This window comes from Mytilus galloprovincialis, chromosome 12 (assembly GCF_965363235.1).
Source record: "Mytilus galloprovincialis chromosome 12, xbMytGall1.hap1.1, whole genome shotgun sequence".
NCBI classification, from domain to species: Eukaryota; Metazoa; Mollusca; class Bivalvia; order Mytilida; family Mytilidae; genus Mytilus; species Mytilus galloprovincialis.
In genome coordinates this window covers 13,401,489-13,473,577 of record NC_134849.1, presented here as the reverse complement: position 1 = coordinate 13,473,577, position 72,089 = coordinate 13,401,489, and the positions used below count along the sequence as shown (strand labels likewise).

The window sequence follows — 72,089 nt, the reverse complement described above, 5'->3', positions numbered from 1 at the left end:
CATTTCTATAATGAATTAGAAAAAACGTCAAAATTATTTAATCACGCAGTGGAATGAACCATTTGTTGATTTTTATAAATTCTATGGAACTTTTGGACTAATTTGAAATCTCGGACTATTTCTTATATTAATTCTTATATACTTTTGATGTTTTAACCCTGTTTGCCATATTATCCACGTGAGAATTATAAATTGTTTGTTTAAACATTGAACAACAAAAATATGGCACGTATAAATTTTCTAACGTCAGACATAGCAATGAATGTGTTTTTGACTTGATAAATGCTTTTGTGTTCTGTTAAAAAGTTTCCTTTTGAAGTTGTAACACGGTGATGACTGCTGTACCCATATTTTGACTATGTATTATGTCTGTTTAGTTTACGCATCACTGTAGTATTACGGAATTTGATGAGACTGTCGATTAAAGTGACAGCTTTATCGCTATAAAACAAGGTTTAATCCACCATTTCTACATTTGAAAATACATGTACCAAGTCAGGAACATGACAGTTGTTGTCCATTCGTTTTTGATGTGTTTTGTCATTTGATTTTGCCATGATTAGGGATTTTCCGATTTAATTTTCCTATGAGTTCAGTATTTTTGTGATTTTACTTTTTAGTAATAAGCGAATAATGGTGTTTGTCTAATATAGCAGAAATAGTCTTGATGGTTTCACCTAATTAAAATAGATTTGATAAAATATTGTTTTACAACTATACTGTGTTGCTTTTGTATAACGTGACTGGTCATCATAATATGGCTGTTTCAAAATCAGTGTTGCATACTTTGGAATAAATCTGAATTTATAGTAAAACAATATTCTGTAGGGTACGAATACCATTATATACTGAGAAAGAAAAAAAACTCTTAAACTGAACACACAATATTTATTTACTAAAATGTCTGTTCCTTTGCAAAATCCTTAGGTTTAAAGAAATGAATTCGTTCAGTGTTTTTTCACTTGTGTTAACTTTTAATTGAGTTAAGTTATTTCATTTGAAATTTTATGTTATGATGTAACACAATTGTTTCAGCTAAGGTTGAATGTTGGTATCTATAACAACTGTTAAACCTGCTGCATGTGTTTGCACCTCTCCTAAATCAGGAATCTGATATTCAGTAGTAGTCGTTTGTTGTTGTGATTAATAAGTGTTTTTTTGTTATATACTGTACATTCAGAAATTATTGCTATGTTTTTGTTATTGTCAAAAATGCCTAAGTGTTATATGTATTATCGCAGTAACTCAAAATCGCATTTTAAAATTTGTTATGTGAATTATATTGATTGTTCTCAATATTTCCAAGATTCAATCGAATGTTCATCTAAAAGTACGAAATCTCAATGATATACACGCAATGAATTCTGACTTTAAAGTAGATTGCACCGTTGGTTTTCCCGTTTGATTTATTTGGGGTCACTTTATAGTTTGGGGTTCGTTGTGAGCCAAATTTGAATTATATAAACAGAAGGAAGGTTCTTCGTTTGAGACTGCGGTACGAAGTCTGCACCATAGGAATAATTGAACAAATGAACATGAAAAGGAGCTCCGAATTTCTTCGTGACAATGCCGATTATGCGTTATAAATAAACTCATCATAGATACATGGATTAAATTTTGTAATACTCTTTACACCTCAAGTATTCAACAACGATGGATGCTGTATTATTCGGTTTCAAACATTGAGTTACGTTTAGCAAGCATTTAGTAAATTCTTAGAAGAAAACCAGTTTCAATAGTTGTTTTCAGAAAAGATATAACAAAGGTTAATATACAATATGAAAATAATCCCCGTTTTCCTGCAAACCGCATTCATAAACAGCAACCAACATGTTTTAATGACAACAAGGACCACAACTGAATACTTGGTGATATGAATTATTATTGTTTATTACACTTAAGGTGGTACCCAACACTTTCACTAAAATAAATTTGGCTCGTTTAATTTTCATAAAATTTGGTCAAAGTATTTACTTTGACACTTAAACAAAAATATAAAAATTAAAAAAAAATTTGAACCAAAATTTTGTCAGAAAAAATACACTGGTTATATAGCAGTTTGACAAACTCTTATTTTGATCATGGAGTAGCTTAATATTCCCTTATGAACACAACGTCATTAACACGTTCTGCTGATTTTACAGAGTTATCTCCCTGTAGTGTTAGGTACCACCTTAATAATTTTAAAATGTTTTTGCATTTCTTCACCAGGAAAAAAAGGTAATTTGTATTTTAAAAACCTTTAGAATGTTTGGTCAACAATTCTCTTTAACTTTTTACTTTATTTGGCCTTTTTTGCTCTTTTTTTACGAGCGCCACTGATGAGTCTATTGTAGACGAAATAAATGGCTAGTGCACTTTATGAAACACTACCTTCAATAGATGAGCTGATCTATGATATGCAAATCAATTAACACCGTCCAGTCGTTTTAAGTACTGTAAACCGGGAAATTTTCGCGCCGTCTTTTTTCACGACTTACTAACAAATCTTGATTCTTGCCATTTTGAATTTGCGATGTCCTGGTCGTGTCCTATATATTTTGTTAAATAGATGATTTAGAAACTATACAGTGTTGATCAATGCTTTTTAATCAAGTGACAACATCAATCAAAATTCTTTTTTTTTCAATTCACATTTAAAACTATTTGTCGTGTTTGCATGTAAACACACAATCAACAAAGAGTGAATAAATGCTGACAGAATTACTTCTGATTAGTTATTATATTGATCTGACTGATCTATACAGCAGATAGAGTGGGTTATCATTTTAATCTTGATTGACATGAGTCAATTACATAGCTTAAACGATATAGTTGTTTATTTAGCAATGCCCTTAATGATTAATTGGATTAGTTAGAATCATCATATAAGTTTTAATAAATAACACTGACTCATCTCAAGAAATAAATTTATGTTTTGTGGTACAGATCTGTCATCTGTAAAACTTATTTTTGATTTAGCCTTCTACATATTCTGTTGATAACCGTGCATGTGCGGTCTTCATATTCGTGGTCGGATTTACCTGAAAATAGCTGTCGTTTCATTTTCCGTTTTACTCTTATTGCAAATATAGCAAAAACAAAACTTCCGCAAACATTCCCTGTTTATAGAAATCAAGTTACAACTGTTTTCCTCAAACATAACAGGGACAATGGTGGTCAAGTGGTCTAATTAGTTCTACTATTGTAATCAATAATCAGTCTACACTGAGGTTTTAAGTTCAAACCCCGCCGGCGGTTTAAGAATAAAATATTATTTGACTAGAATTACTAGTTTTCCTATTGAAGACCGATAATTTATCTGGGCACTGAGGCTACCTCCGCCAATAAGAAATGACCGGAACGAAATACATCAAATTGTTGCTTAAAAGTAACGTTAAAATAAAACAAACAATCAATCAATTAAACTCAACATAGAATTTGTAAAATAAAGGAACACATGCTTTGTAACAAACATCTGTTTATATACTAAAAAACAAATCGATATTCATAATATATATTGTCAAGTTAAGTTTGATATTGAAATATCTTTATCTTATTCTACGTACAGGTTATTTCATTGCTTTGGTCTTGTCTAAATTATGTTTAACAACGTTCTACCTGTACATGTAGCTTCATAAACAGTATGTTTATTTTACATTTTAGCTGATAGACTTATGATGTATTGTGTTTGAAGTTTATACATTGAGATTAGCGTAATATATGGTCTTTAAGGAATGGTTTCCTTTCTCACAATGAACTGTCGATTTGAAATGACAAATACACAGAATTTATCACTACAATGGATGAGTGTTTAATCAAAACTAGCTACGGACATTTTTACCACATGGTAGATTGTGGTTTGTCATTATGTCGTCTAATCTTTTAATTACCAAACGTGACTTATTCCCGATTGTGAATGTTTTGATGAGTGTGAATTCGCATTACTATAAGACGTGTTACGGTACTTGTCTATCCCAAATTCATGTATTACGGTACTTGTCTATCCCAAATTCATGTATTTAGTTTAAATGTTTAATGTTATATTTGTCGGATTTTGTCAAATGTGTTGACGTCTTTTCTATTATATGTATGTGTTATGGAAACAAAAATGAATCACCGCCGTCATTCATTAGATTTAATTTTGGTCAACATAATCTGTACGATAATTTACGTTTGAAGTTGGATTCATAACAAACTGCACATATATATATTATAGTTAATTGCTATTAATAAGTATTGCAATATGCATTGTGTTTAAATGCAATATCAGTATTTAGTTCTATTTTAATCTTTAATCAATCCTAATTCTATCTTACTTTTGAGATATAGTTTTTCATATGTTCAAATGTGACGTAATTTTTAATGCCTTTTCACCATCGTATGTGACGTAATTTTTAATGCCTTTTCACCATGGTATGTGACGTCATTTTCATAATTTACTGCGTTGAGGCCTGGACTGAATCGGGTGTGTCTATTCTGTGTTGGTCATTCATTATGTATTCGTGTTTGATTTATGTAATGAGTTAATATTTCAGTTTCATTATGTATATCTGTTATATTCATTTGATAAAATTTACTGTTTGCAATAGCATTAATTGTTCTAAATAATAAGGATGTTCTTATCCCAAGCATAACAACTTAGCCGTATTTGACACAACCTTTTTCAACTTTTGATCTTCAGTGCTGTACAACTTTGTACTTTTTTTCGCTTTCGATCTTTTATATCTGGACGTCACTGGTGAGTCTTGTGTGGACGAGGCGCGTTTTTGGCGTATTAAATTTTAAACCTGATGCTTTTTGTTATTCATTAATCATGTGATTCTTTGTCTAATACGTTTTCCTATTTATTTGTAGTATAGTCCTGTAATATTATGTTGTCATTTCTATGTCATATTTAACATTGCCATTAAAGTGCGAGGTTTGGCATGCCACAAAACCAGGTTCAACCCACCATTTTTTCCTTTAAAAATGTCCTGTACCAAGTCAGGAATATGGCCATTGTTATATTATAGTTCGTTTCTGTGTGTGTGTTACATTTTAACGTTGCGTTGTTTGTTTTCTCTCATTTTTGAGTGTAAATTGACATTGCGATAAGACGTGTCACGGTACTTGTCTATCCCAAATTCATGTATTTGGTTTTGATGTTATATTTGTTATTCTCGTGGGATTTTGTCTGATGCTTGGTCCGTTTCTGTGTGTGTTAGTTACATTATAGTGTTGTGTCGTTGTTCTCCTCTTATATTTATGCGTTTCCCTCAGTTTTAGTTTGTTACCCCGATTTAGTTTTTTGTCCATGGATTTATGAGTTTGAACAGCGGTATACTACTGTTGCCTTTATTTACTATTGTTTTACTAGACCAGTCCAAGAAATTATATCAATTGCTGCGCAAATATCCTTAATTGCTTTAGTCCAACTGTGTTATTTTGAAACGCATACATATTTAGTAATAAAATCAAATTAATATCGAAAATGAAAGTGTTATAAAAGGTTATGACTAATTATCAAAATTTAAATACTTACGATCAGACTTTGCTAGCAAAAGTATTTGCATGATTCGTTAAGTCAATTTGTTTGCATTTTTAAACGAATTATTATTAAATTATTATTTCCTGTGTATTGTCAAAAGTGATGGACTCGCCTTACATTATCTTTTTTTTTGTTAGCATAGAATAGTAGGTTTTGACAATATTAAATATCACTTCTTTAATTTAGAAGTATTTTTCCCTGTTCACCTATAATTAATTGAATAATTAGTTGTGGAATATGTATTTGTGCCAATGAGACAATTCTCCATCCAAGTCATAATCAGGTTGGGAACAACCCCTCAATGTTATAAAGTATCCCTTTTATGAGAGGTCAATAAAAGTTATAGTATATTTTGTTGTAAAAAAAAACACTTTTTACCAAAAGGGCTCATATTTCCCCATAGAACTATACATCTATCTGGTATTAAAAGTGAAAAAAACATGTCCAAAAATGTTGTAATATTCCTGGACTTTAATGTAAACATGGTTAACACAGATCATTTACTGTTATATTATACAAAACAAGTGAACTTCTCATTTAGAAAAAGTTGTTTCAAATATGTATTTCTCCTCTTTTTAATTAAAAATTCTAAGTTTTACCAAGGATTTGAATAGTAGTACTATTTGATAGATACGTTTTTTCTATTTTGTTGTTTTCCACAACAGTAAATTTACACCTTACGTGGACTGAGGAAGGGTTGTTCCCAACCTGATAATAACAAATTCAGGTCAAAGTTCGGCCTTCTAAACAGGGCTTTGACCTAGACCAAACAGCAACTATAAGGCATAAGGGACCCCAAAATGACTAGCGTACACAATTCAAATAGGAAAACCAACGATATAATTTTATCATTTATATTTACAAACGGTGAAATACCACATCAACAAACGATAATTACTGTACAACAGGTCCCGGAATTAATTAGGACAGTTGCATACAAATGCAGCGGGTATGGGTAGTTTTGTTCCGCCGGCATACAATGTAGTTGCAGTTGAAGGCAACTCTTCTCCTTCAGGAGTTCTGCGTACTTTATTCTGACAACGAACATTTCATGGGGAATGTAAGTAAGGGGAAAAAAACCAATGTACAGGCATTTTCGTCTGTTAAATATTTATTTCGGAGCACTCCCACTTGGGATATACGGGTTTAATGATAAATCAAATTTTCATTTATTTTTACACAGATATTTTCACAGTGTGGTGGGGTGCTTATATGTTTAAAATCATTAAATACAGGTAAAGCTGTGATTTTAAAACATGTGTTAATATCTTTATAATATTCACAAAAAAAAACGGTGCGGAAGATGGACATGATTACATTTCCAGATGCGGGATGCGGGAATATAACAAAAAAATATGTTTTTTTCTGTTTTGAAAACAACAGGTGCGGGCGGATCCCATGAACAAGGAATTAAATTGGTGTGGCCTTATTTTGGCCTTTTAATTATTCGTTTTAGCTTCTCTGATGTGTCTTTTGTAGACGAAATGTACGTCTGGCGCAAAACACAAAATTTTACTCCAGATTCTTATGTTGAGTTTATTTATGGGTTTATCAAACACACCCTTCAAAAGATGAACTGATCTATTATATGCAAATATGTTAACATCGTCAAGTCATTATGAATATTGTAAACCAGGAAATTTTTGCGCCGTATTCTTTTCGCGATTTACAAACACAATCTAGATTCGCAAAGTATTGAATTCACAAGTTCCCGTTCGTGTCCTATATAAGTATGTTTTTCATAATAGTTTGGAAACTAAAGTTTTAAAAAAATATTATAAATCAAGTTACAAAATCAATCAAAATGTTTTTTGTCGGTCCACATTTCAAACTATCAGTAGTGTTTGCATGTACAAACACAATCCCAATCAGAAAAGAGAAATGAACTTATTAAGAGTGAATAAATGCTGACAGAATTACTGCTTATTTCTTAATATTTTATTCTGATTGATCTGGCAGATACAATAGATAATAATTTTAATCATTATTGACATATGTCATTTACAAAACTTTAACTACAAAATTTTTTATTAAGCAATATCCTTAATGTTCAATTGGATTTATAAGGATTATCATGATATAACGTTTTGATAAATAACGTTGACTAATCTTTAGAAATACATATATGTTGTGCGGTACAGATATGCTGTCTGTTAAACCGATGTTTAAGGTAGCGCAATACAAATATATTGTTACTTCCAATCTCCAACCTTTGACTTGCTGTTACTTTCTTAATAATGCATATCAATTAATAAAATAGATATATTTAGATAGATAAAAGATTATTCTTTAAAATGAATGCAATATTTTTGTTATGCATTCATTATGTATTCAATTATTACGCAATTAATGGAAAAATATTGGTCAGTTCACTTAAATGAGTTTAGCTCTATCATCTCTATAACTATACGGGAAATGGTAACGAAATCTGAATCTCAATACAGCAGGAGCTACAAAAGGATGTCTCAAACTATCGCTATCGTATTCTATTCTTTGATAAATCTGTAATTAGTGTAAACATCCTTACAAAATAAAAGTAGATAATGTTTGATTAGGTCATGTAGGTGTAAAATTTGATCTATATATTCTATCCAAAATCTGAGACACTCTTTTGTAGATAATAGCTCTTGGAACAACATATAATGAAATCAATCCCATAGCGATAACCATGAAGAAGCTAATTTCAATTGAAAGTTGAAATAAATGTTGTAGACGCAGTTAACTTGATAATTGATTACATAATTGTTGGTATCATAATAACACTGCATTAATTTGAAAGAGTAATCTATTAGCTATTCATAAATACCACTTTTATATATTTTCAAGCATTATAAAAAAAATTACAGCATTTTGAAACTTGGGAATTGGAGGTATACAATCTTTTTATTGTGCTACCTTAATTTAGCCATCTACATATTCTATTGTCAACTGTTAATGTGCGATTTTCATATTCGTGTTCCGATTTGCTTGAAATATTCTCGTTTTAACTCAAACGGCGAATATACCAAAAAAAAAATTGCCGCGAACATTTCTCTGTTTACAGTTTACAAGTTATAACTGGGTTTTTTTTTATCAAACATAACTGGGGTCTTGGTAGCCAAGTGGTTTGAGTAGTTCTACTTCTGTTGTCACTAGCCAGTCTACCCTTAGGTTGTTATTTTGAATCTTGCCCAAGCGACTCCATTCGACTCCAATCTTAGTTGACTAGGATTGTAGTTTTCCTATCGAAAGTCGGTGATTTTCTCTGGGTACTCCCGCTTCATCCACTAATACGAACTGGCCGCAACGAAAAAGCCTAACAAAGGGCTCTCAAAGGTTGCATTAAAACACTAACAATCAACCAATCAATTAAACATAACATTAAGTTTGTAGAATAAGGAAACATGTGTTTTGTAACAAACATATTTTCATATATACTAAAACAAATCGATATTCATAATATATTGTCAAGTTAAGTTTGATATTGAAATGTCTTTATCTTATACTTCGTACAGGTAATTTATTTCCATAAGTCTTATCTGAATTATGTTAAAACACGTTCTACCTGTAACTTCTCAAACCAGTTTGTTTATCTTACACTTTAACAAATATATTTATAAACTGTTTTTTCGTTTAAAGATATAAAATAAGATTAATGTAATATATGTTCTTTAAGGGATGGTCTCTTTTATGACAACATTAAAATGTCGGTTTGATTTGACAATTACACATATTTTTTTCACTACATGGCCTAACTATTGTTTTACTATAAACAGTCCAGACATGTTAACAATTGTTGCGCAAATTTCGGTATTTGCTTTAGTTCAACTGTGTGATAATGAAACACATTTATATTGTGCATGATCATCAAATTCATTGCGAAAATGAAAGCGTTATAAAAGGCTACGACTAATTATCAACACAAAATGAAAATACTTACGATCGGACTTTGCTAGCAAAGGTATTTGCATGATCTGTTACATCTTAAATCATTTTTATTAGCATAATTACATGCATCGATGTAATCATATGTGAAATTTCGTTTATGTTACGTAACTACATGGGTAATTTCCCTTTATCATGTTCATATTGATTATATTATATCAGATATGGTAATTTATTACTGCAGGTATTGCCCGTGTTTTATTTAGCTTGTAAAAATAACTACCGAAAATTGTCATCAAAAACTCAACAACAAAAAAAGTTTTGTGGTTTTGTTTCGTTTTTACAATTCAGGAAATTGTTGGCTGTAATCTGTACTCGTATTTTTGTCAATTAATGTACACCTCCATTCATATAAAGGAAAATGTCAGCACACAATACTTTCCAACATGTACAACGGACATCACTTTATATACTAAAATATAAAATTATCAACCACCTAAAAAAATAATGTATTTTCAAAGAAAAAAATAAGATATTTTGATAGAAAGAAGTTAAAATCTTTTAACGATGCAATGTCAAATGATTCTGAGACCTTGTGTGCCCATCATATCATTGCAAATTACCTATATAATACTTATAAGAATTAAGAAGCTAAACTTATTACTGCCTAAGTTATTTAGATTAGATAGTAAAGTATTAGCGCGTGTTGTACAAATTGTTCATGTGTCTGATGCAGTAAAACACGGACTTAAACGAGTCATGATTTAAACAATGTGTTACTGAAGCTGATGTCGTTACTATTTCGGTATTCTGTGACATAGGTGTAGACGAAATAAGCCTTTTGTTTGGGAGCTCATGCCGTTACCGGTTGTGATACGGTTCTCTGTTTGTTTGAAAAGGAAAAAAAAAGACTGCATGGGAGACATTGATGTCATTTGAAGATGTGACTTTAACATTAAGAATGATGATTGATCAGCTTAAATCACCGTGGTTCTACTGTAAGATCGCAAAAACCTATCAGTTGGGGTTAACAAAGCATGAAAATGACCATTTGCACCAAAAGGGAGGGCTAATTGAGGCTTTTCCCTCAATTTGGTCTTGGTCTGTTTCAGCATGTAAAACGTGCAATATATCAAGGCAGGTGTTTAGAGGGACGATTATAGAATTGACTCTAATGCTACCCAGTCCAGGCGCTAATGGATGATGAAGGACCAAAGAGTATGCAAAAGAACCCTCTTTAAAAGCTAGGTGTGCGGCCTCATCATCTTGTCAGGAGCTTGTACATTGTTGATGTAAGAGAGAATGTCGCGGTCGTTGTAAATGGGGGGAAATCGGGTCTCCCGCGCACTGCTCCTGTAGGTGCTTGATTGTTATTGTGAATAATTAGATATAGTGAAATGTGGAATGAGTGCCAATGAGACAACTATTCATAAAGTAACAGTTTATAAAAGTAAACCATGCATTGTAGGTCAAGGTACGGTCTTCAACACGGAGCCTTGACTCACACCAAACAGCAAGCTATAAAGGGCTCCACAAATTAGTATAACCCTACCAAAACAATACGCTTATTTTAGTACAATGTTCGCCGTATTAGATTTCACCGGAAGTAGGAATTTTGAATATATCTAATTTATATAATATATTCAAAAGTAGTATATAACAAAGGTCTGTACCAAATATAATGATAGTAGCATAAACATAACACCTTTTCACAAACAAGCCTTCGATTATGAGCTTATTAAAGTATAATGTCCGCCATTTTATATTTTACCGGAAGTGAGGCATTTTTTCAAATGCCTCCCTATCTGAATTTAAAGAGATATAGTTCAGTAAGGTCTATGCCAAATTTCATGCTTGTAGCAGCTTGTGCACACTTCGTCTGAAATATTTATATATATGCTTGCAGCCGCTTCACTATAAAAGAGACACGAAAGATACCAAAGGGACAGTCAAACTCATACATCGAAAATAAACTGGCAACGCCATGGCTAGAAATGAAAAAGACAAATAAACAATAGTACACATGACACAACATAGAAAACTAAAGAATAAACAACATGTACCCCACCAAAAACTAGAGGTGATTTCAGGTGCTCCGTAAGGGTAAGCAAATCCTTCTCCACATGTTGCACCCATCGTGTTGCTTATGTGATAAAAAATAGTAATAGTCTAGTTTTGTAGGTCACATTCATGAAAGGGAAGGGGATTATCATTACGACGTAAGAACATATCTGATATCATTTGTGAAACGGTTATTCCATAACGGTCAACCAACTCGTAATGGCGTCCGTAAAATTGACGAAGTGATGATTTCAACTTCACCATTTCGAACTCTTGGTTTAATAGCTTTCTTGTGAGCAACTAGGATTTTGAATGTCAACGATCTTAAAGATCGGATTGAATGTTGATTCCCCGACTGTTATGGTTCGAGTACTACTTGTGAGTTTTGTGATAAAGCAACGCCTGTCTTAATTTCCAAAATATATCTGGTATCTCTGATGAGTTTTTACAATCGACTTCAGACAAGAAAATTCCGGATCGCTGTCTCTCTGACAGCCTCTTGTTTTGTTGTAAGTTCACTTTTTATTTGATATTGTTCTTTCTTTCAGTCATTAATGATATTCAAGTTTACGCCAATGCTGAATCTGACTTAAAAATTGAGTTTTAAGAAAATATTGCTGTAGATGCACTTTTATATAGTATTACATATTTTATTTTATTCGGTAGATATCGTTACATATTCATAGACATCGACTACACACACTAACTTTGATATAGATTCAGCAAGTATGTATTTCATTTGGTTAATATCATTATTCGAAGATATTCAGTAATGAAACTAAATTGTAGTGAACATTTTTTTATCAATGAAAATCACCCATTTTAAAGCATCTGCTCGCGTTTGGCTTAAACATGTTGATACACTTATATTGAACAAGTTGATTTATAACCTTATTGATATTGGTGAAAAAAATTGACTTCATGAATGAGAAATGACTCAAATATTACTCATTCTGAAAAAAGATATATAGCTTTGAATGACTCGTTTGAGTTGCCATATAAGGTGAAATTCATTTAGTAGGAACGAAAACTAGGGAATGTTTCACTGTCGTTGTTATTATTCTGTTTCATTGGTAACTGTATAAACCTGCTGTCATAACACTACTTTTCTTTCAGACGGACAGATTTCAACTATTTGACTATGACAATATTTTCTATGTTGGATCTAGATCTGCTACCAGCTTCCGGTTCGTTGTGAAAGCTACTGTTACTAAAGACACTCTCACAACAACTGTCACAACAACTGTCACAATCTCTATTGTAAATGTGAACGATGTACTAACACTCAATGATACTCATTACGTATTAAATGACACAGAGACACGTGGTAAGAACGAAGATGTTTAATGCATGTCAATAACTTTTACTATGTAATGTAGTCCAAGCTCCAACCAGCATATGTATGTAGATGCTTGTATGTATCTTTATATACTTTCCAATATTATATATGTTCTAACACGTCAAATGTTTTGGTTTGTTATCACTACCAATGATTTAATACATTTACATTTCCTTTAAGCATTTCAAAAACATTGTTTTTCATACAGTTAGGAGAATTGAAATGGTGTACTTCATATGTATCATTTTTTTCTTTTTTGTAGGCCTTTTTTCTTCACTTTTAATTCCTTTTTGTCAACTTTTCTCTATTCTTGATTCTGTTTTTCAATTTTTGTCCATTCTTTTTTTTCTCTTTTTTTAATTCTTTTTTGTCAATTTTTCTCTAAACTTTTTTTTTCAATTTTTTTAAAATTTGTTGTTGTCTACTTTTGTCTATTTTTAATTCTTTTTAGCCATTTTTCTCTACTCAATATATATATAAGCAAATTACTATTTTCTATTCGTAATTTATTTTTTATGTTTTTCAATTCTTTATATGATATGCCGTTGTCTCTTACACCGCATTTATAGTTGAATCATATTCACCATCAACTGCTACTTTTTCTTTGTTTGACTGTAATTTGATTAGCAGTATCGTTGCATTTGTATAACATGCAAACTAATGAACTAATTATTAAGTTCGGGTCTGGTTACATTAAACAATCAATTAATATTTATGACTATAAAGAACATATGATTGCCAATGAGACAACGCTCAACTAGAGGCCAAATAACACAGACATATTTAAAAAGCTATAGTTCACCGTACGGCCTTCAACAATGAGCAATGCCCATAACGCATATTCAGCTATAAAATCCCCGAATTCACAAATGTAGAACAATTGTTGAGAAGTGCATATTGCAATATAGTTAATAAGTACAACTTTATATGATTGTTATAAAAGAAATAATCCATGTACAAAATAATCCCAAATTGCAAAAACAATCTTATAACGCTACTATGTCCATAACTCGATAAACAGTTAGGTTTCAAAATTATCACCAGCTCAGTAGCCAGGCCGTTGAAACTATACAGATAGTCTGTACTTGAAATTTTCCAATACACAATTTTGGGAAATTATTTTAAATTAATCAAAGTTTTTCCTTGTCCGGATTTGGCTATACATATTCTATGTTTGTTAAATCAGCCTTTTACAATGGAATTGTCGAATATTGTAGCTCCAAGTATCAATTGTCGAAATATAGTAAAATGTGTACCTTGACGTTACGGCTTTTCATAGATGACACGACGCATCTACATATTTGTATGGAACGCCGGGACTGTCTTATACTGTAAATATATGATGTGTTTTGCCGCTTTGCCTTTACGTCCTGTCATTTCTTCTTTATGTTATGTACAAATACCCTTACTTCCAGACACTGCATCTCTGTGTTATGTCAATTTAATTAATTGATTGGTCAAAGAATTGTATGACATGTCATTGCTAAACTTTGTTGTGTGCAATAGACATTACATTATGCTGTAACTACTATATATTCTGTGAATACCTCCAAAGTTTATGACCAAACCCAGTTACATTCTTTTATATTTTCTCTATGTTGTGGCTATTCTTCCTTTAAGTGAGTCAGTTAATAATTGCGTCCTGTCACAAATGTGATTGTCATGCCGAATGATCTAACCGTTTTGTTTTGTTGCATCTTTTTTTTCTATGAAAATCTTAAGTTGTTATACTTTAATGGCTTGTTGTGTATTTACATATGTATCTTCATTGAAAAACATAATACATCATGGTATAGTTCATATGAGTTTTGCCGAACAATTAATACTCTCTGTAAGCATTCATTACGTCATGTGCGAATGCCTTTTACATTATGTTCAAACACCTAATACATTATGTGTAAACACTTGTAACGTTTTGGACAAACAACTTATAAATACGTTTTGTGCAAACATTGTTTACGTTAGGTGCAAACACCTAGTACGTTATGTGTCAATGCCTAATACATTTTGTGCAATCAGCTATAAAGTTATGTGCAAACAGCTATTACGTTATGTATAAAACTTATTTCATTATGTGGAAACACATATTACGTTTTGTGGAAATACCTATTACATTATGTGCAAACACCTATTACGTTATGTGCAATTGACTCTTACATTATGTGCCCAAACTTTTACGTTCTGGTAAACGCTTTTTTTGACACAGCGCATCAATGAAATACACTTTGAAAATTACAAGTTTCAGCTTTCTAAAAAGCTGTGGACTGCTTCGCTTTTTCATTATTGAAGGTAATGTGTGTGCATCGGGTTGTTGATTTAGTATTACAAATGTGGTATTTTTATATTGATTGTAAACATGCTATATAAATGTTTAGTTTTTAGGGGACATTATGTTGTTCTACTTTAAGAGTGTGCGTTATACACCCGTGCTTTTAAATTAAAAAAATATATAAATATACAGACACGACTCTAGTTTCCAAGAAGTGCAATTGAGAGGAACAATACAACATAAAGAAGAAGATGTGGTATGAATGACAATGTGACAACTTTTTACAAGAGACCACATGACGCAAATATTAAAAACGATATATCAACGTACGGCCTTCACCAATAAGCAAAGCCAGTACCGCTCAGTCAACTATTAAAAGGCCCCGAAATGTCAAATGTAAAACAAATCAAACCAAAAAAACTAGCGACCAAATTAATGTATAAAAAAAATAGCTAATAAAAAAGAAATAAGTAACATCACAACAAACGACAATCACTGAAATACAGGTTCCTGACTTATGACAGGTACACACAGCATGTTGCGGGTTTAAACATTTAAATGGGAACCGAACCCTCTCCTTAACATTGAACAGTTGTGTAATAGTACAACATAAGAACAAACTATAAAAATTGGCGAAAAAGGCAAACTCGTGAGTTGCATACTCATAGAAATACATCTAACAAAAACACAGAGTGGATGTGTCCGGGAATTTGTACGTCCCAACGAAAACAAACCACGCTTAGTACAGATCTGAGGTTACTCGCATCTACTAATAGCTATTTCAAAGTTCCAATTGTTTCTGCCGACTTCCACCTTGAACTAGAAATATAAGGGGTGTCACTGTCAGGTGTCGGAGTAATTTGTTATAACCCTCCCAGAAGGCTATTCTAGCGAGGCACGTGTACCAGTGTAAATGCTACAAATGCAATGACGTCTCCCACGATTCATGTAGCAGTAAAGGAACCCTGCAAAATGTTTTAGATTTTATTTATAGCCATTGTTATATCATAGTTCGTTTCTGTGTGTGTAACATTTTAACGTTGTGTTTCCGTTGTGTCGTTTGTTTTCTCTTATATTTGTGTGTGACTTCACATTACTATAAGACGTGTCACGGTACTTTTCTATCCCAAATTCATGTATTTGGTTTTGATGTTATATTTTTTATTCTCATCGGATTTTGTGTAAGGCTTAGTCCGTTTCTGTGTGTGTTACATTTTAATGTTGTGTCGTTGTTCTCCTCTTATATTTAATGCGTTTCCCTCAGTTTAGTTTGTTACCCCAATTTTGTTTTTTGTCCATAGATTTACGATTTTTTGAACAGCGGTATACTACTGTTGCCTTTATTTATTGTCGATCATTTCCCCAAACATTCGTGCATTTTATTCTTAATAACCCTCCTTACTTTTTTCTCCGTCTCTGACAAGGAGTGTTGAGACATGTGGTTGTCCTGAGGGGGGGGGGGCCTCTCCTTTTTAAACTTTTTAAAAACGGACAGGATTTTTGAAAAATGGTAGGGTCATTTTCCAGTGAGCTTTTTCATTTGATTAGCTAAATGTAGGTAAATCATGTTTTAAAATAGCCGGATAGATGTTAATCATAGTACATGCAAATACGTCACATCATCTATTTTCTTACCTTGAACAGTTTTTCCTATAATAATCACGGCCAAGACTATTGTTTTGTTTGTTTTTGTTTATCAAAACATTTATTTATTTTGCTTGTTAATGTCCCTGTATATATGAATTATCAACTTATAGATATTTACTATTAGTTTTGTATCAAAAAAGCGTATTAATGTTGAAAGATGATTTGTAGCGTACATGTGTTTCATCGCTTTGTTGAGAAACTAACAAAATATTAAACAAGAATGTGTGCATAGTACACAGATGCCCAACTCGTACTATTATTTTCGATGTTCAGTGAACCGTGGAATTGGAGTAAAATCTGTAAGTTGGCATTAACAATAGAAAAAAACATATCATGTGTTCTAAGTTTCAAGTTGTTTGAACTTCAACTTCATCAAAAACTACTGTGGCCAAAAACTTTAAACTAAAACGGGACAGACGGATGAACGAAAGAACAGACGCACAGAAAAACTTAATGCTCACAAGTGGCGCATGAAAAAGGGGTTAAATATAAATACAAGACACATTCAATATTCTAATTGTCTGATATAAATTAGCTTATCTGATTCAAAATAGGTCTCTGTTTTAATACCATGAAGCCAGAAATATCGGACGCATTTAACTGGAATGGTGTCTTTATCTACACACTGTTCCGGCTTTATAGGTGTTATACCACCAATTACTCCCTCCAATTTTAACGTATTGTAAAAGCAGCCCGACTTTGACACACAATTGTGCTATTCTTTCAGCGCTTATTGAAATTCAAACATACCTCAAATTTGATCCGATTTTTTTTATTATTGATAAATAATGTACAAAACAGGTAGATGGTATACAAAAAAGCTGCAGTTTCTCTTAAAACTTGTTTTTTTCATATTAAATACTGCCTTATTTTGTAATCCACAAAAATACGCATACACATATTTCCTGTGAATAAAAGGTTTATCAGCCTTGCGTCACCTTCACTGGCCATACTCGCAATTCAAAACCACAGCCTGCAATTCCAGAAAATGTCTTCGATTTATCCGTATTTGGTCCAGTAACTGTCATGAAGAATGATACGAACATGCATATTCTAGTTAATTGTTATATATATATGTAGGACTCGGAGGTGCGATGGGGATGCTGAAATGCGATGGTCACGTTGAAGTGCGATGGTCCACGCCGAAGTACGATGGTCCTTTCGCTGAAGTGCGATGGTTTGGCTTGACGTTCGAATATTGTGACGTTTTATAATATAACGTTTTTAAAAATACAACATTGATTTGCAAGCAGGATGATATGATTTTGTAGATGAAGGTTTCATGCTCACAAAGGAAATGAAAGGAAAAAGAAAAAAGAACGATTTAGGTCCCAAACTGATTTGAGCATAACATGTCGATGTTACAATAATATTTTTAACCATGCCAGGCAGCAAAATAAGGGGAGAAACGGGGCTGAAAGATGAATTTGGTCAGCGAATGGGTAATTCTATGTTCGGAATAATGTCGCACGATAATGATTCAACGGAAATAAAGTATACTGATATAATTTTAAATATTGATGTTAAATTATCATTAAGTAACAAAGCTTCACGTGATTTTATGTGGACAATTTAATAAAAAAAATAATATTTGAGAGTATTAGCAATGTTTTTGTTGTTTAATCTCGAGATAAATCCTGATTTGTAAAAACACCGTCGCTCTTGTCTTTTTAATTACCGTTACAGTGATTATTGCCTGAAACAAAGTAGGCCGAAATTACCCTGACTGCTCCATACGTGTACTTCCTAAAATAACAAATAGGAATAATTGTTGTTATCAATTTCTAAGTTTTGTCATAACATAAACCCTGCTTAGTGTTACCGTATAGACATACACGCTCATTTTTTTTTTGTTCAGTTCACCCTTGAGCATCTTAGATCTGACTCTATATTCCTGCGTGATAATCGGGAAATTGGCAAATTTAAAATTAAATTAACAAAAATCAAAATTAAAAATCTTTCGTTTGACTTGAACGGAAATTAAAAGATCTTCCAAACGCGAGGCTACATTGTAGCTGCAGCTATTTTGTAAAATCTAATTAATTTGATTTCATTTTACATGTTCGTAATTAAACTTTTATTTTTTACTCAATGTGACAGGTAGACCATCGCACTACAGCGTAACCACCACCGCACTTCAGCGTAGATATCAACAAGTTAACGTCATAATGTCACCATCGTACTTCAGCGTGTTTATAACCATCGCACTTCAGCGTATACCATCGCACTTCAGCGTGACCATCTTAGTTCGGAGTACCATCGCGGTTCCGAGTCCTACATATATATATTGTTTTCTACATTTTTTTTATACCGTGAAGTGATGTGCATATCTTTTCTTTGATGTCTATAAGAATAAGAAGATGTGGTATGAATGCCAATGAGACAACTCTCCACAGAAATCATAAACTATAGGTCACCATAAGACCTTCAACAAAACACCCAAATGGCAGAGTCAGCAAATAGATTTAATTTTTTACCCCAGTTAATTTTTTTACCAGTTTAAAAAAAAAGGTAAATAAATTGACTTTATCCTGAAATCAGCTAGTTATTGTGTACAAATAACAGGTGCACACATATGTTTTTGCTTGTTTGTAAATATAGTCGCCTGTAACCCGCTTTCATGTTATGAATCGGTAATATGGATATATCTTTCTGGGTCCGCATTTCAATTATGGAAAAAAAACCGAGACAACGATTTGGATTTAAGCAGCTAACTCCCAATTTTTATGTACAATATGTCATTGATACTTTTTTAGTTCTCAAAATGAATTAAGATTACGTAAGGATAAAACAACATTTGTAAAATATTATAAAACCCTTGGTATGTGTGATTACTTTTTGAGAACAGCTTAATGTTAAAGATTTGACAAATGAATAGAGTAATTGTTCCCGCTAAAAAATCATTAGATAATATCTGGAAAACAAACACACAGACCTATATTATTTTTTGGTTGCTCTTTTTGATTTCGCAGTCAATGCCCAGTGGCGAAAGCAGAATTTATAAAAAGGATGGAGCTACATTGGTTGGTTCTATAAACAGTTTGATTAGGTGGGGCTCGGGACTTTATTTTGCCAAAATTACCTGTCAATTAAAACAAAAGGTACACGATAACAGGTGGCGGGAAAATATCTTCATCCTCGGGCAATATGATCTACAGGTCCATATCTAGCGTACTGACCTCGCTAAACGTCTATAATTAATAAATGTTTTCGCCGCCTTCCAAAACCATATATGCAAGATATGGCGACCTATAAAATGGATGGAGATGAAAGTGAACAACGATTTATTTTTCGTCCACATTCTCCGAAAAGAAATACAGTTGCATTTTATTTTTAGCATGTAGCTTTTTTTTTGCTTCGAATAACGGTACATAGCTTTTAGTTTCAGTCGATTTACACGCTATCTAGAATCAATTACTTGTCACACATAAATTCTGATTGCTTGCTTCATGATGTTGCTGATATATACAGCAACAGCTATTGGCTTAAATGAAAGGAAGAATTACAGACTTTTCTCTTCTTAGGATAAGACATCGATTGCCTGAAAAACTAGTTATGTGTATTTCATTTCCGATCAAATGTTATAAATTCATTATCGTTTTGTTATGCATATATTACACACTGAAGATGAAAATTGAAAAATCAATCATTAATACGTGTTTATTGGCTTTGTTACTCTGTAATATGCACGAATTGGTTTTCGAAATTTTGTTCTAATACAATGTTCACAAAAATGCATTTTATGAATTTTATAACTATTGCAAATGTAGGTACATACCAAGAGAGCTCGAGAAACAGCTCCAAAATCATGTCTGTATTATTTGTAAAAAAAAATTGATTCTCAACAAGTAAAGTATAACGCACACTTTTAAAGTAAACAACATTATTTCCACTAAAAACGAAACATTTTCATATCAATCAATATCTAAAAATACAACATTTCAAATAGTAAATCAACAAACAACCCTATGCACGCATATTTCCTTCAATAAGCATACAGCGAAATAGTCCACAGCTTTATAGAAAGCTCTAACTTGTAATTATCAAACTGTTTATCATTGATGCGTTTTAATTTCAATCTGTCTCAAAAAACCGTTTACCAGAACGTTGATAAATTAACCAAAGAATGAAGAAACTAGCATTCCAACTTCTTCAAGTAAAGTTGACCTTATATGAATTTGATAAATACTTTTGTTCACACAGCGTTTAGCGTGTTTCTGTTGTATACATAATTTGTTTCCAAATGTTAAGAATTGATAGATATAAGAAGATGTGGTATGAGTGCCAATGAGACAACTCTCTATCCAAGTTGTGTGTGTAATTTGTAAATAAAAAACATTATAGTTCAAAGTGCTTCAACACGGATTTTTGGCTCCAAAAAAGCGTACACCTAGAAAATTGATACAGATGCACGACTTTTATTTGAAGTATTACCGGTAACCTGCTACGTAACGTGAGTTTGTAGAAAAAAAAAGGATAACGCATGCAAAGATGAAATTGCATATCGTCATATCAATTGTTTCTTGACATTGTAAATATTTTGCAATGACTGTCGAGTCTTCCCCCATGTGTTTACCTTTAAGTTGACTTAAAATGTGAGAAACAATGTTTCGACGAGCAGTTATATGTTAAACAATATAATGAATATCATTAAAGTTTGTATCGATTGATTTTTTTTTAAGATCGTTTTCCCTACAATCAACAGTCACACCATATATTTAATCCTAAGACTGGTAGGACAAGTATAAGAAATGTGGAAAAACAGTCGTTGTGGTGAATTATCATGCGTAAAAACAGCGGCAACTTATATTTTATTTCACCGGCTACGTAATGAATAAAACTGTAATGAAACATCCTAATTGTTGAAGAAAATAAATAAAAATATGTTTATGGCAAAACAAAACAACAACAGATAACAAAAACCTATCTTGAGATAACCTAGATACACTCTTAAAACATGACATATAACATTATAACATGAGCAACACGACCGTTGTCACATGTGGAGAAAGATCTACTTACCCTTCTGGAGCACTTACGATCATCCGCCGTTTTTTGGGTTGGGTTCTTGTCGATTAGTCTTTAGTTTTCTATGTTTTGTCTTTTGCACCATTTTTTGTTTGTCCGTTTGCTTTATTTCTTTTCTATCTGAAAACTGACATGTGTTTAGACAATTCCGATTTTCATGGTCGTTATCATCCAGGGTGAAAAGTAGTTGTGAATGAATTCAATTGTACACGATTTGTGATCATACAGTCCTTATTTTGTAGACATCCCTGGCTATTACATTTTTTTTTCATCATACATAATACACGTTATTCTGAAATGCGCATTGGACCCGCGAATAAACGGTTCCCGAAGATTATTATATTTTTACTTAGGACAAAATAATGTTTTTATATACGTATCGGGAATACAATACAAAAGGTTTATATGGTTGACTCTCCAGAAAAGATGATATACTGGCAAAAGAAGTACACCAGTGTTCAAAAGTCATTAATCGATTGAGAGGTACCGATTTTGTAATTTACCTGATGTAGTTTAATAATGAAAGATCCAAGCTTGACATTTTCGCGTTATTTTTAGCTCACCTGGCCCAAAGGGCCAAGTGAGCTTTTCCCATCACTTGGCGTCCGTCGTCCGTCGTCGTCGTCGTCCGTCGTCGTCGTCGTCGTCGTCCGTCGTCCGTCGTCGTCGTCGTCCGTCGTCGTCGTCGTCGTCGTCCGTCGTCCGTCGTCGTCCGTCGTCGTCCGTCGTCGTCCGTCGTCGTTAACTTTTACAAAAATCTTCTCCTCTGAAACTACTGGGCCAAATTAAACCAAACTTGGCCACAATCATCATTGGGGTATTTAGTTTAAGAAATGTGTGAAATGACCCGGCCAACCAACCAAGATGGCCGCCATGGCTAAAATTAGAACATAGGGGTAAAATGCAGTTTTTGGCTTATAACTCAAAAACCAAAGCATTTAGAGCAAATCTGACACGGGGGTAAAATTGTTTATCAGGTCAAGATCTATCTGCCCTCAAATTTTCAGATGAATCCGACAACCCGTTATTGGGTTGCTGCCCCTGAACTGGTAATTTTAGGTAATTTTTGCTGTTTTTGGCTATTATCTTGAATATTATTATAGATAGAGATAAACTGTAAGCAGCAATAATGTTCAGCAAAGTAAGATTTACAAATAAGTTAACATGACCAAATTGGTCAGTTGACTCCTTTAGGAGTTATTGACCTTTATAGTCAATTTTTAACCATTTTTCCTAAATCTTAGTAATCTTTTACAAAAATCTTCTTCTCTGAAACTACTGGGCCAAACTAATCCAAACTTGGCCTCAATCATCTTTGGGATATCTAGTTTAAAAAATGTGTGGCGTGACCCGGTCAATCAACAAAGATGGCCGCCATGGCTCAAAATAGAACATAGGGGTAAAATGCAGTTTTTGGCTTATAACTCAAAAACCAAAGCATTTAGAGCAAATCTGACAGCGGTAAAAGTGTTTACCAGGTCAAGATCTATCTGTCCTGAAATTTTCAGATGAATCGGACAACCTGTTGTTGGGTTGCTGCCCCTGAATTGGTAATTTTAAGGAAATTTTGCTGTTTTTGGTTATTATCTTGAATATTATTATAGATAGAGATAAACTGTAAACAGCAATAATGTTCAACAAAGTAAGATTTACAAATAAGTCAGCATGACCAAAATGGTCAGTTGACCCCTGAAGGAGTTATTGCCCTTTATAGTCAATTTTTAACCATTTTTTCGTAAATATTAGTAATCTTTTACAAAAATCTTCTTCTCTGAAACTACTGGGCCAAATTAAACTAAACTTGGCCACAGTCATCATTGGGGTAACTTGTTTAAAAAATGTGTGACGTGACCTGGCCAATCAACCAAAATGGCTGCCACGGCTAATAATAGAAAGTAGGGGTAAAATGCAGTTTTTGGCTTATAACTCAAAAACCGAAGCATTAAGAGAAAATCTGACAGGGTTTAATTGTTTATCAGGTCAAGATCTATCTGCCCTGATGTTTCCACATGGATCGGATAACCCGTTGTTAGGTTACTGTCCTGAATTGGTAATTTTAAGGAAATTTTGCCGTTTTTTGTTATTATCTTGAATATTATTATAGATAGAGATAAACTGTATACAGCAATAATGTTCAGCAAAATAAGATCTACAAATAAGTTTACATGACCAAAATAGTCAATTGACCCCTTAAGGAGTTATTGCCCTTTATAGTTAATTTTAAATTTTTGTTAATTTTTAGAAAATAGTTTCCACTGTAATTACTGGGCCAAGTTCATTATAGATAGAGATAATTGTAGCAACAAGAATGTTCAGTAAAGTAAGATCTACAAACACATCACTATCACCAAAACACAATTATGTCATGAATTTATCCGTGTCCATTGTTTAATATGCACAAGACCAAGGTGAGCGACACAGGCTCTTTAGAGCCTCTAGTTCTACTCGCGAAAGTCGCGAAATCAAATCGCTCGGGAAAATAAGTTGGTTTACAGTACATTGAAAAATAAAAAAAAAACATAAAAAAACCCCACAAAATGAAAAAATAAATCTTTTGTTTTACAATGAGACAACTCTTTTCCAGAGACGTAATGATGTAAAAGTTAACAAATTTCAAATATAAGACTAATTGCATTTTATTCTATTTGTTCAAAAACAAGTGCAAAATACTGATTGATAAGTAACTTTTCTTTACTTGTGATATACAAACATCAGGCAATGAAAAGTAACTTCTGACTAGTGCTGTACATTTATTTTGGATGAGGTTTTTTTATTGTTCAACTAATACGAATTTAATTATTATTATGCCGTGTGGTTGTTAAACGTATTTTAAATGACGGAAAAGTAAGATTTATTTGTTCGCAGAATTTACAAACAAGATATATATTTATCGTACGACTTCATGAGATGTTTTGGAATGACGAAAAGTTGTCAGGATATCTGTACCATGCATTTGCTGTTTGTCAGTTGAACAGATGGGTCGATTGTAGGTTGTAAAATCTTTTTTAATCTATGAATATGAAAAGGATGTGTGATTTCTCTTCACAAGAAACACAGTAATTAAAAACTGCAGGTCATCGTACAGCCTCGAACAGTTGTAAAAGATGTTCACTCATCTGTCAATTTTTTGATTAAATCGTTTGTGTTTTGTTTTCTGAATTTCATTATATTTCGTTTTTTCAACGAAGTCGGATTTAGGTGGCAATTGTCTTTTATTGTTCTTTTTATGATAATTCGCACCAAATTAGCCTTCAACAGAGTTAGTGCGGTTCATGGTTCATTTGAACTAATCTGGGAAAGACCCAAGGCAGGGAGACATTTCTATATTATCAAATACATGTAGGTGTTAAAACATACACGACAATCTACTGTGAATTCAACAGTATAGCACTGATAGCTACTATCTCTATTAGATCTCGTGTAGATTTATGATAGATTAGATTACGAGAACAAAGACAATAAGTCTTTTCATTATATATATGAATAATTAACCAAAACTGCTGATCTACTTGGTCAGTTTCTTTAGTCTGTAAAAAGACTATCTACAAGGTAAATTTGAAAAAAAAAATGTTATGAAACAGACACACATCTATCTATGATACTAGATACGAAATAAATATAATTTCAATCGGTTGAATTTATGAATTAGAATGAAATTATTTTCTTCTGAATTGTCTGCCCATAGGTGGCGTTTTCAGGTTATGTGTTTCATCTGATTTGGCGGTTAAATCCTTCGGCACGACAGGGTCCACTCGATCGGTCACGTTAATTGTTCTAGTTGTGTTTTATCGAGTTAAGTACATTCGAATTTAATCATGGATAGTGAAGGTGAACCAGATATTTCGCTGAGAACTGTTTTAACAGCTGTAAATCAACAGAGTAAAGATATCGAGGCACTTACTGACGCCGAAGTCACGGAGAAAATTGGTGGATTAAGAGAAGAATTGCAGGGGACCAATCAGTTAATAAAATCCCAGGTCAAGAAACTTAAAACAGACGCTTCCTATTAATGGAAATACGAAGGTAATAAGATCCAATTTGACTTCAATACTGAAAATCTCGAGGATCTTGTTCAGACTTTGTGGGCTATAGACAATGGGAAGGTAGATTACGCACGAGATTTGTTATCAGCTACCGAAGATAAAATCAAGCATCGTAACAAGCTCATCAAAATTGCTGACACTTCCGAGGGAGGTTGGGATACCGCTAGGCAATATGATGCTAATCCTATTGCATCCAACTCCGAGGATGAAGCAAAGATTAACCGAGCTGACAATAGAGCTGTCCGCAAGAAGAAAGGGAAGTCCAAGCAGGTTAATCACATAAGCAACACGACGGGTGCAACATGGGGAGCAGGATCTGCTTACCCTTCCGGAGCACCTGAGATCACCCCTAGTTTTAGGTGGGGTTCGTGTTGTTTATTCTTTAGTTTTCTATGTTGTGTCATGTGTACTATTGTTTTTCTGTTTGTCTTTTTAATTTTTAGCCATGGCGTTGTCAGTTTGTTTTAGATTTATGAGTTTGACTGTCCCTTTGGTATCTTTCGTCCCTCTCTTAGAGGTAATGGTTCCAAAACTAAGGCTAGTAACCAGACTCTATTAGGATAGGCTCCCAACTTCGTTCCGCAGCCCTTTCGTGGGCCTCAGCAACCTTGGTTCAATGGAATTCCCCTTCAGCAAAGTTTCAACGCTGGAAAGACACAGAGGGGACAATGTTACTCCTGTGGGTCCTACGCACACTACAAGTCAAGCTGTCCGTATGTCAACAGCAGAAAACCAGCAACCCAAACCAGGCCCCAGTGAATTTTTAAAAGATGAGTATTTTAATTATCTTGAACTTTCACATGACAATTCAGTAGATAATCATATTGATGGCAAATTGACCAATAACTATTTTGAATACGAACTAGGTCAATCTGATGTAATTGTTAAAGGTAGACTTAGAAAAAACATTCAATTTTGGATAGATATTGGTGCTCCTAAATTTATTATAGATACTATTAGACATGGTTATATTCTACCTTTCTATTCCAATCCTATATCGATTTGTTTATCTAATGATTTATCAGCTTTGAATAATGCCGATTTTGTAAAATCGGCTATTAACGATTTATTAGCTAGAGGTTTAATTGTGGAGACATTATAGATTCCACTTGTTGTTAATCCTTTAACTGTTGCTGTTCAGTCAAACAACAAAAAAAGATTAATTTTAGATTTTAGAGAAATAAACAGACATTTATGGAAGCAGAGTGTAAAATTTGAAGATATGCGTATTGCAAAACATTATATTGATGCACATTCATATATTTTTAAGTATGACGTTCATTCTGCATATCATCACGTCGATATCTTCCCGCCTCACACTAAATATCTAGGTTTTGCATGGGAATTAAACGGTGTTAAAAATATTTTAAATGTCTAGTATTACCGTTTGGTCTCAGTACAGCTTATTACATATTTACCAAACTAACTAGACCACTTATTAAAAAATGGAGAGGAGAAGGCAAGCAGATTATTATGTACTTGGACGATGGGCTTGGTGTACATGATGATAAGGAATTGTGTACTAAAATGTCTATACAGGTTAAAAAAGACATAATTAGTAGAGGTTTTGTACCTAAAGCTGAAAAGTCTATGTGGACACCTACTAAAAATCCAACTTTTTTAGGTACTAATATTGATACAGATAAAGGCGGTTTTACTATTCCTGACAATCGTATTGATAAGATTATGAGTACCATTTCAGATATTGATTTGTGTTTAACCAAAAGTGGTAAAGTATTTGTAAGGAAGGTAGCTTCCTTGATAGGGCAGATTATATCTACGTCTCCCGTTATAGGCAATGTAGTATATTTAATGACTAAACATTTGTCTATTGACATTAATGGAACAGTTATATACATTTATCTGTAGACAGTATTGATCAAATTAATTTTTGGAGGTTTAATTTACATGAAGCCAATGTTAAACCTTTTAAGACTGATGTATCTTGGCAGACTATTGTATATAGTAATGCAAGTAATACGGGTTAGTTATATCGTGGAAAACCCATATAATATTGCTCATGGTACGTGGTTAGAATCTGAAGTTTCTACTAGTTCTACATGGAAGGAGTTGACTGCGGTGTATTTTTGTCGCTGATTAATTTTTTAAGTGGCAAGAATGTAAAATGGTTTACTGACAATCAAAATGTTGTTAGCAATGTTAGTAAAGGGAGCACTAAATCAGTACTGCAAAAGTTAGCTTTAGACATTTTTAGCACGTGTATTAAACACAATGTTAATATAGATATGGTATGGATCCCCCGTACTGAGAACGAGAGAGCTGATTATCTAAGTAGAATTATTGATTCAGATGATTGTGCTATTTCTGAATTTGTATTTCAGATAATTGAATGCCTTTGGGGACCTCACAAGGTTGATTGGTTTGCATCCGACGACAATTTTAAATTGAACGTTTTTTATTCCAGATTTTGGAATGTGAAATCATCAGGTGTTGATGCTTTCACGGTTGATTGGCGAGGGATCAACGGGTTATTTGTTCCACCTGTTTCTTTGATCCCACGTGTATTGATGTATATGCGGCAGTGTAAAGCTGTTGGTACTTTAATTTTACCTTACTGGCCCTCTGACAGTTTTTGGCTAATGCTTTGTCCTTTTGGTGATGGGTTTATTTCTAAGTTGGTAAATTTAAAGATCTTCCTACTTACAAAAAGGCGTATATAGCTGGTAAGAGTATGAAGGCCATGTTTGGCAATGTTGATTTAACTTTTCGCATGTTAGCATTACTGATGGATTTTTCATCTAGCCATGTTTTTCTACGAAACAAAGCAGAACCAACTCTATCAATGTATCCTTAGTTTGCATTGGGTAATATATACTTTGGTGTAAGATAACTTGTTGAAATTATTACAAGATGAAAGGGTGTTAGATTATATGTACTCTAAAAAGATTATTCGTTTTATATTCACATCTGATTCATGCGGCCTCTAGAATAGATAGTTTTACACAAAAGTTGAAAAGCCTGGGTTTGATTGCTGATAAAATTGATGTTAAATTTGGAAAATATTTTATTTGGTGTAGAGCACTTGAGAGTCGAATTCGCGACGATTCACTTTCAAGAACTATTATTCGTATTAATTTAGACATTATTAAACTTTGTTATATTCGTTTTTTTTTGTCTTCTTCGAAATATTTAAAATCGCGAATGTCGTAACAATAGATTGCCTGCAAAAGTATGTAGGATGTAAGTATTCAAAATCCTGTTTGGTACTAAACTGTTACGCTGAATTGATTTTTAACAATGTTAAAGTCCACAAGAAGAATGACACTGAGCCGACCATTTTTACATCTTACTCTCAATAACCGTGTTTAATTAAGCGGAGAAGCAATATAATAAACCACAGCTTCAGACAAACCTGTGACATCCCAGACTCGAGATTACATTTTAAAACTTGTCTCCACTAGAGGATTAGGTACATGCTATAATCAATGTGCATCCTTACTAAATTCATTAGTTCGATCTATTTATAAATGTGACTGTTGTTTCAAAATGAAATCTATAATCGAATAAAAATTAACGAGGTATATATTTATTTCTGAAATATTTCGTAGCGTTTTTCTTGCTAATAAAATAGCGTTTCACTTTTTTCCTTTTAAGTTTAGACACTAAAGGCTTTCTGGCCATAAATCTTGTACAGTTTATTTTACTGGCCATGTCATCTTGTGGCTGAAGTGAAAGATCTATTCCATATTCTTCTACTAGACTGACCATGTCGCGCTGGCTATCGCTATAGAATGTTTCTAACAGGCTTCTCGTGTCGTTCATTATTGGCGACCTGTAATTTGATTTATACTCCAACTCTCTACATGCCATTTTCTCCAGCACATACGTTCCTACGTTGTCTGTAAAAAAAAATGCTTTCAAGTAATTCATAAATTTTCTACAACAGAAAACAAAATACTCTTTTGCGCCTGTCACAAGTAAGGTGCTCCTGGTCTTTGTTAATCTTGTATGTTTTTTTTTTTTTTTTTTTAAATTTAAGTTCATTTTATATGTTTGTGAGTTTAGTATGACGTCCTTTTTCCTGAATTACACATGTAATATATATTTATTGCTTAGTGGTCAGCTGACGTCGGACTCTGAATTTGGTATTTTTCTCGCTGTGTTGAAGACCCGTTGTGATTATGAATGGGTTTTTTTCTCTTCGGTAGGGTTGTTGTCTCTTTTAAACATTCCCTAATTCCCTTCTGTATTTTATTATTGTAATACAAACAACATAGTACGTCATATATGACGTCACAAACAGTTTGCAGTAAAATATGTACCTCTATAGTAACAGTTTTTCAAGCTTTGCTTTACAATAAAATGGTAAATACATGAATATTGATTGTATAATTATCTATCGTACAATATATGTCGCACCCGCATGCAATCTGGAACAATTAAAAAATCTATTAGCAAAACAATATTCATCTATTAGAAAATATACAGATATTTTAGTCTCACGGTATGGAACTATGACAAGCATTAACAAACGAAGTTTAACAGTTCGTGTACTTTAAGACATATTGTGTTTTTTTTCAATATACAAAATATTCTTTAATATTAACATACAATTTTGTTTCACAATAAGGGGTGCATGTTAAGTACCCTTGGAATTTCCATTATTTGACTATGTTAATCGTTTTCGGAATTTTTATGATAACCAAAGCATATTTATAAACAACATATATTATAATGTATCATGCCATGGATTACAAAATATGAACGTGCACATTAAAACAATCACTTCATTTGTTAAAGTGGACTCATCATTCTATACAATTAGAACATTCACAATGCTTAATATTTTGCAAAACCATACACTATAAAACATGCAAAGTATGAGACAAAATATTAATTTCAAGGACGAGAGTATTGTACATACCCAGATTTAAGAATTTGAACACCTTCATCAGAGTTCCTGCTATATTATGTTCGTAGTCTTCAGTGCGTATAACCATAAGCTGATCTTTGTCAAAGACCTTTAACCAATCACGCAGAAAAGTACTGTAAAACCCCGAGGATATTGGTGCCTGAAACGTAAACACGGTTTTGTAATCCGAATGGAAATTAAAATTGAACTAAGCAAGTCTCCAGGAGTACTTTATTTTACTCGATTAATGGTGGTTGAAATTTTGATGAAAACATATATATAGTTAGTGTGGTTTTTTTCAGAAATAAATCTTTAAGAAATGTTTACTTAGAAAGTTACCGAAATTATAGATATATAAATAAATAAATACACTTGCAAGACACATAATCACTTTATGCTCCTGTCTCAAGTCAAGAGTCTGAAGTGGGTGTCGTTGAACTGTTATCGATTATACACACTGAATGGAAATTAAATAGTTATGTTTCCGTGGCAGGAATAAAAAAATGTCTTTTGCTATCGTCTTAATCATAATCAAACGTACCCGTAACCTTTTATATAGAACTGTGTCATATAAACATGCCCGAAGACTTTTTCTATTGGTACAATTAGCAAAAGTAGACACAGCGTATTGAACATCTTCATGGAATTCCTTGGCACTGGGATATATATTAATCGCCAAATTCTTATGTAGGTAATGACTGTAGAGTCTAAAATGAAATAATTTAATTTTGGATGTAACGTTTCTTCTGATTGGCTGACAGTGTTTTGTTTATCAGCTGATAGACATAATTTTGTGATGTTACCATGACGTCATCAACGTTTTTTTCACAATTTACCCTGGTTTAAAATGGAATTTAGAATTAAATTATAAGTAATGACTGTAATATTTTTTTCTGTCTATTCGAAAGAACATACAAAATGTGGTGCACACTTTAAAATACCACGCTATGCGGGTGATTCAGTGTGCACCAGCTTTTGATGCTAGTTCTTCATAGATACAGAAAAATATGACTGTCATTCTGGCCTTCAACAACTACAGCACAGATACCGCATAGCTGGCTATAAATGGCATGAAATAATTCAATTGTGAAAAATAACTATCTAATTTATACGAAAAATAAATATGACAGACAGAACCAATGATAACCACTGAACAACAGGATCCTGACTTGGACAAGAACACAATCATATTTTACTAATAACCAAAAGATTTATGCATCTTAAAATATACGTTTCCATAACGCCAAATGGTTAGATTACTACTACCTTAAAGTGTTATGTCCAGAAATAAATAAATCAATGGATATAGGAAGATGTGGTATGAGTGCCAAAGAGACAACTCTCCATCCACGTAACAATTTATAAAAGTAAACCATTATGGGTCAAGGTACGGTCTCCAACATGGAGCCTCGAGTCATCTCGAACAGCAAGCTAAAAAGGGCCCCAACAATTACTAGTGTAACACCATTCAAAGGGGGAAAACAACGGTCTAATCTATATAAACAAATCACTGATTCTTATTTGTGATAGCTAATGCATCAAATCTTTTATCAAAGTAGACAATTCCGTGTTTGCAAAGGCTTCATAATATTCAAACTCAATAGGTTTTCTATTGTACATGTATTTTCGCCAGTGTATTAATATTTTAGGATCGCTGTAGTTCAGTTTGTATAGTTCAACAATATTTGTAAAATGAATTTTAAAAGATACGGATTCATGAATTGATACAATACCTGACTTATATCAGGAAACATAATTCTGTACGTGCATTAGCGCTCGACTGTAACCTCAATTGTACAGGATTGTCAGTTTTTCTACCGAAGTTCGCTGGTTCTTTTAAGCTTTCTCCACCAATAAAAATTGACCGCCACGAAATATGACAATAATGCTAAATTCTCTCTCAAAGAATTACCTTTCAGCTGGGTCTCGTATAACGAGAATTAGCCTGATATTTGGATTTATATGAAATATCAGATTCGGTGTCATATAAACTGGTTCTTCTGATGTAGGATTATTCTGCGGTATCAATGTCCAATCAAAAGGGTACCAGATGTCCATTGGATCGCCATGACCTTTATAAAAACAGGGAAAATGAATGAACTGAATAAGCTTTCTTAAGGTTCTTTTTTTATTGGTGGGATTCGTATTACTCTGTCCCTACTTTTCGTTGTTGTGTTTTGTGTGCTGTTGTATGTTTATTGGATTTTTTCCTCATGTTATTCTCTTTACTGATGAGTTTGAGTTAGTTCTTAGGTTTATTTCGCCTCTATTTTACGTATAATTACCATTGAAACTTCTTTCATTCGGGACAACACAGGACATAAGAGTTTTCTCTACTGTTTTTACAATACATGTTGTATTTGTTGATAGTTTATAAAAAAAAATGATTTTGTATGTGCCTTTTATATAAAACAAGAGGCTCTCAAGAGCCTGAATCGCTCACTTTTGTTTTTGCCTAAATCTTTCATAAATGATTATTTTTTATTTTCAATACATATTTAAATGAGTGGCTTAGAAATGCCATTTAAATGTTCATTGTATTTGTCATATTTTCTTCTTCAAGCAAAGAAATGCATTTTTACCATATGTTTCATTTTGCTAAAGTGTCAATGTTACATGACGTGCAAGGATTTGTTTTTACAAAATATGAATAACTTGTGTAAAATTGTCATTAAAGGGAAATAACCCCTTAAGGGATCAATTGACAATTTTGATTAACAGTTTTAGTTTGTTACCCCGATTTCGTTTTTTGTCCATGGATTTATGAGTTTGAACATCTGTATACTACTGTTGCCTTTATTTTGTACATCTCATTAGCTGAACATTTTTTCTGTTTACAGTTTATCATTATCTTCAATAATATAAATAAATCAGATATTAACCAAAAACTGCAATTTTTTCTTAAAATAACAAATTTAGAGGCAGCAAATCAACAATGGGTGGTTTGGGATGTCTAAAAACTTCAGGGCTGATAGATCTTTACCTTTTGAACATTTTTAACCAAAACAGATTTGCTCTCAATGCTTTAGTTTCTGATATATAAGCCAAAAACTGCATTCGATCCCTATATTATATTTTCAGCCATGGCGCCCATATTTACAATAATGTAATGGATACAATTCATAAATTAGATTTCAAAAGGAACATTCTTTAAAGTTAAGAAGTATTAGGCACAACAGTTTCAGTGGAGAGATTGTTAAATGTTAGCAGACTTGAACAAAATGTTTAAAATTGTTTTAAAGGGGCAATTACTCCAAAAGGGGTCAATTGACAATTTTGGTCATTGAATGTCTTGTAGATCTTACTTTGCTGAACATTATTGTTGTTTATAGTTTATATCTATCTAAAATATTATTCAAAATAATAACAAAAAACTGCAAAATTTCCTTAAAACTACCAATTTAGTGGCAGCAACCCAACAAGATGGTTTTTTTTTTCGATTTGTCTGAATTGCAGGGCTGATAGATCTTCACCAATTGAGCAATTTATTCCTTGACAGATTTGCTCTAAAAGCTTTAGGTTTTGAGAACTGTATTTAACACCTTGTTCTAGTTTTAGCCATGGTGGCCATGTTCGTCGATGGATCAAAACTTCGGATACAATTTATAAACAACATATTATAAGAGACATTTAGTTCAAGCTGGAAGGTTTTTGGCCCAGTAGTCTCATAAGAGAAGGTTATTTTTAATAGTTTACGACGACAGACGACGGACGCCAATTGACGGCATAAGATCGCATCGGGCCCTTCGGGTCCTTGTGAGCTAAAACGCTGACTTGTTGTACCTGTTTACGTTATGATAATATTATGATAGCACACGCGACTTTCCCCTTCACATGAAAGGTTGGAAGTAGTAAGACTAGTGTACAAACTGATTTAATCCTACTGGATCTTATTTGTTTTTCTTTTCGTGTCAACAAATTGAAATATTGTGTATTATGTATAGTAGATGTAATTGCTCTTCAACTTTATATATACTTGTTTGGCTTTTTAACTATTTTAATCTAAGCGTCACTGAGGTGTCGTATGTAGACGAAACAAGCGTCTTGTGTATCAAATTATAAGCCTGGTATCTTGATAATTATTGATAGAAGATTTTTTCCCATTGTACATATTTTTTTCGCAACATGACAATGTTTTGTTTTATTACAATCAATACTTCTTTAGTTACAGACAAGATGATAGAGAATTACTGTCATCCAATCAGAATCATTGATGCAAAATAATTGCATTATAATTATTATTTTACCTGTCACGAAGTGTGAGTAGTACATATCTAAGTCATAACTATATGTAAGTCGTTGTGGTAAGACATCAAATAGGTCGGTAAAATTCTTCAGTGTTGAAATTGGACCATCTGAATCTAAAAAGAAAAGCATAGTAAAAATTATTTGTTATCCAATGATTGCATTCTTGAAAATTTTGTAATGTTATTTTTGTAATTACACATAATCTCTTTTATAAAAATAACCCACTTTATATTTGAAATTCATACATATCAATAATACACCTGAGAAATCGCGGGAATTTGAATCGTAGCTTCGTGTTTATTTTCCAAATTAACACGACAAACTGAAAAAAAATGCTAATGTTGAAAGTAAATGTGTAAGTAAACTGGTTTCGTCAAGATATTCTTTTCATTTTCCGTTTGTCCTGAACTTGAGTTTGTTAGTTATACAATGTTTTTCTGGTTTTAATAACATTGTGTTGCATTGTCGTTTGAACTGATTTATCTCTTAGACCAATCTGATTTCATCTAGGTATATACTTTACGCTGCATTGTCTTGTTATTTTGGATACTTACATGTATGAACTCTTTTATAAATTGTAGCTTTCCTGATCGTGGGCTTTTATTGGTAACGATAATCTAAATCCAAATTGGATGACGGGGAATATTCGGAAACTATCTTCATTTCCAGATTTTTAGAGGGTAACGACGCGCTTTTAAAAGGCATCGACATACTTGTGTATATATACATTCAGCCAAAAGTTAAGCACCACCGATATGTAACTGGCAATATTTATTTAACTATTGCGAAAAAAATATGTATGTTTGGTGTTATGAATTGCCTTTAACATACACTAAGAAAATTCATTACGACCAAAAAGATTGAACTCCGATAAAGCAGCCAAGTAAGTTTGTATTAAAGGGCTTCTGCGCGTTTACAAATACACTGTTTCTCCAGGTGGTCGTGTTAGTGTGCGAACATTGGTCCGTCGACTTCACAAAGGCAACTGAAGAGCAAGTCGTATTGTCAAAACACATGCCCTAACAGGCAGGCACTGTAAAAGCAGATTTCAACAGGATAATGACTATCTATACTCGAACATGAGAAGCTGACAAAACACTCATTGGTCAGATAAGAGTCGGTTTATGATTCAACCAGTAGTCGCCATAATACAATTTTCGCGGGGAAATAATAAGGCCAATGACCAAAACAACATTTGCCCAATGATTTCATTCGGTCCTGGTTGTGGTACAGTACGGGGTTGCTTCTTATACCGTTGTAAGCCGGGTATGCATATCCTGTAGGGTCACATAAACGGACACACATTTAGTGCCTAAAAACATTGTAGTCTTTCATTTGATCATCCCCAAATTGCGGCAACATGATCACGACCCTTGTACATGGACGTCAAAGCTAGACCACACAGGGCAAGAATTGTAACCGAGTCCAAAGAGCAAAAAGCCATTTACACTATATTTTGGCCTTTCATGTTTCCATACATAAACCCTATCGAGCATGTCTTGGATGTCATTGGCAGAAATCTCAATCGCAGAGATCAACCTTCACAAAATTTTGTCGATATAAAAGTGGTAATTGTTGATGAATGGCTAAGATTTCCTCAACTCAAGTTTTGAATGCTTGTAAAGAGTCTTAGACGTCGTGTTATGGAACTGTACTGGAAGAGAGCTAGGTTGTTACACATGCTATTGACTCAAATATTGACATTAATTTGGCGAACTTGTTGTAAAAAAATTAAATCACAGTGAAACTTAAATTCCGTTTCTGATTTGTGTAATTTACTATTTCTATGAACATAAAACCTAAATGCATAGAACCTTCATAAGTGACCAAAATTGTATGTGTGGTTTGTTGTAAATGGTATATGTTAGCAAACTTGCTACATGAACGTTTTCTTTTTTTCGAGGAATAATTGATTTTTTTAAATTGGAAAAAATGTCGATGCAATAAAAATAGTTGGTGCTTAACTTTTGGCGGGCTGTATATATCAATATAAAATATTAAAATTGAGAATGGAAATGGGGAATGTATCACACAGACAACCCGACAATAGCACAGACAACAGCAATTGTTTGTTAACTTTGCGGAAATATCAATTACCGATAATAACCTTTTTGGAATGAAAGTATTTCTTGATATTAAGAAACTAAAGCCCAAACAAAAATTAAATTTGCAACTGAAATGTTCTATTATAGTCAATAGTGTTAACATAGATAGATCTCATTAATCAACGCGTTTTCCTTTTTGGATATGCATGAAATATTCACAGCTAAACGTATAACAAGTAACCATATATAAGAAGGCCTGGTATATGAATGTCAATGAGACAACGTCGTACATTTTACGGACGCCATTACGAGTTGGTAGACCGTTATATTAGACCTGAGATCACCCCTAGTTTTTGGTGGGGTTCGTGTTGTTTATTCTTTTGTTTTCCATATTGTGTCATGTGTACTATTGTTTGTCTGTTTGTCTTTTTCATTTTTAGCCATGGCGTTGTCAGTTTATTTTCGATTTATGAGTTTGACTGTCCCTTTGGTATCTTTAGTGCCTCTTTTACTATCAATCAGAGTTTAAATACAGTGTATTTAAACAACGACCTTTTATGAAATTTCGTTGCAATGTCAACTTACATTCGCCATGCCGATTCCATCACAACTTGCGTTCAACCTAACTGTTTCCATGATAACTTACGTTCCCAATACCGTTCTCCTGACAAATTACGTTTACCATATCGTTTACATGACAGTTTAATACGTTCACCATACTGTTTCCATGACAACTTACATTCACCATACCGTTTCCATGACCAGAACCATGTTTCTTTCTTCATCAATCCTTTATTTGGCATAATCTGGTGATGTATCATCAACCGGCGGAATAAATCTGTCGTTCCTGATTTACATACACCAAAAATGTGGAAGTATGGCAGACAACGAAGGTGTTCATCTTCTATCCAACACGGGTTCTTATAATTCTCCAGAAGTCTTGGTCTTTTCTATAAGAAAATATATTTTTCCCAAAATATCATGGTTTTTAGAGACTGCTTTGATTTCATAGTATGTAAATAAAGGAACTAAAAAACAACTGGAAAAATATCATATTCCATGTGCTTGTATTTGCAATAAAACCCATTAAAACTTTGGCGGTTTTTTTTTTCTCTCTAGATCTTTCACACATTTATTACTAGCAACTTTTTTCTCTCAAAAACAATGAAAAATAACAATAATTTTATAAAAATTTTAAATACATAAAAATGTACTGCTTTTTAAACTTACCATAATGTAATAAAATCATGAAAACAAAAGTAATGGTTAGCGAGCAAAATGAAAAATGAAACAGCATGGATAAAACCAGAGTATTCCGAATATGTTAAAAAAAAATTAAAAACAGGAGCAAACATCATTAAGCATTATAAATCCTCAATTTATATTAAAAAAAATAACTCAAAGTTGTCTGACCGACGTAATATTGTTAGTGTCAATATTTCGGCTGAGACACATATTCTTAACACACAAACTGGTAGTTGAATATTGTTATACATGTAACAGTAATGGAACTTCAACCCTTTGTACTTAACCAAATGCTCATTTCGAAAAAGGATGTTTAAACTGACAAGTGTAATGATTGAGGGCAAATTTTTTTGAAGTCCTTAACTTTATACAAACGTTTGTATCACGTGCTATGCAGAGTCGTAGAATGTTTCCCCGTGTTTGAAGTGAATTTAGATTTTAAACATATTTTATTCATTAAGATATGAAAAGGATTGAGCAACAGGCACAGACTATAAAAGCTCTCTCCATATTACATGTTCAAGGTATAATTCAGTTATAACAACTGTATTAAAATAATGCAATATATATACATGTAGTGGAACATGCATGCTACTTATGAGCACACACGAGCAAATATATGTTTACATTGTTACTTTCTAAATGCAAAGTATATTTAAGTATATAGGCAATTACTCATCATGTATTCAAGAACCTTGAAACATGCAAATATCCTTTATAAGTCATTAGAAATATATATATATATGGCTTGAAAGAGACACTAAGCTTGCTTAGTGGATTAAATGAATTAATGTTTAAGTGGAGGAAAAAAAATAAAAATAAAACAAAATGAAACAAAAAATAAGTTAGTTTCAAACAAAACGTTGAGTGTCACTGATATATATATGAACAGATTTAAAAATAGCAATATTCATATCATATGAAAATAATCTGTTTCCAAAAAGTAATAATTCAATATTTATATCAACATTATCAGCAATGGAGTTAATGGAATCAAGAAGGATCTGTCTTACATCATTGTACTTTGGGCAAATGAAAAAGAAATGTTTGTTATCCTCAACAGAGTGGTTACAGTTTGCACAAAAAGTGTTCTCGGATAAGAATTGATTAAACAGATGAGATTTTAGGTTGCTAGCATTATTTCTGAGTTGACAATGACTTATATTAAGTTTCCTTATTCCATAGTCGAAGGGTTTAAATATATCATCAGTCCTATAAAACTTTTCCAGTCCACTTCTAAATATACCCAAACTTGGGGATTTTTGTAAACTCAAAGGAAGACTGTTCCAAAGTCTTATAGTGGAAGGAATGTAACTATTTGAAGTGAATACGCATGTTCTTAATATTTCTCCAAAAGAGACCAAATGACACAGAAATTAACAACTATATGTCACTGTACGGAATTTAACAATGAGCAAAGCCCATACCGCATGAACTATAAAAGGCTCCGAAATGACAATGTAATACAATTCATACGGGAAATCTAACGGCCTAATTTATGTACAAAAAATGAACGAAACACAAATATATAATACATATTTCATGTTATAATATATAACACGAATATGTAACACACCAACAAACGACAACCACTGAATTAAAGACTCCTGACATGGGACAGACACATATACTAGTATACAGAATATGTCAGGGTTACACAGGTTAGCTTTTTCAAGGACGTGTAGTTTTTGTTAATTCAACTGTCTTGCCAACTGTTTTATAAGAATGTGTTTGGTGTTTTTTTAGAAAATGAATATAACAATATAACACTATAAATCTTAACATTCGAAACTATCTTTTTAAGGACCTTGAACGCTCCAGACGTTACGCACGTTATTGCTTCAATACCGTGTAATCAACCAGTCCACACTAATAAACAGCTTTTCTATAAAATCATAACAGTTAAGTTATATAAAACTTATATCCATAGACTAGACAGGTAAATACTATTCCGAAAAAAGTACAATTTTTTTTATCATATTTTACTTTAGTCTAAAATAAGGACAACATATTGACAAAACGTCAAAAATATGCGTGTCAGACGTAACAGACTATACGCATAATCACTTTAGCAGGGGTGTTTGTGTTCTTCAAAATAGTGTTATATCCACGAAAATTCGAATGAATGATATGCTCCATATATAAAGTATAACAATATTACTGGATATGTGTTTCTGATACGACCAACGCTATTTTTTGGCAAAAACAAATAGTGTCCATATTGGTCAGATTTTGGAAGATGTTAAGTTATCAAAATTTATAGGCTTTAAAATATAAGAATATATGATATTTCGTTTGTGTAAATTCGGCTCACATATGTGCATACATAGACCATATCAAAATCGAATTTTTGGAGCATACACACTACATCTAAAAATGCAACGGCTTCTGGCAAATGTCTTGCAAGAAGTCCAATGTCGGATTTCGCCGTTTTTTACAAATAAATTGTCATTTGCGACGTTATTTATTAAAAATTCAGATTAGTTGCATGTTAAATAGTCCTTTTCCGTAATTGTGCTTTAACTTTACAAAACAGCAACATACTTTTTGATAACTTGCGTAGTCAACACGACTTCGTTTTCAAAGAAATGAAATGTCTTGCAAGTTTGTCCACTGGTCGATTTTCGTACGTTTTCAACGTTGTCGATTCGGGGTTCGCTATTTATGGTGGATCATCTGTATATAGTTCCTCAGATAGAATTTTCTTGATAGTCAATTACTATCAACAAGACCACAAAGCATCATAAAAAAATCCGATGACTGGGTTTGTTCGTTTAGATGAGGTTCTCAAGTTGTGAAAAGGTTTTGTATCACAAGAGGATAACAAATCATCTTTATCAAATTTTCAAATTTGGGAATCGTTAACTGACTGCGATATTTTTTTTATTTCTCTGCAATAAGATTCATGTGTATAGAATTGAAAGTGAAAATAAAATTGGGCCTAAAGCGTGGCTATATACCTCTCCACATCATACAAAGCTTATAAACATATGAGATGAATTATAATTAACCTTTTTTTGTGACAATCATTTCATTTCATAATCTAATATTGTACCGCTATTAAAGAAAGTATAGTGAATTTTATAAGCAAGACCCGTTTAACTTGTTATTCTAGACATGGGCGTCAAGTTGGTTACCTATTCCCTATTCCCTATTCGTTACCTATTCCCTATTCCCTATTCGTTGCCTATTCGTTACCTATTCCCTATTCCCTATTCGTTACCTATTCGTTACCTATTCCCTATTCCCTATTCGTTACCTATTCGTTACCTATTCCCTATTCCCTATTCGTTGCCTATTCGTTACCTATTCCCTATTCCCTATTCGTTACCTATTCGTTACCTATTCCCTATTCCCTATTCGTTACCTATTCGTTACTTATTTGATTTTTAATATCCTTCCCCCTTTTTAATTATGGCATGGAATAGTTTAATATGGATGCCGTTACCATGGAAACGGCACAATTGTGAAAAAAATGAGCTTTTGGTTTTTGGTGAACTGTTTGGATATGCTTCAACTCAGAATCATCATATTTTAAAACAATGTAGGTGCCCACTATATACAGGTGTTGGATGATTTTGGCGATCATTGGAACTACTATGTTGCCATGGAAACTACACCAAAATTTTCAAAATTCTAAAAATGCTCAAAACTTCATGAAACTTCACAGTAATGATGAGCAACATTGGAGTTGGAATTTCCAAAATAGGTCTTGTTACCATGGAAACAATGCAAAAAGGTCAAAAATTTCAAAAATAAGAATTTTCCGCAAACTGGATGAAACTTTACAGGAATGGTAACTGGCATAGGCAGAGTTGGATTTTGAAGTTAGAATTTTCAAAATGGCCGCCGTAACCATGGAAACAGCAAAAATATCAAAAATTCAAAATGTTCAAACTTAATGAAACTTTGCAAAAATGTTACTAGACTTCTGTAGATGCTCTCTTTGACTTTGGAATTGTCAAAATGGCTGTCGCTCACCTGGTAATAGGGGGAAGGGGTGCCTTCCGTTATTGCTAGAAATTACAAATCTAGTTGTTAATAGTCTTACATATGGTAATAGTTCTGAATTGGTTGAGGTAAAATGATCTTTTTATGACCTATTTATATGTGTTTGTGCTCAACCGATCCTTTTACTTCATGTTCGATACGCATTTGTTCCTTACTTGTTTTTTATACGTTCTACCTTTTAACTGCTTTATGTCCGTATGTTTGAAGATGGATCTTGGTTCGACGGGATGAAATCACCGTGTTAGCGCTTGCGTAAAAACGAAGATGTGGTATGATTGCCAATGAGACAACACTCCACATTAGACCAAAATGACACAGAAATTATCAACTATAGTTCACTGTACGGCCTTCAACAATGAGCATAGCCCAAACCGTGTAGTCACCTATAAAAGGCCCAGACATGACAACCTCATACAATTCAAACAACAAAACTGACGGCCGTATTTCATATACAAAAAAATAAACGGAAATATGTAACACAAAAAAAAACGATAACTACTTAATTTCAGGCTCTTGTCTAGGGACAGGCACATACTTACATAATGTGGTAGAGTTAAACATGTAAGCAGGGTGTACATCGTTTCGGAGCATGCTATTACCTTGTTTAATTCGTTCCATCACTCGATTATAATTCGCTTATAATACGTGTATCTTACGTTGCACCTTTTAAAACATGATTTTCAATTGTTTTGTTGTCTCTGGTGGAAGATTTGGGCTCTTAGAGGTGATATAACTCTATAAGTGCATTTGTATCCGTTCCAGCGGTCGGATAATACCCTGTTAAATATTCGTTACTATTTCGCTTTTAAAAAGTTTGTTGTATGTTGCACCTTTTAGAAAAGGATTTCCAATTGTGTTCATATCTCTGGTGGTAATAATGTGTTCTTATAGATGAAATACCCCTTGAAGCGCATATGTACTCGTTCCAGCGATCGGTTAACACCCTGTTACCTATTCGTTACCTATTCGTTACCTATTCGTTACCTATTCACTTATAGTACGTTTGTTGTACGTTGCACCTTTTAGAAAAGGATTTTCAATTAAATTCATATCTCTGATGGTAACAATGTGTTCTTAGAGATGAAATGACCCCATTAGAGCGCATGTACCCGTTCCAGCGCTCGGTAAATAACATGTTACCTATTCGTTACTTATTCGCTTTTAATGCGCAGGGTATACGGTGCACCTTGAAATAAATCGTTTTTTAATTGTGTTCAGGTCTCTGGTGGTAAGAATGTGTTCTTAGAGATGAAATTACCCTATTAGCGCGCATGTACCCGTTCCAGCGCTCGGTTAATACCCTGTTACCTATTCGTTACCTATTCGTTACCTATTCGCTTATAACACATTTTTTTATACGTTGCACCTGTTAGAAAAGGATTTTCAATTATGTCCATGTCTCAGGTGGTAACAATGTGTTCTTAGAGATGAAATGATCCCATTAGAGCGCATGTACCCGTTCCAGCGCTCGGTAAATAACCTGTTACCTATCCGTTACTTATTCGCTTTTAATGCGCGGGGTATACGGTGCACCTGGAAATAAATCGTTTTTTAATTGTGTTCAGGTCTCTGGTGGTAAGAATGTGTTCTTAGAGATGAAATTACCCCATTAGAGCGCATGTACCCGTTCCAGCGCTCGGTAAATAACCTGTTAACTATTCGTTACCTATTCGCTTTTGATGCGCGGGGTATACGGTGCACCTGGAAATAAATCGTATTTTAATTGTGTTCAGGTCTCTGGTGGTAAGAATTTGTTCTTAGAGATGAAATTACCCTATTAGCGCGCATGTACCCGTTCCAGCGCTCGGTAAATAACCTGTTACCTATCCGTTACTTATTCGCTTTTAATGCGCGGGGTATACGGTGCACCTGGAAATAAATCGTATTTTAATTGTGTTCAGGTCTCTGGTGGTAAGAATTTGTTCTTAGAGATGAAATTACCCTATTAGCGCGCATGTACCCGTTCCAGCGCTCGGTTAATACCCTGTTACCTATTCGTTACCTATTCGCTTATAATACATTTTTTATACGTTTCACCTGTTAGAAAAGGATTTTCAATTATGTCCAGGTCTCAGACGGTAACAATGTGTTCTTAGAGATGAAATGACCCCATTAGAGCGCATGTACCCGTTCCAGCGCTCGGTAAATAACCTGTTACCTATTCGTTACATATTCGCTTTTAATGCGCGGGGTATACGCTGCAACTTGAAATAAATCGTGTTTTAATTGTGTTCATGTTTGGTGGTACAATGTGTTCTTAGAGATAAAATGATCCCATTAGAGCGCATGTACCCGTTCCAGCGCTCGGTAAATAAACTGTTACCTATTCGTTACTTATTCGCTTTTAATGCGCGGGGTATACGGTGCACCTGGAAATAAATCGTTTTTTAATTGTGTTCAGGTCTCTGGTGGTAAGAATGTGTTCTTAGAGATGAAATTACCCTATTACCGCGCATGTACCCGTTCCAGCGCTCGGTTAATACCCTGTTACCTATTCGTTACCTATTCGTTACCTATTCGCTTATAATACATTTTTGTATACGTTTCACCTGTTAGAAAAGGATTTTCAATTATGTCCAGGTCTCAGACGGTAACAATGTGTTCTTAGAGATGAAATGACCCCATTAGAGCGCATGTACCCGTTCCAGCGCTCGGTAAATAACCTGTTACCTATTCATTACATATTCGCTTTTAATGCGCGGGGTATACGCTGCAACTTGAAATAAATCGTGTTTTAATTGTGTTCATGTCTGGTTGTAACAATGTGTTCTTAGAGATGAAATGACCCCATTAGAGCGCATGTACCCGTTCCAGCGCTCGGTAAATAACCTGTTACCTATTCGTTACTTATTCGCTTTTAATGCGCGGGGTATACGGTGCACCTTGAAATAAATCGTTTTTTAATTGTGTTCAGGTCTCTGGTGGTAAGAATGTGTTCTTAGAGATGAAATGACCCTATTAGCGCGCATGTACCCGTTCCAGCGCTCGGTTAATACCCTGTTACCTATTCGTTACCTATTCACTTATAATACGTTTGTTGTACGTTGCACCTTTCAAAAAAGGATTTTCAATGGTGTCCGTGTCTCTGGTGGTAACAATGTGTTCTTAGAGATGAAATGACCCTATAAGCGCATGTACCCGTTCCAGCGCTCGATAAATACCCTGTTACCTATTCGTTACCTATTCACTTATAATACGTTTGTTGTACGTTGCACCTTTTAGAAAAGGATTTTTAATTCAGTTCATATCTCTGGTGGTAATAATGTGTTCTTTTAGATGAAATACCCCTATTAGCGCGTATGTACTCGTTCCAGCGCTCAGTTAATACCCTGCTACTTATTCGTTCCTTATTTGCTTTTAATGCACGAGGTATACGTTGCACCTTGAAATAAATCGTTTTTTTAATTGTGTTCAGGTCTCTGGTGGTAATAATGTGTTCTCAGAGATGAAATGACCCTATTAGAGCGCATGAACCCGTTCCAGCGCTCGTTTAATACCCTGTTACCTATTAGTTACATATTCACTTATAATACGTTTGTTGTATGTTGCACCTTTTAGAAAAGGATTTTTAATTGTCTCCATGTTTTTTGTGATAACAATGTGTTATTAGAGATGAAATTACCCTATTAGCGCGCATGTAACCGTTCCAGCGCTCGGTAAATACCCTGTTACCTATTCGTTACCTATTCACTTATAATACGTTTGTTGTACGTTGCACCTTTCAGAAAAGGATTGTCAATGGTGTCCGTGTCTCTGGTGGTAACAATGTGTTCTTAGAGATGAAATGACCTTATTAGCGCGCATGTACCCGTTCCAGCGCTCGATAAATACCATGTTACCTATTCGTTACCTATTCACTTATAATACGTTTGTTGTACGTTGCACCTTTTAGAAAAGAATTTTTAATTCAGTTCATATCTCTGGTGGTAATAATGTGTTCTTTTAGATGAAATACCCCTATTAGCGCGTATGTACTCGTTCCAGCGCTCGGTTAATACCCTGTTACCTTTTCGTTACCTATTCACTTATAATACGTTTGTTGTACGTTGCACCTTTCAAAAAAGGATTTTCAATGGTGTCCGTGTCTCTGGTGGTAACAATGTGTTCTTAGAGATGAAATGACCCTATAAGCGCATGTACCCGTTCCAGCGCTCGATAAATACCCTGTTACCTATTCGTTACCTATTCACTTATAATACGTTTGTTGTACGTTGCACCTTTTAGAAAAGGATTTTTAATTCAGTTCATATCTCTGGTGGTAATAATGTGTTCTTTTAGATGAAATACCCCTATTAGCGCGTATGTACTCGTTCCAGCGCTCAGTTAATACCCTGCTACTTATTCGTTCCTTATTTGCTTTTAATGCACGAGGTATACGTTGCACCTTGAAATAAATCGTTTTTTTAATTGTGTTCAGGTCTCTGGTGGTAATAATGTGTTCTTAGAGATGAAATGACCCTATTAGAGCGCATGAACCCGTTCCAGCGCTCGTTTAATACCCTGTTACCTATTAGTTACATATTCACTTATAATACGTTTGTTGTATGTTGCACCTTTTAGAAAAGGATTTTTAATTGTCTCCATGTTTTTTGTGATAACAATGTGTTCTTAGAGATGAAATTACCCTATTAGCGCGCATGTAACCGTTCCAGCGCTCGGTAAATACCATGTTACCTATTCGTTACCTATTCACTTATAATACGTTTGTTGTACGTTGCACCTTTCAGAAAAGGATTGTCAATGGTGTCCGTGTCTCTGGTGGTAACAATGTGTTCTTAGAGATGAAATGACCTTATTAGCGCGCATGTACCCGTTCCAGCGCTCGATAAATACCATGTTACCTATTCGTTACCTATTCACTTATAATACGTTTGTTGTACGTTGCACCTTTTAGAAAAGAATTTTTAATTCAGTTCATATCTCTGGTGGTAATAATGTGTTCTTTTAGATGAAATACCCCTATTAGCGCGTATGTACTCGTTCCAGCGCTCAGTTAATACCCTGCTTCTTATTCGTTCCTTATTTGCTTTTAATGCACGAGGTATACGTTGCACCTTGAAATAAATCGTTTTTTAATTGTCTCCATGTCTCTTGTGGTAACAATGTGTTCTTAGAGATGAAATTACCCTATTAGCGCGCATGTACCCGTTCCAGCGCTCGGTGAATACCCTGTTACCTATTCGTTACCTATTCGTTACCTATTCACTTATAATACTTTTGTTGTATGTTGCACCTTTTAGAAAAGGATTTTTAATTGTCTCCATGTCTCTGGTGGTAACAATGTGTTCTTAGAGATGAAATGACCCTATTAACGTGCATATACCCGTTCCAGCGCTCGATAAATACCCTGTTACCTATTCGTTACCTATTCACTTATATTACGTTTGTTGTACGTTGCATCTTTGTCAAAACGATTTTTAATTCAGTTCATATCTCTGGTGGTAATAATGTGTTCTTTTAGATGAAATACCCCTATTAGCGCATATGTACTCGTTCCAGCGCTCAGTTAATACCCTGCTTCTTATTCGTTCCTTATTTGCTTTGAATGCACGAGGTATACGTTGCACCTTGAAATAAATCGTTTTTTAATTGTGTTCATGTCTCTGGTGGAACGGGTACATGAGCGCTAATAGGGTAATTTTATCTCTAAGAACACATTGTTACCACCTGAGACATGGACATAATTGAAAATCCTTTTCTAACAGTTGAAACGTATAAAAAAATGTATTATATGCGAATCGGTAACGAATAGGTAACGAATAGGTAACAGGGTATTAACCGAGCGCTGGAACGGGTACATGCACGCTAATAGGGTAATTTCATCTCTAAGAACACATTCTTACCACCAGAGACCTGAACACAATTAAAAAAACGATTTATTTCAAGGGGCACCGTATACCCCGCGCATTAAAAGCGAATAGGTAACGAATAGTAACAGGTTATTTACCGAGCGCTGGAACGGGTTCATGCGCTCTAATGGGGTCATTTCATCTCTAAGAACACATTGTTACCGTCTGAGACCTGGACATAATTGAAAATCCTTTTCTAACAGGTGCAACGTATAAAAAAATGTATTATAAGCGAATAGGTAACGAATAGGTAACGAATAGGTAACAGGGTATTAACCGAGCGCTGGAACGGGTACATGCGCGCTAATAGGGTAATTTCATCTCTAAGAACACATTCTTACCACCAGAGACCTGAACACAATTAAAAAACGATTTATTTCAAGGTGCACCGTATACCCCGCGCATTAAAAGCGAATAAGTAACGAATAGGTAACAGGTTATTTACCGAGCGCTGGAACGGGGGTACATGCGCTCAAATGGGGTCATTTCATCTCTAAGAACACATTGTTACCACCAGACATGAACACAATTAAAACACGATTTATTTCAAGTTGCAGCGTATACCCCGCGCATTAAAAGCGAATAGGTAACGAATAGGTAACAGGTTATTTACCGAGTGCTGGAACGGGTACATGCGCTCTAATGGGGTCATTCCATCTCTAAGAACACATTGTTACCGTCTGAGACCTGGACATAATTGAAAATCCTTTTCTAACAGGTGCAACGTATAAAAAAATGTATTATAAGCGAATAGGTAACGAATAGGTAACGAATAGGTAACAGGGCATTAACCGAGCGCTGGAACGGGTACATGCGCGCTAATAGGGTAATTTCATCTCTAAGAACACATTCTTACCACCAGAGACCTGAACACAATTAAAAAACGATTTATTTCAAGGTGCACCGTATACCCCGCGCATTAAAAGCGAATAAGTAACGAATAGGTAACAGGTTATTTACCGAGCGCTGGAACGGGTACATGCGCTCTAATGGGGTCATTTCATCTCTAAGAACACATTGTTACCACCTGAGACATGGACATAATTGAAAATCCTTAGGTAACAGGTGAAACGTATAAAAAAATGTATTATAAGCGAATAGGTAACAAATAGGTAACGAATAGGTAACAGGGTATTAACCGAGCGCTGGAACGGGTACATGCGCGCTAATAGGGTCATTTCATCTCTAAGAACACATTCTTACACCCAGAGACCTGAACACAATTAAAAAACGATTTATTTCAAGGTGCACCGTATACCCCGCGCATTAAAAGCGAATATGTAACGAATAGGTAACAGGTTATTTACCGAGCGCTGGAACGGGTACATGCGCTCTAATGGGGTCATTTCATCTCTAAGAACACATTGTTACCACCAGACATGAACACAATTAAAACACGATTTATTTCAAGGTGCAGCGTATACCCCGCGCATTAAAAGCGAATAGGTAACGAATAGGTAACAGGGTATTAACCGAGCGCTGGAACGGGTACATGCGCGCTAATAGGGTAATTTCATCTCTAAGAACACATTCTTACCACCAGAGACTTGAACACAATTAAAAAACGATTTATTTCAAGGTGCACCGTATACCCCGCGCATTAAAAGCGAATAGGTAACGAATAGGTAACAGGTTATTTACCGAGCGCTGGAACGGGTACATGCGCTCTAATGGGATCATTTCATCTCTTAGAACACATTGTTACCGTCTGAGACCTGGACATAATTGAAAATCCTTTTCTAACAGGTGCAACGTATAAAAAAATGTATTATAAGCGAATAGTTAACGAATAGGTAACGAATAGGTAACAGGGTATTAACCGAGTCCTGGAACGGGTACATGCGCGCTAATAGGGTAATTTCATCTCTAAGAACACATTCTTACCACCAGAGACCTGAACACAATTAAAAAACGATTTATTTCAAGGTGCACCGTATACCCCGCGCATTAAAAGCGAATAAGTAACGAATAGGTAACAGGTTATTTACCGAGCGCTGGAACGGGGGTACATGCGCTCAAATGGGGTCATTTCATCTCTAAGAACACATTGTTACCACCAGACATGAACACAATTAAAACACGATTTATTTCAAGTTGCAGCGTATACCCCGCGCATTAAAAGCGAATAGGTAACGAATAGGTAACAGGTTATTTACCGAGTGCTGGAACGGGTACATGCGCTCTAATGGGGTCATTCCATCTCTAAGAACACATTGTTACCGTCTGAGACCTGGACATAATTGAAAATCCTTTTCTAACAGGTGCAACGTATAAAAAAATGTATTATAAGTGAATAGGTAACGAATAGGTAACGAATAGGTAACAGGGTATTAACCGAGCGCTGGAACGGGTACATGCGCGTTAATAGGGTAATTTTATCTCTAAGAACACATTCTTACCACCAGAGACCTGAACACAATTAAAAAACGATTTATTTCAAGGTGCACCGTATACCCCGCGCATTAAAAGCGAATAAGTAACGAATAGGTAACAGGTTATTTACCGAGCGCTGGAACGGGTACATGCGCTCTAATGGGGTCATTTCATCTCTAAGAACACATTGTTACCACCAGAGATATGAATTTAATTGAAAATCCTTTTCTAAAAGGTGCAACGTACAACAAACGTACTATAAGTGAATAGGTAACGAATAGGTAACGAATAGGTAACAGGGTATTAACCGATCGCTGGAACGAGTACATATGCGCTTCAAGGGGTATTTCATCTATAAGAACACATTATTACCACCAGAGATATGAACACAATTGGAAATCCTTTTCTAAAAAGTTGCAACGTATAACAAACTTTTTAAAAGCGAATTAGTAACGAATATTTAACAGGGTATTATCCGACCGCTGAAACGGATACAAATGCACTTATAGAGTTATATCACCTCTAAGAGCCCAAATCTTCCACCAGAGACAACAAAACAATTGAAAATCATGTTTTAAAAGGTGCAACAGTAGTAGGGAGTGTTCAGTTTTAAGTGACGAAAAAAGGTAGGCACGCTGGCACGGATAAATATGGTCATGCCCCTCCCACCGAAAAAAGGTAGGCACGCTAGCACGGATAAATATGGTCATGCCCCTCCCACCGAAAAAAGGTAGGCACGCTGGCACGGATAAATATGGTCATGCCCCTCCCACCGAAAAAAGGTAGGCACGCTGGCACGGATAAATATGGTCATGCCCCTCCCTCCCTGTCAATCAACAGAAGTCATGACCTTTCGTTTCGATTACACATAAACTTATTTGGTCATAACGATCTGTGAAAAATCTATACATTCACGCGTTGTATCCAAATAAGTTCATCGGGTGAGGCTGAAAAGATAGTGTTACCTCCTCGAACAACATTTGCCTGGTCATATAATCAAATTTGGATTCAGATCGACTACGTCATCGTGTAAAAGAATAGATTGACCAAATTTGGATTCAGATCGACTTATATATATTTGAACCTCGAGATTTGAGCGTCATGCCATTATATTAGTTTTTATAACAAAAGTAAATATATGAATAATATGCGTTGCAATTAAAACAAATGATCAAATAAATAATTAAATTATACATAAATGAAAACAAACTTACTTACTTACTTTATCCGAACGTCGCTTGTAGTCATTATATTCCAATCAACAAGAAATGCACGCGTGTACGTCTTGCTGTATCATAAAGCTGGCTTCCTTTTATAATTGAAAAATCACACATATGTTAGAAGACTGACCGATACATATCGCATTAGTCTTATCTTTTGATACATTGATCAGTGTGTGTATATATATGTCTGGGGATTGAATTTCACGTCTTTGTTGATTTATAACAAAGATAACTCGAGTGACTAATTAGATACACAGAACTTTCCTGCTAAATACAATTATTGTTCAATGAAGCCTACTTTTATTTGAGATGCGTGACTTTCTCATTTATTAAAATCGCAATGTTATGATAAATGACATTTATTATTATATCCCTGTAAATAATAATTATTTATTGTTATTATTACACACACACTTTTAAATTCATACCAGATGGACATAAGTGCACAGCGAGATAATTATATCAAATCCTCAAAGGAATCACTTTCATCATCATCAATATTATTTTACAATAAATTATCTATCAAATTTAAAAGTTCACGGAAAAATGGTCCCAGTCTCGTGTAATTTCCATTACGTTTTAGAACGTTTTCATTTCACCCAGTGGTCGTTTCTAATCGCTTTCATTTACCAAGAATGTGTTTTAGTCGTTCAAAAAATTGAACTACACTACTGGCTTAGACAAAAAAAAACGACTGTATACAAACAGAACATTTAAAATGGGAACCCAATTATCTCTTCGCTACCACATCAAATTCCCGATTTTGACATCTGCCAGTGTTGTTAAGCCAATCAAACCACACATCATCACGTGATCAAATACCCTTTATAAACAGCGTTGGAATCCAACGTTCACAGAGTCTTCATAAACTATCGAGATGGAATCAACACAAACCATAACTGAGGGTAAAGAGATTCGAATGACGATTGATATATACTTGTTCTTATATGCTAGAAAAGTGGAAGAAGAAGTCAGACTTTTAACCAGAAAACATTGTTTTGGATGTAGAAACAATTATCCCAGTCAGAGAAATCATTCCTGTCTCATGATGTCCGAGTTAGAACAACTGAATATATACTTCGACGATGCCTTGGAAAATGTTGATTGCGAAGAACTCTTAGAATTGTGGAAAAGGGACACTAAACTTACAGACATATCATTGGAGTTGAAAAATACATTTATAAACCTTTTACAAAACTGTGAATGGCGAGAAAATAATTTACCAGACAAAGATGGATTCTATGAAATGACAAAGAAAATAATCCAACTTGGTGACCGCTTTACAAATTAACATTGCTAATTATTTATGGATTAATAATATATAGATGATGTTTCTGGGTATTTTTTTTTTTTCAATTTGTAACTAATGTTAATAAATATTTAGTGTCTAATTTGCTTTCATTCATTTCCTATTATTTATTGTAGACTGGAAAGTCGAGAACTATTTTTCGTTATGACAAGGAAGGGAGGGGAGATAACGACGAAAAGTAGTTTTCGACTTTCCATCAGGCCAGATGCACGACAATATGAAACATACACAATATACATTTTATTATTATATACAATATACATTTATTGTTGACAAAAAAAAATCTTTGCATGGTGTTATGTGGTTTTAATCGAACTTCGGTACTCATTCGAGACATATGAAATGTATGGTTACTTGTATAAAAAAAAAACATGGTCATGCGGTGGCGGCGGTGGTGGTGGCGGTGGCGGCGGCGGTGGCGATGGTTATAAGAGGAAGAGGATCGAATGCTTAATCAAAACCATGGACGAGTTTTACTTATTCGTCAATAGTGGAGACTCGCTCCAACTTTTTCCCCAGAATAGGGGAGGACAGTTCAGAATACGTTTACCTAGATCACACTTAATGAAAGGAACGTGGGAGTGTGCTCTGTTGGAGATGACCTTTGTACCGGCTTTTGAAACGTCTACGCAAAGGATGTACGTGTGTTGCGATCTGGTAAGGGATGAATCTTACGTCAGAGACACTTACCTGCCACTGCTTCAATACGTAGCCATCAGAAAAGAAGAGACCACGGAGATAATTTTCGAGAGACCTCTCTACCTCGCGTCGAGGGGAGGCGAGATGGAAATATTGGAAATCACCTTGAGAGACGATCGACTTCGCGTGTGCCGTTGCAAAGATGATCACGTGTTCTGCTTGCTTCATTTCCGACAAAAGTTATAAGAGGGAAAGTTCCACCCTTGAAGTGAGGATGGAGTGTCCTAGCTGTCAAAGAATGTTTTCGAGAAGAGACGTCATGTTGAGGCATCATCGAAATAAGCATGGTACTGGCGTACCACCACCGCCGCCGCCGCCGCCGCCGCCACCGCAAAATGCGACGCAAGAAAGTTTTCGTTTTCAACACCCGTTCACCATGATCGTCTCCGGTCCGACCTCCTGCGGCAAGACGTTTTTCGTGAAGGAAGTATTGTGAAGATCCACGTGCAACCCGGTGCCGGAGAGGATCGTCTGGCTGTACCGACGATGGCAACCCCTCTACGACGAGATTCGAAAAACGGTGGTGCCCACCGTGGAATTCGTTCGCGGTATCCCGACCGAGTTGGAAGCCGATCACTTCTTCGATGCACGGACCAGAAACTTACTCGTGCTGGACGACCTGATGTCGACCTCGGCCAAAGACCGTCGCATCAACGACTTGTTCACGGAAGGATCGCATCATCGTAACCTGTCGGTGGTGGCTGTGAATCAGAACCTGTATTTCGGGAAGGATCCGACTCAGAGGAGAAACTGTCACTACCTGGTCCTCTTCGACAATCCAGTCGATCGCCAGCCCGTCGCCACGCTAGGTAGACAGATGTATCCGAGTCAGAGAAACCTCTTGATGCAAACGTTCCGAGAGGCCACGTGGAGACCCTTCGGATACCTTCTGGTGGATCTGAAGGCCGCTACACCCGAACACTTGAGATTACGTAGCGACGTCTTGGGCGGAGGCGAGGACGACGCCGAAGCCGAGGACGAAGACGTCGATTTCACCGGAAGCGAACCGAACACCATGGAATTCGGGGAAGAAGACGTCGGAAGCGAATCGGACCTGATGGCTTGCCGCGCATGCGGACTGGTATTTGTGCACGCCCGGGGACTCGAGATCCATCAAGAGAGGGACTGTGGCGACGAACCATCCGCCAAACGATGCAGAACGGAAGACGACGGCGTGGAGGGAACCTACGGATACGAACTGGAGTGTTATCTCGAAGACCTGCCGGCGACCGTGTGTTGTACCGATGAACTGCCGGATGAAGTCTCGAACAGGCCCCGCAGTTTCGTCGTCAACACGGACGACTGCGACGGCAAGGGCATTCACTGGGTGGCGTTCCACTTCTCGCGAGAGGGACCCGTCGAATTTTTCGATTCGTTCGGACGTTCTCCGGAGTATTACCTTCGTCGCTTCAGGAACGTGCTCATCGCCAATGGACCTCAATACAGATTCAGTACGACTCAAGTGCAACCGGGATCATCCGATACGTGCGGACTCTATTGTGTACATTTCGTGAAGATGAGATATAGAAACATTAGCATGGAAGACATTGTGAAAGATTTTTCGTCTAGAGACTTGATGAGTAACGACGACAAACTGCTTGCATTGTACGAATGAATGTAATAAATATATATGAAACTGACATCTGCGTTGGTATTTTTTCTATTTGCCCCGAACACGATACGATTAATCGGTGATTGATGATCACTTCATGAAGAGTTGCTTCCCTTTTTTGTATCAGAGTTCCTCGATGCGATCACGTGACCTTGCCTCGTTGAATTGTCACTCCACGAGAGATATATATACAGAGTTGCTTCCCTTGTTTTGTACCAGAGTTAACGTTCCTCGATACGATCATGTGACCTGCCCTCACCCGATGAACTTATTTGGATACAACGTGTGAATGTATAGATTTTTCACAGATCGTTATGACCAAATAAGTTTATGTGTAATCGAAACGAAAGGTCATGACTTCTGTTGATTGACAGGGAGGGAGGGGCATGACCATATTTGTCCGTGCCAGCGTGCCAACCTTTTTTCGGTGGGAGGGGCATGACCATATTTATCCGTGCCAGCGTGCCTACCTTTTTTCGGTGGGATGGGCATGACCATATTTATCCGTGCCAGCGTGCCTACCTTTTTTCGTCACTTAAAACTGAACACTCCCTACTACTTGCAACGTAAGATACACGTATTATAAGCGAATTATAAGCGAGTGATGGAACGAATTAAACAAGGTAATAGCATGCTCCGAAACGATGTACACCCTGCTTACATGTTTAACTCTACCACATTATGTAAGTATGTGCCTGTCCCTAGACAAGAGCCTGAAATTAAGTAGTTATCGTTTGTTTTTGTGTTACATATTTCCGTTTATTTTTTTGTATATGAAATACGGCCGTCAGTTTTGTTGTTTGAATTGTATGAGGTTGTCATGTCTGGGCCTTTTATAGGTGACTACACGGTTTGGGCTATGCTCATTGTTGAAGGCCGTACAGTGAACTATAGTTGATAATTTCTGTGTCATTTTGGTCTAATGTGGAGTGTTGTCTCATTGGCAATCATACCACATCTTCGTTTTTACGCAAGCGCTAACACGGTGATTTCATCCCGTCGAACCAAGATCCATCTTCAAACATACGGACATAAAGCAGTTAAAAGGTAGAACGTATAAAAAACAAGTAAGGAACAAATGCGTATCGAACATGAAGTAAAAGGATCGGTTGAGCACAAACACATATAAATAGGTCATAAAAAGATCATTTTACCTCAACCAATTCAGAACTATTACCATATGTAAGACTATTAACAACTAGATTTGTAATTGCTAGCAATAACGGAAGGCACCCCTTCCCCCTATTACCAGGTGAGCGGCAGCCATTTTGACAATTCCAAAGTCAAAGAGAGCATCTACAGATGTCTAGTAACATTTTTGCAAAGTTTCATTAAGTTTGAACATTTTGAATTTTTGATATTTTTGCTGTTTCCATGGTTACGGCGGCCATTTTGAAAATTCTAACTTCAAAATCCAACTCTGCCTATGCCAGTTACCATTCCTGTAAAGTTTCATCCAGTTTGCGGAAAATTCTTATTTTTGAAATTTTTGACCTTTTTGCATTGTTTCCATGGTAACAAGACCTATTTTTGAAATTCCAACTCCAATGTTGCTCATCATTACTGTGAAGTTTCATGAAGTTTTGAGCATTTTTAGAATTTTGAAAATTTTGGTGTAGTTTCCATGGCAACATAGTAGTTCCAATGATCGCCAAAATCATCCAACACCTGTATATAGTGGGCACCTACATTGTTTTAAAATATGATGATTCTAAGTTGAAGCATATCCAAACAGTTCACCAAAAACCAAAAACTCATTTTTTTCACAATTGTGCCGTTTCCATGGTAACGGCAGCCATATTAAACTATCCCATGCCATAATTAAAAAGGGGGAAGGATATTAAAAATCAAATAAGTAACGAATAGGTAACGAATAGGGAATAGGGAATAGGTAACGAATAGGTAACGAATAGGGAATAGGGAATAGGTAACGAATAGGGAATAGGGAATAGGTAACGAATAGGTAACGAATAGGGAATAGGGAATAGGTAACGAATAGGCAACGAATAGGGAATAGGGAATAGGTAACGAATAGGTAACGAATAGGGAATAGGGAATAGGTAACGAATAGGCAACGAATAGGGAATAGGGAATAGGTAACGAATAGAGAATAGGGAATAGGTAACCAACTTGACGCCCATATTCTCGACAAACTTTTTATATTAAAGCAAAATATATATCCTCCTCCTTTTCAGATCTAAATGGGAAAACATTGCACTTTAATACGTTTTATGTCAATTGATCTCTGGTAGAGAGTTGTCTCATTGGCACTCATCATACCGTATATATCTTCTCATTTCATAAAGATATGCATTACCCAAATACGATATATTTTGTTGTTTGTTGCTTACGTTACCTTCATTGGGAAATATTCAATGCATATTCAGTACAACAAACATTATAAGAAGTATCCATATTAATGTGCAAAACAACAATTGCAAGCGAACTACAAAACTTATCCCAAATAATCGGTAATCGCCGTAAAACGTAAAAATTTGACGTTACCATTTTAGACGCAATATCGTGCTTAACGTCTCTGAAAAGCAAAAATTTGAAAACAAAGATGTATAACACCAAATAAACACGAAGAGCTACATGCATATGACAAACACATATAGCTATTTAGTTTATGTTACCTTTGAAGATCAAGCAATTATATAATGATGATTAAAACCTTTTTATTTATGTTCGTACTCATTATTCCATTAAGATAAAAAGAAAAAAAGCTATTTTTATTGAATAATTAATTGCAAGGGTCCTTTAAGTGCACAAAACGTGGCACTCTTTTATAGGAGAAGTGCACAGAACGTGGCACTCTTTTATAGGAGAAGTGCACAAAACGTGGCACTCTTTTATAGAAGTGCACAAAACGTGGCACTCTTTTACACGAAAAGTGCACAAAACGTGGCACTCTTTTATAGGAGAAGTGCACAAAATATGGCACACTTTTACACGAAAAGTGCACAAAATGTGGCACTCTTTTAAACGAAAAGTGCACAAAACATGGCACTCTTTTAAACGAAAAGTGCACAAAACGTGGCACTCTTTTAAACGAAAAGTGCACAAAACGTGGCACTCTTTTAAACGAAAAGTGCATAAAACGTGGCACTATTTTACACGATGTCCCTAATCTAACATAACTTGGCTGCGTATTTATACATCCTACATAGCTCACTTTGGCAGGCTCACTTTGACAGGCTCACTTTGGCAGGCTCACTTTGACAAAGGTAAGTGACTTTATTTCTATGTCCTAGTGGACAACATTGAAAATATGATGAAAAAAGAAGATATGTATGTTAAAAAATGGCAACAGTTCAAGCAGTATGTATGGTTAGTTTATGAGAGCTGTTTACTATTGGGGTTTACATAACATATAATTATTGGCATAATCTACAGTAAAGTGGCTAAATAAAGTCACGCCAAAAGATAATTTAAAGAAAAAATTATGCAAGTAAATAAGGAAAAGCGACAAATTTAGGTGCTTAGATATTAAGAATAGAGAATTAAGAGCAAAAATATAAAGAAAAGAGAAGAGCGAACCGTAAAATTAAAGATTACAACATGAAAAACCCAAATAAAACCCTATATTTTCTGTCCATCCAAGTCAAATTTTTAAAAGTAAACTATTATAGGACAATATACGGTATTCCAGAAGCAGCCTTGACCCACACTGAACAGCAAGCTAGGGCCCCCAAAATGACCAGTGTTGAACAATTCAAACGGAAAAACCAACGGTCTATTCTACATGTATATAAAAAAAACAATAATGTTTGGAAAATATAAATTGGAGGAAAACAAAATAAACTACATACATTTCCCACTCCGAAATCAAATTCAATTCATGATTAAAAAAATCACTTACCATGCAAAGAATGTCCTCGACTGGTTCTCTGATTTTATTAAGGTTCTTCTGGAGTACCAGTTCTAACGTTTCAGTACAATTAAAAGGATATGAAATATTGGGCAAATTATAGTGTACGAATTTATATTCTGTATTCCGAAAATCCATTACATTAATAAATGACCTGTCAAACACTTGAAATGAACGCACAGATTTGTCACGTGACTGCATATGGACAGCTGGAGTCTCAACATGGATATTATTTTCGTACTTTTTGCTCATATATATCCAAGCAAACAAGGGAATGTATCCACAGAACATAATAACAGAGGCTAAACATCCTAATTTTAATCTGCAACTAGAAATAAAATTAGTTTTGTAGTAACCAAAAACCATAGTACCAATACTCCTTAACCCTCTCCTTTTCACACCGGTACAGCTTACCGATGAAACCAATTTCAAGATTTTTTTGGGACATTTAGATTTGTTGAATCGCCATTTGCTGACGTACAGATGTGGTTAAGGGCTCAAATTAATCATCAGTTAACCAGCAATGCGATTTAATGTGCAGCAAACCTCAATCATTATGAGTTAATAAACAAGTCGCCCCTTACTGATGTGTATTGTTTCTGTAAAAAACATTTATTTGTCTTTGAAATTTGCGGAATGTTCTCAAAAAGAGGTGCAAAGAAAAGTGCTCTTTTAAGAGGATTTATGACTTTTTTCAATAACTGTGCAGTGAGTTTTTGAAGAATAGTATTAAACTAATAGTTCTAACTTGTACACTAGTTACAAATGTAATTTTTAGTGTAGCAGCGCAATCACAAACTTGAAATACACTAAAAATATGAAGTCATTTCTTAAAGATATTATGAGAAAAGGGACAAAAACCGCTAAAATATTCTGAATTTTGTTTGCAAAGTTGAAATAGATGTAACAAAACATGGTTTCGTAAGTGTTGCGGTACACTTAAGTTAAAAACACTTTTGTTTGAATAAAGGGACATGTATATTTTAATGAAAAAATGACAGTTTAAATAGTGGATTCCTCCTAGATTTGCGTAAAAATCGTGCATTTGGCAACAAAAAATTATCATCTGAACACATAATTCCAAAAAGAAAACAAAGTGGGTGAGAATCGTTGTAATATTTTTTTTTTTTTTAATTTCTTCCGTAGAAGTAGACTTAAGTACTTAAATTTCAATATATTCACTACAATGCCAGTGGCGCAGGGGTACGCTGATCTATCCCAAGGCGCTAAGATTGAGAGTTCGAATCCCACTGCCGGAGTTGGAAAAATAATTTCCTATATTAAATGTAACTTAACTTAACTTGTACGCTGATCTATCCCAAGGCGCTAAGATCCCGCTGCCGGAGTTGGAAAAATAATTTCCTATATTAAATGTAACTTAACTTAACTTAACTTAAATGTAACTTAACTTAACTTAACTTAAATGTAACTTAACTTAACTTAACTTAAATGTAACTTAACTTTACTTTACTTTCAATTTCAAAAAGGAAACCTACAGAATTTTTTTAAAAGAATGTGTGTGCAAAATCGACCCCCTTTTTTACCCCCTTTGTTCGATCAAGGGTGTCCCAGAGCAAGCTAGCATTGGTAATTCATTGACTTTTCCCTTGTAAAAACAAAGTTTAGGTTGATGATTGATTGAAAACGAATAAGACAAATAACTAGGGTCCAAGTTTGAAATCGGACAAAAAGAGCGTCTAAAATTGTGACATTGTGTTTCCACCAAAATCTGACCCTATTAGCCCACCAATATGTCTCTGCACGACTTTTTGCCTAAGGATTTCGCATTTTTTCACTATTTCTCCAACAGTCACGTGACTTTTGGAAATATACCACGTGACCAAAAAATGACGAGTTATCTTCAAACTTCGTATTTTTTGAAATATTTAACCAATTATCTTTCATTTGAGCCCAACATGACATGTTTAGGACCATTGACGCGAATGCTGTATTCATTTAAACTTCGATAATGTATTTTCGATAAGTTAAGGTCTAAAACGCATGAAAGGGAAAGGGTTAAACAAAATATGACCTGAGGTTGCCTACACATTTTGATGTAGATTATGTTGCTCAGTCTTTAGTTCTCTTTGTCGTGTTTTGTATTATATCATTTTTCTTGTAATCTTTTTTCGTTTTTTGCCAAGACATTATCTGTATTGTTTTTTACTTATTGATTTTGGAGTTTGGCGCACTCTTTATATATTGTGTTTGTTTACTGTTACTTGTCTTTGTCGTACTATTCACCTTTTGAGAAATAGGACGCAATGTTGCATATTAAACTTATGCAATTAAATATGGATTGTAAAATTGATAAGGATTCAGAAAATAATATATATAATGGAAAACCAACTCTACCAGATACTGAAGACATGTAACATTTAAAACGCAACATTTTGAGGTTTCCGTTCAACATGTATGCAGAAAAAACTGTCAAGGTTTTGGCAAAAAACAAAAGCGACAAAGACAAGTAACAGTAAACAAAAACAATATATAAAGACTACTTAGAGTGCGCCAAACTCACAAGAGAGGTATCCAAAATCAATAAGTAAAAAACAATACTGATAATGTCTTGGCAAATAACGAACAAAAGGTTACAAGAAAAATGATATAATACAAACACGACAAAGAGAACAACAACACAATCCACATCAGAATGTGTAGGCAACCTCAGGTCATTTTTGTTTTAGGAATTCTTATGTTCAAACTTTAGTATTTTACTATGGTTTTTGGTTATGGTTATATTATTGTACTCTTTGTAACTTGTATCCATGAAAACACTGACTTAACAATGGTAAGAATGACCTAGTATATACTATATATTATATATATAAGTACGTTTGAGTCAGTGAAAACTCTACAACAGATGTATCCATCGGATCGCCATCAATGATGGTGATACATGGCTGTGTACATAATGTATATATATATATATATACTGGTTTCCTTTCCTCCATCTGCTTGGCTTTGGAAACAAGGATGACTAAGATACTCGTATGTTGTAAGTGAGAGAACCAACATACGAGTTTCAATCATTCGTAAGTAACGGACAGATATTCAAACCGTTTTAGTTTTTGAAACATCGGTATACAAAATTGATAGAACTTCTTGTGATAAATTAAGATCACACAAAACTCATTAATTAGTTTCGACTCTCTTTGATATTGTATAATATTATCATTTGCGAAGAAAGGTCCGTCAAAATCTATTTTTATGTAAGAGAGTGACCACACGATAAACTGTTAGCGCTTTTTTTGTTTAAATATGGTGTACTTACGTTATCATATTCAATTTAATTTCTGAACATGTTTACTTTTGCAAGAAGCTGAAAAATAAAACATAACATACGATTTGTAAATCAATGAACATAGAAATGAAACGGCGAACGTGTCAAAGAGACATTAACCTTACTAAACAGCATGCAGAAAACACCCCGTGACCACCAAAAAAACCTTCAGCTGGTCGATAATCAACGCATTATATATTATACTAGTTCAGCGAAATGGACACCATACTAAACTCCGAAACATATAAATGAACATGAACATGAAAAACACACACAATACAAACAAAGGCCATCCAGATGTTTGATCATCGCAATAATACGTACATCTTAGAACATTAAATTTGAAATGCTTACACTAATAAATGTAAATCGCATTGTGTATGATTTTTCGTTGAATTGCTGTATCACAAAGGCCATAGACGTTGTTTGTATGCTGCTTGTATTCTAGAGTATTATCAATATTAAACATACGACATTTGTTTTGTTTGTATGCTGGAGAATTAACAATATGACACACACAACATTTGTCTCGTGTGCAAGCTGCTTGTTACTGGAGTATTTACAATATGACACACACAACATTTGTCTTGTGTGCATGCTGCTTGTTACTGGAGTATTAACAATATGACACGCGCAATATTTGTCTTGTATGTATGCTGTTTGTTACTGGAGTATTAACAATATGACACACACATTAGTTGTCGTGTATGTATGCTGCTTGTTACTGGAGTATCTACAATATGGCACACACAATAGTTGTCTTGTATGTATGCTGCTTGTTACTGGAGTATTAACAATATGACACACACAATATTTGTCTTGTATGTATGCTGCTTGTTACTGGAGTATTAACAAAATGACACACACAATATTTATCTTGTATGTATGCTGCTTGTTACAGAAGTATTAACAATATGACACACACAACATTTGTCTTGTATGTATGCTGCTTGTTACTGGAGTATAAACAATATGACACACACAACATTTGTCTTGGGTGCATGCTGCTTGTATGCTGGAATATTACAAATATGACACACACACACATCATTTGTATGCTGGAGAATTAACAATATGACACACACAACATTTGTCTAAATTGTTTGGATTCTGCTTGTATGCTGCGGCATTAACAATAAGACACACACAACATGTGTATCCTGAAGCATTAACAATATGACACGTAACACAACATTGGTCGTGTTTGAATGCTGCTTGTTTGCTGGAGCATTAACAATATGACACGTGACACAATATTTGTCACTTCTTTGTATTTTGAATTCGTAGCATCCATTTACATGTTTGCTTGACTACGTTATTTTTTTCCACGAGTTTGCTATCTGTTTACATCTTTATTTATGTTTGTATCGCTTATATTACAATCGGAGGTCTACTCGATAGTCAATAAGATGGCGTCTAGACTTAAATACATACGGAATGAAGCCTAAGCCATGTAAATTGTTTATTTTAGACTTTGTATATATAACTTGGATAAATGTCAAACAACACGACCACATATGTCCATCTCATTATATACCTTTTCAAAATTCACCCAAATTTATCTTATTTACGATTTTGGGCAATCATCTTGTTTAATATCTTGCAATCTATTAAGAAATAAGTCATGATCTTGTTAAAACCGTTAAGTATACACATAAGATTAATAATGTCATAAAAAGTAGAGATTGAGAGACTTGAAAATGACCCTAGTGTGACACAAATTGAGCGGGAACCTGATCATCCTCTGTGATACATGTAAATTGTGTAGTTTAAATGGTTACATTTTCATTTATTAGATTTACGTCTCAAGATTCTCATCCCGATTTATTCTGTCTTTTTTGAAGAATTGGACTTGTTAGTTTGTTTTAGAATATAAATCACTAATACATTTATTAAAAGATAATTGTATATGAATCCACCATTCAATGTTAAGCAACCAACATATAAACTTTGGATTTAAAAATAATGAATAATAATAATAATAATAATGATAACTACATTTGTAGTATTTAAACAAAGTTAACAAACTCCACACCTCCTTGGCAACATAAAAAACGGGGTAAAAACAAAACAAAACAAAAACAAGACAAAGCAAAGCACAAACAAAACAAAGACCTGATATATATGTATGATCATAATGTTTGTTTTCGGAAGATTATATCTGTTAAAAAAACCTTGCATTCTCATTTTACACTTTTTTATAGTCACAACTTAGTGTAGTTCTGTTCTGTTCCCTTATGAAAAGAGAAACATTGCTGCAACCTTGCGGTAAGGTTGCAGCAACCTTGCGGCAATCTTTTTAGTTCGCCAGAAGACCTGAAAGTTGTTCACCAGTGTTCGCCGCTAGCAGCGACCTTTTGGCAAACATATGTAAAAGTTTGCCGCAAGGTTGCCGCAAACTCTTAACTTTCTTAAATTTGAGAGAACTTTGTAAACAAACTTTAAAGGAGTCCTAAAGTTTGCTGGAACTTCGCCGCAAACTTTATAGCATACTGAGCATGCTCCCTGCACTAAAATCAGACTTCCTGCTTCTTTGAATTTGAAATAGGAGGGAGTTTTTAATGTTGGTGTTTTCATGTTTAAAGTAAATGGATGTTTTATATGATAGATGTCTGAGTTATATATGATTCAATTAGTTCCTGGAACAGGCCATGCATCATTGATCATCTCTTTGTAAGTTAATTTAGACAGTTTTTGCATGTTAATTTGCTTTTATTGGTACAAAAATTATGTCAAAGAACCCCCATTTTGAAATAACGATTGTGTTACACTCTTATTGCCCTTAGAGAAATATCATTACAGTGGTAATCTTAAACTTTGTGGATAATGATGTTTTGTAGGAAAGGTCTTCAAAACAATTTGCAATTCTATATTGTTTATATATAATCACATTTGTCAGATTTATATTTTAGATATGATATTTTATCCTTAATGTTGTAATGCCTTAATCATGTTAATCCCAGTTTCTTTATAATTGGCCTTATAAAGACAGATCTGTTCTTGATTTTTTCATACATATGAATCTGTTAAGAAATTAATCAGCTCATTCTGAATTATGCACTGAGTAAATTAATAAATATACATGTATCTACATTGTTTTTATTGTGGTCACAACTTTTATTTCTCTCTTTCACATTTGTTTAAAAATGTAATTTGATCAGAAGGTGAGCAGGTTAATATCAGTTATTGGTCATAATAATTAATTTTGATCCACATGCATGACATGTTCATCATTTTAAATAAGACGTACAGTTTTGAAGAAAAAAATAAATATAAAGGTAGTCATAGGGCATCATTATCACTTGATTTGCCAGAAGATCACCGCAAACTATATAAGGCTTTGAAAGTTTGCCGGAAGTTCACCGCAAAAATTACCAGAAGTTCGCCACAAACTATATAAGGCTATCAGAGTTCGCCAGAGGTTCACCACAAATATTCGCCAGAAGTTCACCACTAACTATATAAGGCTATCAAACTTTGCGGCAAGTCTGCCGCAACCTTCATTTGCATGGTAAAAAGTCGCGGTGATGTTGCCGCAAACTATTTGCAGCAACCTTACCGCAGTGTTTGCGGCAGATCTGCCGCAACAGTTCGCCAGAAGGCTGATTTTTCAGTAAGGATTGGAATATATTGTATGTTTAGCATCTTTTTGGTAACGCAATGTCTCGCTCGCTCTTGACAATACATTTTACAGCGGGTTTTTACAGTAATAATCACTATTTTCCCTTTTTTTTCCTTTGTTTTTTTTTTTTATAGTTTTTATAAAACTTTCGCATTGAATTAACATTGCAACTATCAGCATAAAAACGTTGAATTAAATATTTGAGAAACCAAGTATAAACTCAGATACCAACATTTGTTTAAAACCAACTCAATATACGAGGACGTATGTTATCAATACAAAATAGTTATACATGTACGTCCTTGTAAAATAGGTTAGATCTGCGATGTATGACGGATACGTGATACTATATTACACAACACACAACATGTAGATAAACTATACGTTAACAATTTTATGTATGACCTGTTTCGAACTACACGATAGGTCTGTATTAGATAACTATGTCCGAACAGACATTTAAATGTGTTTGTTGTTTACTGTCATTTGGCTGGTTAATAAATAAATAAATAACGTCATCACCAAGTGAAATAATTCTAAAGTTAGTTCGGAAAACCTACTAAATAATTCAATATTCGGTCACTTTGCATGGTAAGTTTTTTTCCTAATTCATATATGCTTATATTATGTACAAATACACACACAAATAAGACTTAGTGTATGGCAAACTGTATAGTTGTATTCATGATGCATTCATTTGCGTGTTCTAAGTTGATATAACGTACAATTTAATGCATTCTTTCTAAAACCAGTTGAAAAGTTATAAATAAATTTCATGTTAATTCGATTTAATCATATTTAAAACCGAAACCGAAAGTAAAACATTGGGATAACTTTCAATTATGTGTAAATCGGCCTTAGTTTAAACAGTATTTAATTTCATTAATGAAAAAATACAAGATATATATTACAATGTTACATAAAGTTCAAATATGGGAGTCGGAAACAAGTTTGGAAAACTTTAATAAATCGGTCTTCGTCACTCATCATGCTCATGTAAATGTTACCGGACTAAAAGTGACTTTAAAGTTTTTCAATCATTCATAATGAATGTCGTACATGCATTTTAAATGTTTTCTTGTTTAAATTATTCTTCATTCTTAAAAATAGAGTTCATCTATTCCAAATGTTTCAATCAATTATAGATTAATTTTTATAGTTTAAAACTCAATTGCAGTTTCTAAACGTGCGAAAAAATAATCCATGTTCATGCTGAAAGAGTAAAAAACCCTGAAAACATCGTTCACAGAAAATGCACGTTTGAAACGACACTCACTTATACTTTTTATTGGAAAGCAAAATTTAAAAAAAAGTTAAAATATCATTCGGAAAATGGATTTTAGTTTATAAAAAGTTTAAATAAAAGCACATGTTAAAGTCAGCATAGTGTAACAGTAAGTTGATGTGGAATAACTGCCTATTAGACAACTCTCCACTGGAGACCAACATGATAGGAATTATATGTAGGTCGCCGTAATGCCTTCAATAGTAAGCAAAATGCATACTGCTTAGCAAGCTATAAAAGGCCTCTGAATTATTAATAAAAATAATTCGAACGAGAAAAGTCTCTGGATCAGCATGTTACATGTTCACATGTTCTCGTTCTCGATATACTTGTAAAGTATCCACTGGACGGTATATCAATTATACAAGTCGTTATTGTTACCTAAACATCAATAACAATAATCTTTTTATTTTATATGAATAACGTAAATTGGTTTGATGGTGTTTTTTTTTTTCATTAGGCGAGAGCCATTTCATGGTTTAATATTTTTTTACATAGGTGGAAAAAAATGACTGAAAATGGATAAACAACAGAAGCAGCGTACTATTGAAAACGAAAAGAAGTGGAAACATTTTCTATCTAGTATCAAGAGAGTGCATAATTTTCAAACAAATAATGTATGTATAAATTCTAAAATTAATACAAAATGTCTGGCAAATGAATTTGCGAACAAGTTGTTAAAGAAGAAAGGCGGATTTATTGAGATTAGTGGAAGTAAAAATACAATGGAAACGTATAAACATTTTAATGTTAAAGAACCCCAAACCCAACCACACAATATTGATTTTAACGACAGAAATCAGGTGGGTATGTCACGGGCAGACACATGGCCAAAAGAAAGATCTAAATATATAGAACCATATAATATTTCTGATACTGATTCTGCCCGCCGTCAGCTTAGTTTCGAAACTACGAAAACAATAGTTTGTGATTCGTCAGACGAAGAAATGAGTCCGAATATTTTAAAACCAATTCCTTCGGAAAAGTTAGGTTATCATTGGAAGTCACAGCCTCGGTTTGATATTCCAAATGAAATAGATTTAAGTCCCAGTAAAAAAATCAAGTTTGAAAAGGAACTATTCGCAGATAAAACGAAGGAGAGCCGAACAGAACAAGCAACCGGAAGTTCAAAAGAGGTTCAGGAAAAATACGAACAAGAGGAGGAAGCAACGTTAACTGAATTAGACAATAACGAACCTGGCGCAACATCAATGTCTGAAGACAATATGTCGAGCCATGTGGGAAATGTTAAAATTATTCGGAAAATAGATATCGTTACAAATTCAATATCAATAAAATCAGATATTGATAATTCATACAGGGATACAGTCCGGAGAATCGAAAAGTCAACAGACTTTTCGGAGGCTCCGGAAGATGGGGAGAGGAATGGCTCAACAGAACCAGGAGCAGATACAGTGATAGCGGTGCAGGCAGAAAACAGAAAGGGGACGACAAAAAATAAGGTCAACAATAGGCCTGTCACACTACAAGTGTCAGCAGACGATATTTTCCATATTAAGGCAAATTTTGAAATTAATCGTTTACGAGATCGAAATGAAAATATTCCAAAGTCAAAAAAATCTGACATTGATAAATCATGCAGTAAATGGACTATACCAAATATTGCAGAATACTTTGATTTTGATAAATCAGTTCGCAAAATTGAAATGCCGACATATTTTGCCATTGGTGCTGAAAAGGTGTCAGAAAATATTCAATTAGAATTAATTCAAAAACTTCAAGTTTTTAAGTCTGTGCAAATACATAAAAGCAAGCAAAACAATGATAAGGAAATTATTTCACATTTAAAGTCTCTCACGGCGACAGAATGCGGAAGTAGGCTGGTATTAGACTCGTTACTTATTCCACTGTGTGCATCGTTAGGCTTAAACATCGAGGTAGACAAAAACATAAATTGCAATTTTCTCCCGAACTGCAGATTTGATTATTGCATAGCTAAAGGTGATAAACTAATTGGGTGTGTGGAAACAAAAAGTATTAAAAGTTTGAACGACAGCGCCGTTGCGCAGGCTTTGATGCAATTGCTAATCTTGCAGACTAATTTATTACGAGTTGATGACCCCTTGACCACCAAATGTCCATTGTTTGCTATTGTTACTGATGGACATAGATTTGTTTATATTCAATTACAGGAGTCTGTATTCAAATTTGAACACGAAGGAGAAAAGTGTAAAGTTCGCGAAATCGCACATGAAGACGATGTTAAGTGCATTTTCGAACAAATCGGTTATCTAATGAATGAAGCAACCGCTGCACTAAAAGGGACTAACTTGGGTTCTTGTACGGTAATAGAGACAAACTCAACGAGTTCAAATAATTTAGTGCCAAATGTAATTAATTTAGATGATCAGAATAGTGAGAACCCGCATATAATTGTCATTGACTGAGCCATGCTGATAAATAAATTGAACATTTAATTATGTAATCGAAGTATAAACTCTTCTTTGAGCTTTTGATTTTGTCATTTGATTAATCTACTGACAGTACTGTAAATCATGTAAAATCGGGTGCGAGAATTTCTCGTTGCATTGAAGACCTGTTGGTGACCTTCTACATCTATATAGTTGAAATGCAAAGGGTCTAAGACCCATCACGCAAGTACTAATTTGGTCATTCAATATGGTGCTCATTAAAAACGTATTTACATGTGAAATTAAAATCAAATGTTTGTTGCGTGACTACTCTGTTAAATAAGATGTGAGGCTGTTCTTGAATGCCTCTGCATCTTCTATATTTAACAGTCTTATTGGGAGAGTATTCCAGTCTTTGATGGTACGTGGAAAGAAGCTGTATTTGTAGGTGTTTGAAGGTTTCTAAATTTGCTTCGGTGGTATTGCCGTGTTGTCCTGCCTTGTTGTTCTACATAATATGGTATATTTATGGCTATCTTTTTATGTAAAGCTTTGTTTCTAATGATGGTAGTTTTAGCTCCTTCAGTAGACTAGTAACTGACCCCGGTTCTCTGCTGTATTGATGTTTGATGAAACGTGCTGATCTTCTTTGCACCATTTCTATCTGTTTGATGTGGTTTTCTTGATATGGATCCCATGCACTGCTTGCATATTCAACGTTTGGTCTGACAATGGCTTGATATGCTCTTTTCTTAATTTCTTCTGGGAATTTGCCGATGTTTCTCCTCAGAAAGCCTAATGATTTATTTGCCTTTGCCGTGATGTTATTGATGTGTATATCCCATTTCAGATTGTTGGTAAACTGAACTCCTAAATATGGGTTTTGGCTTACATTTTCTAAAACTTGGCCATGCATATGATTCTGTTGTTGTCTGCTCTATGGTCGGGTTGTTGTCTCTTTGGCACATTACCCATTTCCAATTCAGAAATTATTGCGTGCATTTATTATTGCGAATTAGTCATTTTGGACTTAGATGCGATTTGAATTTTAACGATTTGGGGGCAAATCCTGCTTAATTCATATTTAAAATATTTTAAAATGCGAGTTTTAATTATTGCGTTTACAACACAAGTTTCGTCTCAAGTTTTGCAACAATAAAAACCTCGCATTTATTTCGGAATTTACAACTAAAATATAGACCTCTGATTTCGTTATATTACATGACATGAGTCGTGTAATGCAATCAAAGATCTATATTTTAATAAGATTGCCATTTGATTCGAGACTTTCCTTTCTTAATTTTCCTCGGTGCTCAGTATGTTTGTTATTTTACTTTTGACCGATACTTGTTTTCCAATTATCAAAAGTGAAACCATCTTGTCTCGTGTTTCTATACTGTTGGAATTTTTGATTTGTCTCCTATTTTAATATCAAGTTTAAGCCACTTCATATTGAATCGAGTTTTCTTAGGCATTTGAAAATTCCAAGAGAAAAAAGGACTTCAATCGAAACTCAAAATATTTAATATTTAAAAGAATAAAACTTTGAGTAGACTTATAAATGGAAACATAAGGGTTCCGGGTTTATTAAGCATACTGTAGAACTGACGATAGGAGATATATTTTGTGTAATTGTATACTTGTTAAAGATATGTTATCCCATGTTTTGGGGTTTGTTATTTCTTTATATTTATCATACATTATGTTTATTATGTAATTAATCTCGATAAAATTTATATGTCAATACAATATTTAATAAATAAAATGGAATTGTATTACAATTAAAAAAAACTTACCAAAATTACATAGTTTGTTATTATATCCCATTTCAATGTTAAGAACTTTACAAACGATATCTGGATAATTGATAAACTATGTAGAATATATTTTGTATAAAACAATTGTGGATACGCATTGAACATTTACAATAACAATGAATAACATGAATAAGTAGTGTGTTGTATAGTATTTGTCTGCCATGGACAATTGATATTTAGTGTACACAAAGCTATCATTACAATTCATCATATAAAACAAGGTTACGTAGTTCAGTTTTTGAAATTTACGATTCGTGATTTAAAGAGTTTTTGTAAGGTCACAGATCAAACAGGGTGAACATGTAAATTAAACATATACAAGGGATTTAAATGCACCATAGAAAATCATAATATGAATACAAAAACCATTGTTTAGTATTTATAAAAGAGAGGCGAAAAATACCAAAGACAGACGTTCGAACTCATAGGTCAAAAGTTGACAACGCAATGGCAAAATAAAAAAACGACTAAAACACATATATGCAACAGTATACAAAAAAACCAACAACATGGAGAACTAAACTGAGCAACACGACCCCAATAAAAAAACCGTGGTTGATATAAGTGCTCCAGAAGGGTCAGCAGATCATAC

At 34.3% G+C, this 72,089-nt stretch overlaps 1 protein-coding gene across 1 annotated transcript; it reads right to left on the bottom strand.

Annotated features, from left to right (window-relative positions):
* Positions 1-29,291: 29,291 nt before the first annotated feature.
* On the bottom strand, positions 29,292-71,561 carry LOC143053914 (carbohydrate sulfotransferase 15-like). Its single transcript, XM_076226713.1, has 9 exons — positions 71,477-71,561; positions 62,393-62,440; positions 59,110-59,446; positions 37,666-37,876; positions 34,881-34,994; positions 32,546-32,705; positions 31,175-31,340; positions 30,646-30,793; positions 29,292-29,620 (listed from the first exon to the last, which is right to left on the bottom strand). The coding sequence occupies exons 2-9, from the start codon at positions 62,398-62,400 to the stop codon at positions 29,292-29,294; spliced, it is 1,473 nt and encodes a 490-aa protein (XP_076082828.1). The 5' UTR covers positions 62,401-62,440; positions 71,477-71,561.
* Between the last annotated feature and the right edge of the window lie 528 nt (positions 71,562-72,089).

Coding starts and splice junctions, on each gene's coding strand:
- LOC143053914 (XM_076226713.1), bottom strand. Junction 37,877..59,109: donor TCGAGGACATTCTTTGCATG/GTAAGTGATTTT, acceptor ATTTTCTTATAG/AAAAGACCAAGACTTCTGGA. Junction 31,341..32,545: donor ATACGAGACCCAGCTGAAAG/GTAATTCTTTGA, acceptor ATTTCATTTTAG/ACTCTACAGTCATTACCTAC.